Source organism: Carex rostrata, chromosome 9 (genome assembly GCF_964058835.1).
Source record: "Carex rostrata chromosome 9, lpCarRost1.2, whole genome shotgun sequence".
NCBI classification, from domain to species: domain Eukaryota; kingdom Viridiplantae; phylum Streptophyta; class Magnoliopsida; order Poales; family Cyperaceae; genus Carex; species Carex rostrata.
In genome coordinates this window covers 429,538-501,626 of record NC_135926.1, presented here as the reverse complement: position 1 = coordinate 501,626, position 72,089 = coordinate 429,538, and the positions used below count along the sequence as shown (strand labels likewise).

Sequence of the window (72,089 nt, the reverse complement as noted above, 5' to 3'; positions counted from 1 at the left end):
TAACGTTGAACTAAGATATATTTAATCATAATTATATTATAGAAATGAATTGATTTTGAACTGAGAGTACACCTTACTTGACATAACAGTTGTATGAGAAAAAATAAATGAACCATATATACATTCAAATGACAATTAACACTCTTAAGTGAAATGCTAGATTCAACTGCGTGAAGAAATATATTGTCAAATTAGTATATGCCTCAGTATATATAGTCACGATTAATTTTATTGCATCTCAGAGCTGATGAAGTTTTGATGAGCCTCAATTAATTAATGTACACTTAAGTCATGCATGTTGAGAGTTGAGACACTTTACTATTCTCATTCCAAAACAAGGAACATGAAAAACAATGAAACATTAATTGATTAACCATAAGTACGTATGAAGCAAGTGCTAGCTTGCATGTGAAAGAAACATCAATAGTTAGCTTGTTCAAATTATTTTTCTCGTCATAAAAAACAAATTGATTGTATCAGACAAAGTAACTATATATGCATTTTGGTAACAATAATTAATTAGCATATATAGATATTTCTTTAATGCCATATGTATTATTTATTTTTCTTTGAGCATATGCAGCTTTGGCAGAGAGAAGTAGAAGTGCTTAGGGAGCAATTGCTGAACTTACAGTTCAATCATCGGTATTTACATACCCTACCTCCCTTTTTTTATGAACATATATATTGCTTAAATATTTTCATGTTTGTTGCATGTTTTGAATTAATTTATGAGATTATTTTCTGTTGCATGGAGGAGAGACAAAGAATTTGCCCTAATGTTTTTATTATATTTCTTCCTTTGCAACTTACCTGGCCTCTTACGTCTTCCTTTTTCATATATACATAATATATATAGAAAAAGACTTATAGCACATATATATCTAACAAAAAGGGTAGCTATTTTAATACATAACACTATACTTGCCAAACACTGACTATGAATTTGCTATTTTTAACACCATTTTTAACGAATATATAACCAATTTTACATTTCATTGCTAAAAATAAATTAAGTTTAAACCCAACAAACCGTGACTTGTACTCATTTTTGTACTTAATTTGGATTTAAAATGCATACATTAATCTAATATGGACAATATAAAATTTATTACATGTAGATGTGAAAAACAGTAAAAATTTAGTGACCAACTTGGAACATGTATACTCCTTGTGGATTAATATTGAAAATTATAGATAACCGGTCAATAAAAATTCATTTCGATCTTAAAGTAATCTTAAAAGTTAAAATAGGTACAAAAGGTTTGAACTTTTGGTCATTCAACCGTCCTCTCCCGCACCCTGCACAAAAGTCACTTATCTTCTTCAGGTCTTCTCTTGAATGTCGGAAGTGTGGTGGGGGGAGAATTTAAAAGGAAACTAAGTGTTTCTGTTAATTTAATTTTGGATTTGTATGAAAACAAAAGCTTCTGGCTTTGATATATTTTCTTTTATATATGATCTGTAACCCTAAAAAATGCAAGAACATCATAAACAGCAAAGAAAAGGTGCTCAAATAGCATAACAAGTAATCAAAAGACAGTTAATCATATTGCTGATATCTCAGAGAACAGTCATGTACTAATAAATTGCCTACATTTTAGCAAACTGTGAATGAATAAATTAGTGGAATATACTGAAATTACTTCTGTGAAATGGCCCTTCCATATGATACAAAAGCTTTCTTTATCGATTGTTAATTTTATTTTTATTTTTGTGGCATTTTATGTTTCCAAGTTTTAGGATCCATAATAGTATGCAGGTACACCTTGAAACGTATGTCATAAATCTAAAAAAATTGAGTGGAACTCCAAACAGGAAATTATTGGGAGAAGAACTATCCGGTTTGGGGTTGGAAAATCTTCAAGTACTAGAAAGTCAACTTGAGATGAGCTTGCGCTCTGTCAGAAAGAAGAAGGTTTTGATTTATGTAATCTTGATGATGATATTCTTCTTTAAGTTCCTTCTTCTAGGAGGAGAACTGAATAATCTAAGTAATTGTTGCAGGAAGAGGTGTTTACTGATGCGATTCAGGAGCTTAATAAAAAGGTATGCATGACGATACCGTTGAATTAAGTGTTCAATTTGCAAATCTTGTCACTTTCCAAAAATGATAAGAGCTTAATTCTTCAAACCCCAATTTACTAATTAATTTAGCAATTCACCACCAAACACGCGTATGTCTTGTTATGCCAAGTATATAACCCCTAATACAGTAATACTTTAATTCAGCAATATTCATATAATTTTTTAACAGGGACTCCCACTCCCAATTAAAGGATGGGTTTCTACAAAGTCCCAATTAAAAGATAGGTTTCTACAAATACGAAATAATTCAAAACTCAGATGAGGGAATCCCATATAGATATTAGATAGTTGAGAGGCTTGACCTCCAATCTTTACTAAAAAATCAAGTACTAAATGATTAAATTTATATTTAAGGCGTCTTATATATATAGTTGACAAAATCAAACAGTGAATTACACAGATTTGTACGTATATTTTTTTTTTCAGTAAATTAAAAGTGCATTTTAATCCAAAATTTTTGTGTTGTTATACATGATTTGAAATTTTGAAGACACCTCTTAAATCCTGAGAGTCTGAGACATCTAGATATATACTTTACATATAACATAAAGATGCAAATTATTTTGTTGAATATATATTATTGTCTGGTAGAATTAAGTTATAGTACTTTATATTGAAAATTTTATCAGTTTTCATTCCAACGTCTCAAATCTCAATCTATATTTTGCATTCTCCTAGGGGTACCAAGTGCATGTTGACAATGTTGAGCTTCAAAAGAAGGTAGCTGTCTTAAGTAAGGAGAACTTGGAATTACAAAAGAAAGCACAGCAGATCAAATCCGATGATCATTCACCAGTTGTTTTCTCCAATAGACTTGCAGTTGCCATACCAACTGCAGGTACGTTGAATGAACCGGTACAACTCCAGTTAGCCCAACCGTTTGTGATTTCCTGAATTTGAGTTGCATTGATATACAAATTACTGTTTATCAATAAGGTTAATGAGTTAGTGTAAAATTTAAAAATAGAAATATATAGGGCCTTGACCCTAAATTATAATTATAAGGAAAAATTTGGACTTGGACAGTATAATTATGTTTTGCCATTTAAACGTATATATAAAAACATGTAGTTAAGAAGAATCACCATCTGAAAATGATCAAGACGTTTGTATGCATGTATGTGTGTGTGTGTCTATATAAAATGTGTGTGTGTGTTTGTGTCTATATGAGGAGGGATCAAGTTACAACAAGTTACCACAACCATTTTCTACATTTTCAAAGTCCAAATCGTCGATCCAAACCATTAGATGTGATCTCTACAATAAAATGTGGTTGGAGACCAAATTTTACATTTTTTGGAATTTTTTTACTATTTATTAAGATGGGTACAAAATTCAATGGTCTGAATTTCACTAGTTTTTATACCCATCTTAATAAATAGTAAACAAATTTCAAAAAATGTAAAATTTGGAATATTTGGGAGGCGGTATCATAGTGCCTCGGTTTATGGTCATGTTTGGTTTGGAGACTCAAATATTCCTATAAGAGCTCCGTCAATAGAGCTTCTTTCCTAGGATGAAAGGAGGCTTCTTTAGCGCATGGGAGGTGGTGCCTCCATTTCTTTCCCTCTGCTTGCGTCGGGTTTTGCTACTCGTGTTTCTTCAAAGCAGCACTGTAACGTCCCGTCACGTCAACGTTTTAGTTATTAACATAAATCATTACGAGAGAACGTAAAGATCATTATAATATATATATGTAATACTTCATCATGACTAGGTACATTTTAGAATGTAAAGAAAGTTTAAACACTTTGTAAAAGAAGAGTCCAAATGAGAAACCAATCTAATATGCACACATAGTTATCTATATAGAAAATATCGTAATAAATCTTGTAGAAAAATACAAACATTTCTAAAATAAATGTTTTCTTACCTGACCACAACAATTAGGACATAAATACTAACCAAACCTATAATTAAAACCTAGATTTGAACTATCCTATTTTTGATAACCTTCTAAATTTAGCTTCAGCTGGATTTTTTCAGACAGATAGTTGTTAGTATTCTAATCTCAGCTCACTCATATTAATTCTGAATTAAATGAAATTTAATACCTGGAAAGATAACTTCAGTATCTACAACTTTTGTTTAGAAACCTACCCCAAATTCCTAACGTAGAATTCTCCATAAAATTATAAAATCAGTAAACAGTGTTGTTCGGAAATTGCAGACCTATGTCGACTAATTTAACAATTTCTCCTTACTGGAAATTCCGATTAAGGTGAAACCAGTTGCGTTAGAACCGCAACAGAAAAACATACAACTCTTATGTTTTAACTTTCTCCAAATTCCGAACTTATAATTCCAGTTATTTCAATCTTTGAAGATAAACATTAAAACAAAATTCTGTCATGGCCTCAAATCCGAATTTACAATATGTTAGTCCACTAAACTAAAGCCCAAAAATCACAAATCCTCTTCTAAACCTAACCCTACCTTATATAAATCCCCCCTCTCCACAGCCACCCCCCTTCTTTTCCCTAAACCTAGCCGCCACAGCACCCTTTCCCCCATTTCGGATCTAAACCCCTGCTGGACCCAAACCGGCCAGCCAACTTCCGAAGAGAACCACCACCTGTATGTCCATATTTTGGAGAAGTGATCAACATGAGAGTTGTAGTGCTCGGCGTTACAGAACCATGAGCGCTGGATTCATCCTGATCGGAGTCTCGACTGCTAAGAACCGTCCAAAACAGTGACTGCTGCGCTTACCCTCCTAAACCGCAAACTCCAAGTAATAAGTTTATTCTTAGATTATAATAGTTCATGAATAAGTACATCTAATTATAATCTGAACTTTTATTTACTTTTAAGAATTTCTGAAATTATATTTAAAAGAAATCTGAAAACTTTATTTTTAATATTATCCGAGATCATATAATTAATTTGATAGATATTAATTTCTTTAAGTTTAATAAAAGTCTGGCAATTTCTTTATTAACAAGCATTCTTTCTTTTTTTTAATTATATTATAATATGAAATCTTTGTTTATTAATAATAATTTCTTAGTTATTATAAAATTTGAAATTATTTCTTTTTATTGAATATGCTTTTTTTTTTATTATATCTAAACAAACTTTCGGTTATGTTAAGGATAAAGGTACCAGAAGCAAAGTATTTATTTTATTTTTAATTTCATTCATTCAAGTATTAAAGAGATCAGATATCAAAGTATTTTAGGCTGTATTTAGATTGTCATAATTTTTAATACAAAATAAATATAATATCTAACATGGGAGTCAATCGAAACAGTCAAGTTAAGATTTTTGATAATTTACGTAAATAGTAAACAAGGATTAATTAATGATATATAGTATTAAGGGTTTTAGGAAACAAGAACTGGATTCACACATGATTAGTTAAATGTATGTTTATGTTTTAGATTTGACGTTTAAAGATTTAAATGACGCAAGAGGCAATCAAGGATTTATTCAGATGTTAGGTGCGGGTTTCCTAGACTTTATAAAACTATTTTACTTGCCAATTGTCATTCAACTGTTTATTATTATGGCATTAGTTGGATTTATGCATGTTGTTTTCGAAACATTCGTATGACTTTAGTAGACACAAATAAGTTGCATTAATTGATAGGATCCATATATTGACCAAAAGACTTGCATAGTAGGATGTGTTAAGCATGGCATGAACTGTATGATTGAATGAATATATGTGAAAAGAACAGATAATGAAAGCGAACAGGGGCCGATATGCTTGCATATCGGGATGTATCATTGGATCTGGTATTCGACTGGACCCCTCGTTAACGTGGCGTTGGTTGGACTTCCCGGCACGGGTCAACATCTAGCGTAGGGTGGACTCCCCGTCTAGTGAGACAGCCTTTCACTGTTGGTTGGACTTCCCAGTGAGTTGGCAGCCTCCTGCTGTTGGTTGGACTTCCCAGCGGGTTGGCGGCTTTTCCAATGTTGGTTGGACTTCCCATTGGTTTGGCAAGTAAATGGTTAATTGTGAAAAGTGAAAAGAATATGAAAGTAGATGTAATAATAGTAGATGCATTGCATTAGGTTACACATGTGCATTTTATTTCTTTTCATTTTTGCGAGAAAAAGATAAATGTTTTATAAACTCTGGGCTGGAACTAAATCTCGCACTGAGAGAAGGTTCGATCTCTCACCCGTTCCACTTGTATGTGGGTTCCAGGTAACGAAGAGGAAGGATTCGAGTAAGGACAAGAGTGAGACTAAGTGGGAAGACATAAGACTTGATAAACTGCCACATGTTGCTTAGCTTGTTTTTCGTTAATCAATAATTGATACATTGAGTCGGCATGGCAGTGTTGTGTTGCTAGCCATGTCGGCCGTGATCATTTGTTTGACTCTTTTGCTTATGAAATAAATGTGGCTTTATTTATATTTTTATTGATAATGTATGTGATGTGCACACGCCTTACGTAGAAATACGTGGCGGGTTGTCCCGGGGTGTGACAAGCGCGAGCAGCACCATTTTGCACATTCTCTGAGCTTGGGAGTTGTTTCGAATTTGGTGCAGGGAGGATGGCACATGTTTCCACACCTTGGACATGCAATTATTTCATCATATCTCCCCACAACATCGCACACTAAACATGCGATATACATTGGTTGACAAGTTTCAATTTCAACCGCGTGACAGAAAACTCCTGTTTGCCTTCCTTCTTTTGGGGCATTGGCCATTTTGGAGCATCGAGGAGGGGTGTTTATGAACCCTCGCCCTCTCCCACGGTCTCTCGTATGATGGTTTTGCAGTGTTTTCCTTTGATTTGCAAGATTGACTTTTATCTGCAGTCTCTTTAAATTAGAAAAAGGCAGGTCATTTCACTGTCACTATGATTTTGACAAGGTTTAACACAAGGTTCTTGACATTCATACCCGAGACCTCGAGTATTTATCGGCTCTCCATCAGGGCCTATGGTTTTAGTATTAAAAGGGATGAGTATTTTTTCAAACTCCCTTTCTCTGAGGGCAGTAGTGAACATTGGGCATGACCTGCTGATGATTCTAAGTAAGCCATCGGAGCACCATGGGGGAATAGGGACATTTATCACTTGGTGGAGGTCGCATTCCTCCAGCGACCATTTGCTTGCATCATGGGGGAATAGGGACATTTATCACTTGGTGGAGGGAGACCGTCTTCGACACTCCAGACCTGATAAAATATGATGGGGCCCTGTTGGACGGTTCCCACTTTAGTCTCCATTTCTTTGGGAGGGGGGGGGGTACTATGAAGGTTTTAAACTCTTGGATTTGATTTATTTCCTTTGGAATGAGGTCTTTATGGTGATCATTGGGCACCAGCTCAATCACAAACGAGTTTTGACATGTTTTCTTTTCATTATCTGAGGAAGGTATGTATGCCGGGAGAATTCGAGCTTCATCCGCATCTTCTCTCGAGAACGATTCCGTGTCTGCTCCATACAACACAGGTTTGACTTCTTGTCGTTTTTTCGAGTATTTCTATTTTCTCTTAGGGATATCCATGAAGTACTTAGCATCTATGAATCCAACTTCATGAACCTCAAAGGGTTTCATTTCCCCATTAATATGTTTTACTTTACCATCTCTCACATATTTCACACATTGGTGAGTTAAGGGAACAACATTATTCGTATGCAACCATGGCCGACCTATGAGCGTATTGTAGGTCGTATCGGCATCAATGATGTAGAATTTCATCACTTCGTGGATTCCTCCAATGTTGAAGTGCAACTTGATGGCTCCAACTGACTGTTCAGTTTTATGGTTGAAACCGTGAATTGTGATTTTATCTTTGGTATAATAATGGGGACTTAAGGTTAGACAGTCCAAAGTTTTTTGAGGTATACAGTTTATGGAGGAACCCGGGCTAATGAGTATACGGGTTACCCTCTGGCCTTCGCATTCACCAATTAGGAAGAGTGGTCGGTTGTGATCGTTTGTACTGACAAGCAGGTCTTCATCATTAAAGGTGATAGATGGTCTTTTATCATTTACCAAAGCGACTTCTTGTATCTTCTTTTTCGCGAAGTGCGCTTGGAACTCTTCGGGATGTTGGAGTGCGTATATAAGCACTTCCTTTACCTCAGCGAACATCATCAATATTCCAAACACGTTGACCGCAGCAGGTATTTTCCTAAGCTGGGATAGGATATTGTAATCGTTCACTAGGTACTTTAGGTTACTTAGTTTAGCTTGGTTGAGGGGTTCTTTTCCCTTAGTTTTGGCTCTCGGCCTCTCACCTTCATCATTTTGAGATGGTTGACGCTTAGGGATATTTGTACTCGAGCGGAGTACTACTTGGCATTCAGGCTTCTTGGCTTTAACATAAATGACTTCTTCATCGGAGTCACTTGAGGAGCCTCCGTAGACAACCACATTAGATGTGTCATGATTGCTATCGTCATCTTCATCATGAGAGGTTGAACTGCTCTCCTATTTTTCAAACTTGGGAGCCATCATTGCGGCCAGAACATCCTCCGTAAGGAAATCCAAAAGTATTAGTGGTAAAGGGACACTTGGCACATGTTCTTCAGTGTCTTGCATTTGCTTTTGGACTCCAAGGCTTAGACGTTTCAACGGGTTTGGCTGGTTTCTTATTCTTCCAGTTCCCATTCTTGTTTGTTTTGCGGTGAATGACCTGGTCTTAGGGCCTTGGCACTATGGGATTCAAGTCTTGGTCCCATTTCACTTGAGGTGCTCTTATCAGCTGCCGCAGTTGTTTCTTGGTCTCCTTGGAGAGGTGAACTGTCCATGCTTCAACTGTGGGACAGTTTACTTCACTTTCTTTAACTATTTCGTCATGAGAGACGCCTGCTGATAGGGTGGAAATCAATGCTAATAATATTTATAACCCTAATGTTTACTCTACTGTCGATCCACAAGCGTACGAATCTATCGTATAATATAGATTGGGGTGTCAATCCGCAGGGATAGTGTATTAAAGTTAAGTTGTTCACTAATTCTAGGGATGTTTGGTTGTGTTTGGTTGTTTGGTTGAGTTATGTTGTGTTTAAGGTGATCAATCAAAGTAGTAGATGGTTAAAGGTAATAAATGATTCTAGGGATCAGGCTATCTATAATTCCTATTCTTTTAATCTAGATTTTGGTTGTCATAGCAATTGCGCATGCTACTGCTAATACCTGTCAGTTGTAAAGTTACTCAGTAGCATGCGGCTTTGTCACCATCTGCACACGTTCTGGGTAAACTGTACAAAGTCTGGTTTCAACTCCAGTCGGTTTGGCTTGAACCGTACACACCCTGTACTGGTATCTCTACGATTTGAGAGCTGCTAATCCTATTTTAGTGTTGATCTCCAGTTAGTCTCACAACACCCTAACTGAGTAAGTACCTATTGGGCACTTAGCTCAATTGCATGTAGATTAATGTTCGCACAGAATATATGCTACAAAGTTTCAGTATAGCAAGCTATACCTTTTAAACCTTTGTTATACTCTGTCAAATCAGATAGCAAGTGCATTATCCTATCGATGAGTATGCTCAGGTATCGATCCACAGGGACGGAAGAAAATGACCGGACTCGTCTTAAAATTACTTGAGATTCTAGAAGTGAGAGAAATTGGTTTGGTTTGGTTCTAACAATTCTAATGATTTATGACAAGTTTAAAAGACAATAAAGAGAATTAAAGTTGTTTTCAAATGATAAAAAGGCGTTTCCAGGGTTCAGATTTCATTTCTGTTCAGCCCCGAGGCATACGGCCCGTATAGATTCCCATACGGCCCGTAGGGGATCCCGAGTTAATGCTGTAGCTACTGTTTTCTGCGTTGATGCTAATGTTTAGGGTTTCTATCGACCAGATCTAGATACCTAACCTCAACTTTCGCATTTTGGCCTAGTACCCGATTACCGGACTCAAATACTTCCCTCTTAGATGCGTTAAACCTCAACTTTCGCATTTTGGCCTAATTTATCCAAGTTACTTGTTGGTTTACTAAAAGTATCCAAGGACTTTCGCCTCAAGGAAAGTTTCACCTTTCGGGTACTCCTTGGTTTCACCCTACTTCATATACTTTATTCGGTTGGATTAAATGTCATAGACTTGGCTTCTAACACTTAGATGTGCGCATTCATCTAACGGGATGACTAATCAATTCAAGCAAGCACAAATAAAGCAATCAAAATATTACTCAACAAGTTAAAAACAAAGCATTCAACACAAAATCAAAGTAGCATGCAAACAAAACCAAACTAGAAACTACATCTTAACCCTAGAAACAAAGTAAATTAGCTACTCATGTTCATAAGATAACACAAATAACAAGAAATAAAAGAGTTCATGACAAAACAGTGGAAAATCCGAAAATCCGTTGCAAACTCGCGTTTTTCACTTCTCTTCCTCTTCTCCTCCTCTTGTCTTTTGCTCCAAGAAAGCTTGTCCCAGTTCCAGTAGTGAATCCCCTTTTTTGGTGAGGAAATATCTCAATTAATGCTCCAGATCGCGCCCTAAAAGGCTTCCTTTTCGGCCTCCTTAAATTATGCTCATTTCAGATTCCAGCTGGATTTTCCGAATTAGCGTCCTACGGGCCGTAGGGGAGCCCATACGACCCGTAGGGCTGTGCTTTGTCTTGGAGACTTTGTGCCTCTGTTGTGGAAACCTTCTGTGTGGTTGGGCAGATCTTGTACGGCCCGTAGGGAATGTCATACGGGCCGTATGAAAAATTATCAGATCCAGTTTTTGCCCTTTTTCCTGCAAAATACCAAACAAAGCATAGCAGTACCACATTTCATCGAAATATAAGTAAAAGTCCACACTTATAGGCTTTAAAACACAGGTTTTAGTGTAAATCAGGGCCGTAATTAAGGTATAATATGGAGATATCAAATTCCCCCAAGCTTGAACTTTGCTTGTCCTCAAACAAAAATTCTAACTTATGTATGGTTATGGTTGTTGGACTTACCTAAATGCAAGTTAATCTACTAAGAGGAAAAATTGCATGATCTTGCGTTCGTTAGAAACCTATTAGAGTCATTTTGGATAGTGATTTGGTTTCCTTTGGTCAACTTTGATTCACCCCACAATTCAATCGATTAAACTCTATATTCAAGAATGTATTGCTATTTGTAAGAACTAAGTAATCAAACGCATCAATAGTTCATTTTTCTACCAAGTTTATGCCCTCATTTGTGGTGATTTGTTTTTCTTTGAAATTCCCCCAAGCTTGGAACAAGCTTAGGTTAGAAAGTCGTGGACTACATGTGTTGTTATGTGCAAAAGTTCTTTCTCTTTTTTTTTTCTATATATATATTTATTTATTTTTGGGAGACGAGCTCAAAGGCGCCCTAATGGACTTATAGCCAGTACTCTTATTTTCTCCATCTTTTTTTTTATTTATTTGTTTGCACATATTATGAATACACATATCCAATGGTATTCTCTCATACCAATGGATATCCCAACCTTTCTATTGTTTTCAAATTCCATTTCTCTATTTTTACAAGGCACAGTTTGGTTTCAAATGCTTTCTTGGTACAATTCAATTCTCAATTCTACAAAGTCCCAAAACAAACTATCGTATACAGTTCTTCCAACCAAATGTGTGGTTATTTCCAATTTCACAAATTCAACCATGTCACAACCAAAATTTCTCAAATTGGACCCTAATTCTCGCAATTCACACAAATTTATCACCTAAAAATACAAATTTTTGAAAAATAAACATGACCTAAATGCAGATACAGTTTTCTTCTATTCCACCCCCCAAGCTTGAATGAAGCATTGTCATCAATGCTTGAATTCACACAAGAAAAAGAAAATAGAAGAAAATATGAAAACTAACCAGACATGAAGTGAGGGGTGAAGCAAGGCGCCTCACCGATTGGTGGGAGGTGGGTCGGATGGTTTTTGGTGGAGCGTCATGTCAAATGTGTCAAAGGGATACACCATTCTTTCCTTATATTGGTCAGGTGGTTTTTTTGTTTTAATGCACCAAGGGACAGAATGCATAGACCAGGTTAGTTGTGCATGACCCATATGCTGGTCTATACGGTCCGTATGCCTGTGATCATCCGCTGGTAAGGTCCTGTGCATAATGTGGCTGGGTTTGTGCCAATCAGCTCCTCGATCAGGTTCCCGATCACAGTTCGCTGAGTTTTTAAATTCTCCAAGAGTCCAGTGGTGCGATCCGGGGGAGGATCTAGGCAGAGCGCCGTGTTCTCAAAAACTTGCAAAAGAAAAATCCACCCCATATCTTTCAAGTCCTTGATCGAGCACCCGATCGCGCTTATGTGAGCTTTCAATTTCCCCAAGAGCGTGGCAGTCCGATCAGGGTTGAGATCTGCAGTTAAGATCACAGGACAAGATTTATCTGGGTCTAGAAACTCATACCTGAAGTTAGCTGGGAGAGGCTTTAATTCGGGAGTGATCTGCTCTGTTTGGCTGGTTGTACTGTCTGTATGAATATTGTGCGGACCGTATGCCTCAGCTCCAGCCTGAGCTTTTGGTTCCTTCTCAATCTCCAGTTTCTCTGTTTGAGATTCCTCTGGTGTATGGTCCGTATGATCTGGGTACGGTCCATATGGCAATTCTTCCAGACAGACAGGCGTCATGTCTGCCGTGCAGATCGTCTCAAACTCGCTTGTTTCATCCTGCAACTCAGATAAATAATTAGAGTAATTTTTAACTGAGCTCCCGTATCCCTCACGGAGTTGTCCCTTAGCCAATCGATCCTCCACGTTGACTTCGCAGCATGTTTCTGGTTCAGCTAGCCTCTGAGGGAAAGGAACAGGTGGCTGGTAGGGTGGTGGTTTCTCGGTCACCTTCTTTTTCTGTCTGTCAGCTTCATTCTGTACGGGCCGTACGGGATTAGTACGGACCGTATGGTCTGTCTTCTCATTCACAACTTCAGTCGGATCAGGCTCTGACTGCTCGAAAATCACAGGGGGGGTCGATACGGGCCGTATGGGATTCGTACGGACCGTATGGTCAGCTTCTGGCTCGACAGGTATGGCTGGTCCTTGGTACTGTGTCTCACTGGGCGTGCCAGGTGGTTTCTTGGCCCCCATCCTTCTCTGATTCTCAGCCTCTTTTAAAAGGTCTAGCATAAGCAAAGTCTCCCCCTTCCTTCTCTGGTTCTCAGGTTCTCTCTGTATGGCCCGTGCTGGGTTGGTATGGCCCGTATCAGAAAAATCTTCAACATTCACTACTAGCCGCGTTGGATCTGCACGGTCATGGATTTCTTCAGATGGCTTTGGCACGACCTGTGTTGGGTCAGTACGGTCTGTGCAAGGTGGTGTGGAGTCAGATGAGGTTACTGGTTGAGCTGGTTCTGCATGGTCAGGGTTTGGTACGACCCGTACAGATTTGGTACGGCCCGTACCGAGCATGGAGGGTCCTTCATAGTTGGTCCCACTCAGCAAGGTTATGGATTTTACCTCTCCTCTAGGGTTCATTTCTGGTTGACTGGGCAGTCTTCCAGGAGGTGGTTGTGCAGAGGCAGCTTGATGACCCATTTGTTCATTCCTTCTGTTCTGAGCAGCTGAACCGGCCAGTTGGGCATTGAGAGCCTGCAATTGCTCGAAAATCATTTGGTTCATTTTCCCCTGCTCATGCATGAAATCACTCACAGCGGGAGCGATGTACGGTTCGGGTGGATCGGATTGGAATGTGCAGTTGTTTGAAGTGTCGAATGGTGCATTGTTGTATAGATTGCAATTGTAGTTGCCGAGATAGTTGACCTGTTCGGGTTCCTCATCCCATTCCGCCAGTGGGCAATACTCGTAAGAGTGCCTCCTATCCCCACACATGTCACATGGCTGTGGTTGATGGTTTCTGACTGCCTTCACGCTCATTTTGGCTAAAGCCTCTTGCATGGCCTCCTCCAGCTTGGCAGCTTTAGCAAATAGAGTTGTCATCTGATCAACTTTGGATCGACCGCCTCCTCCAGCTCGAGAACTGTCGCAGCCAAACCACTGTTGGTTTGTCGCCATGTTATACATCAGATCCATGGCGTCTTGTTCTGGATCTGTCTGGCCTCTGTTGTCGACTTGTACGGTCCGTACGGAGAGGTGACAGATGTGGTGGTGCTGGAACGAATGTGTTGGAAGTTTGCCCCTTGCTTCTGAGATGGTAGTGCTTCTTGGGCAGTGACCCTTCCAGTATGTTCCTGCAAAGATGGAAAAAGAAAAAAAAAATTAAAATTAAAATCTAGAATCAAGCAAAAATAAGAAAAAGTCTAGAATTTTTGTTGCCGTCCCCGGCAACGGCGCCAAAAACTTGTTCGCACAGAATATATGCTACAAAGTTTCAGTATAGCAAGCTATACCTTTTAAACCTTTGTTATACTCTGTCAAATCAGATAGCAAGTGCATTATCCTATCGATGAGTATGCTCAGGTATCGATCCACAGGGACGGAAGAAAATGACCGGACTCGTCTTAAAATTACTTGAGATTCTAGAAGTGAGAGAATTTGGTTTGGTTTGGTTCTAACAATTCTAATGATTTATGACAAGTTTAAAAGACAATAAAGAGAATTAAAGTTGTTTTCAAATGATAAAAAGGCGTTTCCAGGGTTCAGATTTCATTTCTGTTCAGCCCCGAGGCATACGGCCCGTATGGATTCCCATACGGCCCGTAGGGGACCCCGAGTTAATGCTGCAGCTACTGTTTTCTGCGTTGATGCTAATGTTTAGGGTTTCTATCGACCAGATCTAGATACCTAACCTCAACTTTCGCATTTTGGCCTAGTACCCGATTACCGGACTCAAATACTTCCCTCTTAGATGCGTTAAACCTCAACTTTCGCATTTTGGCCTAATTTATCCAAGTTACTTGTTGGTTTACTAAAATTATCCAAGGACTTTCGTCTCAAGGAAAGTTTCACCTTTCGGGTACTCCTTGGTTTCACCCTACTTCATATACTTTATTCGGTTGGATTAAATGTCATAGACTTGGCTCCTAACACTTAGATGTGCGCATTCATCTAACGGGATGACTAATCAATTCAAGCAAGCACAAATAAAGCAATCAAAATATTACTCAACAAGTTAAAAACAAAGCATTCAACACAAAATCCAAGTAGCATGCAAACAAAACCAAACTAGAAACTACATCTTAACCCTAGAAACAAAGTAAATTAGCTACTCATGTTCATAAGATAACACAAATAACAAGAAATAAAAGAGTTCATGACAAAACAGTGGAAAATCCGAAGATCCGTTGCAAACTCGCGTTTTTCACTTCTCTTCCTCTTCTCCTCCTCTTGTCTTTTGCTCCAAGAAAGCTTGTCCCAGTTCCAGTAGTGAATCCCCTTTTTTGGTGAGGAAATATCTCAATTAATGCTCCAGATCGCGCCCTAAAAGGCTTCCTTTTCGGCCTCCTTAAATTATGCTCATTTCAGATTCCAGCTGGATTTTCCGAATTAGCGTCCTACGGGCCGTAGGGGAGCCCATACGGCCTGTAGGGCTGTGCTTTGTCCTGGAGACTTTGTGCCTCTGTTGTGGAAACCTTCTGTGTGGTTGGGCAGATCTTGTACGGCCCGTATGAAAAATTATCAGATCCAGTTTTTGCCCTTTTTCCTGCAAAATACAAACAAAGCATAGCAGTACCACATTTCATCAAAATATAAGTAAAAGTCCACACTTATAGGCTTTAAAACACATGTTTTAGTGTAAATCAGGGCCGTAATTAAGGTATAATATGGAGATATCAATTAATGATAAGTCCTAATTACTAATATTACAAAAGGGTCAAGTTCACTTGGTTGGTCCTTCCTCTAACCTTTGGTAATAACAACAATTAGGATTACCCAACTATTAGTAATGAAATGCGACATTCGTCTGCTAAACCACGTCCTAATAGGTCTCTTAACTGTGGTTCGAATACAAGCAGTCAACCAATCAGTCTATTCTACTTGTATTTAGGATAATTTATATTCTTCGGATATTGGTTAACCACAATTGGGTATGAGTGGATTGCACACTCCATTCATACGAGGTCACTTTAAACACACAAAAACAATAATACAAGGCATAAAATCTCAGTAAGAATTCAGATCATAGTGCAAAGATAACATAGATAAACAACTAGATTAAACTCATAAGAATTCAATATTACAAGCCTTTATCCTAGAAAGGTTCTATCTAGCCTCATGGACAAATACACAATGAAAAGAGATAGAAGAGACATGATACAACAAAAGAGAAGAAAGAGAGATGAAAGGAGTACACCTTGAGAGTCTCTTCTGCCTTCTTACTGCTGCCTTGCCTCTGTCCTTGGCCAATTCTGCCCTTAGGAGAATTGTGCCGCTCCAATATGCCTTATAACTAACCCTAACTTGCTAAATTGAAAGATCAGAGATTCATACAAAGGGATTGGTATTTATAGGCTTCCTGGACGTATTAGGGCAGATGGGGATGTGTTCTGGAGTTATTGGTACTTGGAGAGCAAGTAACTTGGAGTCCAAGTTGTTCTATAACAGTCATTCCTTCTGGAAATTGCAGTCCATGTGGATCTGGCTGAACCGCACGCGATTGCATGCTAAAACGCATGCTACTGGATACTGGTACGCACACGGATGTGCTGAACCGCGCATACTCATTAACCTTTAGTATTTTGACTGCAGAATCGTCATCTGAGCTTCGATTGAGTTGATTCAAGTTGGGTTGGAAACTAGACAACGAGATCTACATCTTTCATGAAGGCTTTGAGTTCAGATTTGGAATGTACAGGTCTTGCGATGTGATCCAAAGTCAGTGTACTATGTCATTTCTGTGCATATGGCTTCTTTATTAGCGCGCGGTTGGGCTTGCGGTTCGTCTCATCCGTATGCTACCGCTATTCCTTAGTGATTTATCCTTTGCATAGCCTCCACTAGAGTGAAACCCTAGTTCTAAGTGCTCTCAGATATGTATTATTCCAGAGATTCGAGCGAGAGATCATTCCCAGACGTCCATTTGCGTAAATAGGCCTTGGTTGGGAAGTTAGATCTGTAACTGCTGTTCTGGCAGTTTCTGCATGCGAATGTCGGAATAGCATGCAGTTTGGCTGAGATCCGCACGGGTGGTTATAACCGCCTGCGATAGCTCTTTAGAGTAGCATGCAGATGAAGGCATCCGTGCGCCTGAGGCTGAGATGTCAGAATTGCGTGTTTTATGCCTGTTTTTGCTCCAATATAATTGAAAAATCTGCAATTCTCTAAAATCAAGTGAAATAACAAAAATAAATATGATTCTCTATAAAATGAGCAATTGTAACTCGATAAATGGCAATAATATAGGCTAAGTGACAGGGAAAATAGTGACTTATTTGACCCCTATCAATACATTAGTCTAATGGAAGGTGTTCGGAGCACTCTGGTAGTGTCTCCAGACGGCAATATAATAAGGCATTTACAACCATAATACAACACTCTAATTGATGGTGTTTGGAGCAATCTAGTAATGTCTCTATACGGCAAGATAATAGGGAATTTGCAACCCTAAAACAACACTCCAATTGAAGGTGTTTGGACCACTCAAGTAGTGTCCCTATATGGCAAAATAATATGACATTTACAACCCTAATAAAACACTCCAATTGTGGGTGTTTTGAGCACTCTAGTAATGTCTCTCGATGACAAGATAATATGATATTTACAACCCAAATACAACACTCCAATTGAAGGTGTTTGGAGCACTCTCGTTATGTCACCAGATTGCAAGATAATAGTGCATTTCCAACTCTAACATAACTCTCCCATTGAAGGTGTTTGGAGCACTCTAGTAGTGTCCTTACATGGCAAGATAATAAGGCATTTATAACCCAAACACAACAACTCCAATTGAAGGTGTTTGGAGAACTCTAGTAGTGTCGCTATATGGCAAATTAATAGGCATTTAGAACCCTAATACAACACTCCAATTAAAGGTATTTGGTGCACTCTAGTAGTGTTCCTCTATGGCATGATAATAGATCATTTACAACCCTAATACATCATTCCAATGGAAGGTGTTTGGAGCACTCTAGTAGTGTCTCCGGATGGCAAGATAATAGGGCATTTACAACCATAATAAAACACTCTAATTGATGGTGTTTGGAGCAATCTAGTAGTGTCTCTATATGGCAAGCCAATAGGGCATTTACAACCCTAATACAACACTCCAATTGAAGGTGTTTGGAGCACTCTAGTAGTGTCCCTATATGGAAACATAATAGGACATTTACAACCCTAGTACAACACTCCAATTAAAAGTGTTTGGAGCACTCTAGTAGTGTCTCCAGATTGCAAAATAATATGACATTTATAACCCTAACATAACACTCCAATTGAAGGTGTTTGGAGCACTGTAGTAGTGTCATTACATGGTAATATAATGGGCATTTACAACCCAAATATAAAACTCCAATTGATGGTGTTTGGAGCACTCAAGTAGTGTCTATATATGGAAAGATAATAAGGCATTTACAACTCTAATATAACACTCCAATTGAAGATATGTTTGGAGCACTCTAGTAGTGTCCATATATGGCAAGATAATAGGGCATTTACAACACTAATACAACACTCCAATTGAAGGTGTTTGGAGCACTCTAGTATTGTCTCTCGATGGCAATAATAAGGCATTTACAACACTAGTAAAACACTCTAATTGAAGGAGTTTGGAGCACTCTAGTAGTGTCCCTATATGGCAACATAAAAAGACATTTACAACCCTAGTACAACACTTAAATTGAAGGTGTTTGTTGAACTCTAGTTGTGTTTTCAGATTGCAAGATAATAGCGCATTTCCAACTCTAACATAACTCTCCCATTGAAGGTGTTTGGAGCACTCTAGTAGTGTCCTTACATGGCAAGATAATAAGGCATTTACAACCCTAATACAACATTCCAATGGATGGTGTTTGGAGCACTCTAGTAGTTTCTCCAGATGACAAGATAAAAAGGCATTTATAACCCTAATACAACACCGCAATTGACGGTGTTCGGAACATCGTAGTCTCTATATGGCAAGATAATTAGGCATTTACAACCCTAATACAACACTCTAATTGAAGGTGTTTAGTATTCTCCCTAGATGGCAAGATAATAGAGTATTTAAAACCCTAATACAGCACTCCAATTGAAGGTGTTTGGAGCACCTAAGTAGGGTTTCTATATGGCAAGATAATAGGGCTTTTGCAACCCTAATACAACACTTCAATTGAAGGTTTTTGGAGCACTCTAGTAGTGCTTCCAGATGGCATGATAATAGGGCATTTACAACCCTAATACAACACTCCAATTGAAGGTATTAGGTGCACTCCAGTAGTGTCCCTATATGGCAAGATAATAGAGCATTTACAACCCTAATACATCACTCCAATGGAAGGTGTTTGGTGCACTCTAGTAGTGTCTCCAGATGGCAAGATAATAGGGCATTGGCAACCATAATACAACACTCCAATTGATGGTATTTGGAGCACTCTAGTAGTGTCTCTATATAGAAAGATAATAGGGCATTTGCAACCCTAAAACAACACTCCAATTGAAGGTGTTTAGAGCACTCTGGTAGTGTCTCTATATGGCAAAACAATAGGGCATTTAAAACCCTACTAAAACTCTAGTAGTGTCTCCCGATGGAAGATAATAGGGCATTTACAACCTTAATACAACACTCCAATTGAAGGTGTTTGGGGAACTCTAATAGTGTCCATTTATGGCTAGATAATTGGGCATTTACAACCATAATACAACACTTCAATTGATGGTGTTTGGAGCACTCTAGTAGTGTCTCGACATGGCAAGATAATAGGGCATTTGCAACCCTAAAACAACACTCCAATGGAAGGTGTTTGGAGCTCTATAGTAGTGTATCTATTGGGCACGAGAAGAGGGTATTTAGAACTCTAATACAACACTCGAATTGAAGGTGTTTGGAGCACCCAAGTAGCGTCTCTATATGGCAAGATAAGAGGGCATTGACATTCCAAATACATCACTCCAACGGAAGGTGTTTGCAGCTCTCTAGTAGTGTCTCCAGATGGAAAGATAATATGGCATTTATAATCATAATACAACACTCCAATTGATGGTATTTGGAGCACTATAGTAGTGTCTCTACATGGCAAGATAATAGGGCATTTGTAACCCTAAAACAACACTCCAATGGAAGGAGTTTGGAGCACCCTAGTTGTGTCTCTATATGGCAAAATAATAGGGCATTTACAACCTTAATACAACACACCAATTGAAGGGGTTTTGAGTGTCTCCGGGTGGCATGATAATAGGGCATTTACAACCGTAAAACAACACTCCAATTGAAGGTATTAGGTGCACTCCAAAAGTATCCCTATATAGCAAGATAATAGAGCATTTACAACCCTAATGCATCACTCTAATGGAAGGTGTTTGGTGCACTCTAGTAGTGTCTCCAGATGGCAAGATAATAGGGCATTGACAACCATAATACAACACTCTAATTGATGGTATTTGGAGCACTCTACTACTGTCTCTATATAGAAAGATAATAGGGCATTTGCAACCCTAAAACAACACTCCAATTGAAGGTGTTTAGAGCACTCTGGAAGTGTCTCTATATGGCAAAACAATAGGGCATTTACAACCCTAACACAACACTCCAATTGAAATTGACTTGAGCACTATAGTAGTGTCTCCGGATGGAAGATAATAGGGCATTTACAACCCTAGTACAACACTCCAATTGAAATTGTTTGGTGTAATCTAGTAGTGTCCCTATATGGCAAGATAATAGGACATTTACAACCCTAACAGATCACTCCAATTGAAAGTGTTTGGTGCACTCTAATAATGTCCCTATATGGCAAGATAATGGGCATTTACAACCATAATACAACACTTCAATTGATGGTGTTTGGAGCACTCTAGTAGTGTCTCGACATGGCCAGATAATAGGGCATTTGCAACCCTAAAACAACACTCCATTGGAAGGTGTTTGGAGCTCTCTATATGGCAAGAGAAGAGGGTATTTACAACTCTAATACAACAGTCGAATTGAAAGTGTTTGGAGCACCCAAGTAGCGTCTCTGTATGGCAAGATAATAGGGCATTTGCAACACTAAAACAACACTCCAATTCAAAGTTTTCGAAGCACTCTAGTAGTGTCTCCAGATGGCAAGATAATAGAGCATTTCCGACCCTAGTACAACACTCAAATTGAAGGTGTTTGCGACACTCTAGTTGTGTCTCCAGATTGCAAGATAATAGAGCATTTACAACCCTAACATTACGCACCAATTGAACGTGTTTGGAGCACTCTAGTAGTGTCCTTACATGGCAAGATTATGGGGCATTTACAACCCTAATACAACACTTGAATTGAAAGTGGTTGGTGCACTCTAGTAGTGTCCCTATATGGCAATATAATAGGGCATTTATAATCCAAATACATCACTCCAACGGAAGGTGTTAGGAGCTCTCTAGTAGTGTCTCCAGATGGAAAGATAATAGGGCATTTATAATCATAACACAACACTCCAATTGATGGTATTTGGAGCACTCTAGTAGTGTCTCTACATGGCAAGATAATAGGGCATTTGTAACCCTAAAACAACACTCCAATGGAAGGAATTTGGAGCACTCTAGTTGTGTCTCCATATGGCTAAATAATAGGGCATTTACAACCTTAATACAACACACCAATTGGAGATGTTTTGAGTGTCTTAGGATGACAAGATAATAGGGCATTTACAATCCTAATACAACATCCCAATTGAAGTGTTTGGAGCACTCTAATAGTGTCCCTATAGAGCAAGATAATAGGGCATTTACAACTATAGTACAACACTCCAATTGAAGGTGTTTGGAGCACTCTAGTTGTGTTTCCAGATTGCAAGATAATAAGACAATTACAACCCTAATATAACACTCCAATTGAACTTGTTTGGAGCACACTAGTAGTGTCTCTAGACGGCAGGATAATAGGGCATTTACAACACAATACAATACTCCAATTGAAGGTGTTTGCAGCACCAAGTAGCGTCTCTAAATGACAAGATAATTTGACATTTTGCAACCTTAATACAACACTCAAATTAAATGTTTTTGGAGCACTTTACTGTGTCTCAAAATGGCAAGATTATAGGGCATTTACAACCCTAATACAACACTCGAATTGAAGGTGTTGGGTGCACTCTAGTTTTGTCCCTATATGGCAAGATTATAGGGCATTTACAACCCTAATACAACACTCGAATTGAAGGTGTTAGGTGCACTCTAGTTTTGTCCCTATATGGCAAGATAATAGGGCATTTACAACCCTAATACAACACTCCAATTGAATGTGTTTGGAGCACTCTAGTAGTGTCTCTAGATGACAAGATAATAGGGTATTAACAACCCAATACAACACTCCAATTGAAGGTGTTTGCAGCACCAAGTAGCGTCTCTAAATGGCAAGATAATAGGACATTTGCAACCTTAATACAACACTCAAATTAAATGCTTTTGGAGCACTTTAGTTGTGTCTCAAAATGGCAAGATTATAAGGCATTTACAACCCTAATACAACACTCAAATTGAAGGTGTTTGGTGCACTCTTGTTTTGTCCCTATATGACAAGATAATAGGACATTTAGAACCCTAATACATCACTCCAATGGAGGATGTTTGGTGCACTCTAGTTGTGCTTCCAGATGGCAAGATAATACGACATTTACAACCATAATACAACACTCCAATTGATACTGTTTGGAGCACTGTAGTAGTGTCTCTACATGGCATGATAATAGGGCATTTGCAACCCTAAAACAACAATCTAATGGAAGGTGTTTGGAGCACTCTAGTAGTGTCTCTAGATGACAAGATAATAAGGCATTTACAACCCTAATACAACACTCCAATTGAAGTTGTTTGGAGCACTCTAGTAGTGTCTCCCAATGGCAAGATAATAGGGCCTTTACAACCCTAATACAATACTTCAATTGAATTTGTTTGTAGCACTCTAGTAATGTCTCTGTTTGGCAAGAGAAGAGGGTATTTACAACTCTAACACAACACTCTGATTGAAGGTGTTTGGAGAGCTCTCGTAGTGTCCATATATGGCAACATAATATGACATTTACAACATTAATACAACACTCCAACGGAAGGTGTTTGGAGCACTCTAGTAGTGTCTGTAGATGACAAGATAATATGACATTTACAACCCTAATACAACACTCCAATTGAAGGTATTTGGAGCACTCTAGTAGTGTCCCAATATGTCAAGATAATATGGCATTCACAACCCTAATACAACACTCCAATTGATGGTTAGTGTCCCTATATGGCAAGATAAAAAGGGCATTTGCAACGCTAATACAACACTCCAATTGAAGGAGTTTGAAGTACTCTACTAGTATCTTCTGATGGCAAGATAATATGGCATTTACAACCCTAATAAAACACTTCAATTAAAGGTGTTCGGAGCACTCTAGTAGTGTCTCTATACAGCAAGATAATATGACATTTACAACGCTAATACAACACTCCAATTGAAGGTGTTTGGAGAACTCTAGTAGTGTCCATATTTGGCAAGATAATATGGCATTTATAACCCTGATACAACACACCTATTGAAAGTGTTGGGAGCACTCTAGTGTTGTCTTCTGATGGCAAGATAATAGGAAATTTACAACTCCAATACAACACTACAATTGAAGGTGTTCAGTGACCCTAGTAGCGTCTTTATATGGAAAGATAATAGGACATTTACAAGCCTAATACTACACTCCAATGGAAAGAGTTTGGAGCACTCTAGTAGTGTCTCCCGATGGTAAGATAATATGACATTTACAACCCTAATACAACACTCCAATTGAAGGTGTTTGGAGCGCTCTAGTAGTGTCTCTATATGGCAAGATAATATGACATTTACAACCCTAATACAACATTCCAATTCAAGGTGTTTGGAGCACTCTAGTAGTGTCTCCACATGGCAAGATAATAGGGCTTTTACAACACTACTACAACACTCCAATTGAATGTGTTTGGAGCGCTCTAGTAGTGTATGGCAAGATAATATGACATTTACAACCCGAATACAACATTCCAATTGAAGGTGTTTGGAGCATTCTAGTAGTGTCTCTACATGGCAAGAGAAAAGGGCATTTAAAACGCTAATACAACACTCCAATTGAAGGTGTTTGGAGCACTGAAGTAGTATCCATATTGGAAAAGATAATAGGGCATTTACAACAACCCTAACAAAACACTCCAATTGAAGTTGTTTGAACCACTCTTGTAGTGTCTTTACGTGCCAAGATAATTGGGCATTTACAACCCTAATACAACACTCCAATTGAAGGTGTTTGGAGCACTCTAGTAGTGTCTCCACATGGCAAGATAATTGGGCATTTACAACGCTACTACAACACTCGAATTGAAAGTGTTTGGAGCGCTCTAGTAGTGTCCCTATATGGCAAGATAATATGGCATTCACTACCTTAATTCAACACTCCAATTGAAGGTGTTTCGAGCACTCTTGTAGTGTTTCCACATGGCAAGAGAAGAGGACATTTACAACGCTAATACAACACTCCAATTGAAGGTGTTTGGGGCACTTTTGTAGTGTCCATCTTAGGAAAGATAATAGAGCATTTACAACCCTAATAAAACACTTCAATTGAAGGTGTTTGGATAACTCTTGTAGTGTCCTTACATGGTAGGATAATTGGGCATTTACAACCCTAATACAACACTCCAATTGAAGGTGTTTGGAGCACTCTAGTAGTGTCTCCTCATGGCAAGATAATTGGGCATTTACAACGCTACTACAATACTCCAATTGAAAGTGTTTGGAGCGCTCTAGTAGTGTCTCTATACGGCAAGATAATATGACATTTACAACGCTAATGCAACACTCCAATTGAAGGTGTTTGGAGAACTCTAGTAGTGTCCATATTTGGCAAGATAATAGGGCATTTACAACCCTAATAAAACACTCCAATTGAGGATGTTTGGAGCACTCTAGTTGTGTCTCCGCATGGCAAGATAATAGGCATTTACAATGCTAATACAACACTCCAATTGAATGTGTTTGGAGCATTCTAGTAGTGTCCATATTTGGCAAGATAATACGACATTTACAACCCTAATACGACACTCTAATTGAAGGTGTTTGGAGCACTCTAGTGGTGTACATATTTGGGAAGATAATGGGGCTTTTACAACCTTAATACAACACTCTAATTGAAGGTGTTTGGAGGACTCTAGTAGTGTCTTCACATGGCAAGAGAAGATGGTATTTACAACGCTAATACAACACTCCAATTGAGGGTGTTTGGAGCACTCTAGTAGTGTCCATATATGGCAGGATTATAGGGCATTTACAACCCTAATACAACACTCCAATTGACGGTGTTTGGAGCACTCTAGTAGTGTCTCCCGATGTCAAGATTATAGGGAATTTACAATCCTAATACAACACTCCAATTGAAGGTTTTCAGAGCACCCTAGAAGTGTCTCTGTATGGCAAGATAATAGAGCATTTACAACCTTAATAGAATACTCCAATTCATGTTTTTTGGAGTACTCTAGTAATGTCCCCAGATGGCAAGATAATAGGGTATTTACAACCCAAATACAATACTCCAATTGAAGGTGTATGGTGTACTCTAGTAGAGTCCCTATATGGCAAGATAATATGGCATTTACAACCCTAATACAACACTCCAATTGAAGGTGTTTGGAGCACTCTTGTATTGTCTCCAGATAGCAACATAAGAGGGTAGTTGTAACCCTAATAAAGCACTTGAGTGGAAGGTATTTGGAGCACTTTAGTAGTGTCTCCCGATGGTAAGATAATAGGGCATTTACAAGCCTAATACAACACTCCAATTGATGGTGTTTGAAAACTATGAGTTTAATGCACTGCCTGGCATTGGCTATAGTTTTACGTGACTACAGTAATATATTGTAGCCCATGATCAATATTATATGCAGTTGTAAAGTTGTGTCTTGAAAGTGTTTTCAAGAATAGGACTCACGACTGAAACTCAAACATCTGCATAAGAATTTAAATACCACTTTGTAAAAGTGATGTAAATTCAATAAGGATTATGTAAGTTCTGCATAGAACCCAGTGGTGATTCATAGCAATATAAAGTCAATTAACCATGTGTTTATTGTGACTTGTGTAGAAGATTGCTTAAGTCAATGAATCATGTTAACACTAATAATCTTTATTTTCTCTACATATAAGATTTGGACATTTTTTTGATCCATGATTAATCAAATGACATGGCACTATGTGAAAGTTAGTTGGACAAATTGAAAATGGGAAAAAAACAGCCGTTTACTAACAAGTCCTTTGCGAAGATAGCTGAGAGTTTTGACTCTATGGTTTGGGTTCATATGATGGCTGAAGCAATTCAGCTTGTTCCTAGAGTCCAGCTGGAGCTAAAGTGGTATCCTCTAAATATCCCTAATCTAAGCAATTAGCAAAGGACACTAATTGCATACAAGATTAACATGGAAATTATAACAATGGATCGATTTCCAATCTAATATCATGTGGATGCATATTTCCAATCTAATATCATGTTTATATGGCATTGAATATGACCATATGTGAACATCAGATGGATTCTGTGTTTTTGTGTCATTGATGGTTCACATGGTGTTGGATCTCAAGTCTGAGATGTTCAGTGTCTTCATACTCAAGAAATACAGGCTTGTAGTTGGTACCTACCACTCTCTGTAAAAAGGGGTCACAACGATGTCTTCTTAGTAGGTATAGACTCGTGGAATGGAGCTCGTGAAATCAAGAAGGCGAATATCCCTCACTCACATCGGGAAGAATGTGACATGAGTGATGATATCTTTTGGGCCTCTTGATAGAATCATATTATATAGCATGCATTGTGATACTGGCTGATCGCAAGTATATGATGATTTTCGGATCAAGAAACATAATAGATAAGTGTATAGGAATGACACAATCCTATCCTGAGCTTATCGTAAGATATCATGAGATATTTGATACGACACAGGCAGTGTTAATAGCATTGTCTATATTGAATCACGATAGTGTTTGGTTACGTATCGTCTGTATCTTTGGGTAGTCAAGAAGCATTGCTAGATGCCTATCTTGAGCAATGAGATCTGAAGTTCATTGCCAACATGATATGGATCCAAGTGGGTCACACCTCCAAGGGCTCTAGTCGTTTCATCATACATGTTTATGATGCACAACTACCTGTTGCACATTGGATCACAAGAATACTTATGCATGTTGGCTAATGATAAGTATTGAATACCATTACACACAATAAGAAGTAATGAGAGGTTTGATTAAATCTATGGTACAAGTGTTTGTACACTGAAAAATTTAATCAGATGAGGAATTAGTTGAATCATGTTTGTGCACTTGCTGGTACAAAGTCTTGATTCGACTGAATGAGGAAATATGTTTAACTAGAGTAAACATATTTTCTGCTACGACTGCTAAGTTATTCAGAACCGTGTGCGACTGCTAAGTTATCCAGAACCTAGATTAAACAAGATTGAATGATAGAATGTCTAAATCCCTAGAAGTCTCATCTTCTATACAATTAATCAACTACTAATTCACTGTTTTAACTGAAGATTACAACTAAATAACCAAACAATCAATCAACCAAACAACCAAACCAATCTAGAAGAACTGATAACCTATATTTGATTTGCGATTAGATCTCTTAATGCACTATCCCTGCGGATCAACACCCCGATCTATACTATACGATAGATTTATGCACTTGTAAATCGATTGTAGAGTAGACAATTAGGGTTATAAATATTATTAGCTCTGATTTTGACCTATCAAGCACAGCACGACAGCTGATTCAATCACCTAGGCAGAATACACTGCTGCTTCTGAAGCAACAAAAGAGGCATTATGGATAAAGAAGTTTATTATTGACCTTGATGTGGTTCCAAGTATTGCTCATCCAATAGAGGTCTATTGCGACAATACATGAGAAGTTGCTCAAGCCAAGGAAATAATGAATCACCACAGATCCAAGCACATTCTACGACGTTACCATCTCATTAGGGAGATGGTGGATAGAGGTGATGTAAGACTTAGTTGGATAGAAACAGATCTGAACACAACAGATCCATTAACCAAACCTTTTGCACATGCCAAACACGAAGGGCATGTGAGGTCAATGGGGATGCAACACATAGGTGATTGGATGCATTGAGGGTGTATTGAAATACCGTTTTAAGCTTTGATACATACTTTGTATATTGCTATGACTTTTCAGTACATTCAATCTACTTGTTTATAGATAACATTGTGACTCTAGTCCAAGTGAGAGATTGATGGAGTTAATGTCCTAGAGCAAATGTTATTTGTCTGTTTGTTCATATATTGGTTGATATATTAATCAACATGTTCCTTGAGTTTGACATTACTTATAGTATATGGTGCACTGAGACTCCAGATTGTGAGACCCTATCTTGTAACAAGTAATAAACTCTAGATTTTTCTTAATCTTCGTAATTAGCTAGGAACACTAATTACATGTGATTAGCGTGATAATTAAATATTGATTGAGTTTTACAAATCAAGGGACAAGTGTCGATTTAATATCACGAATGTATATGTGGTCATATGACATTGAAAGTGACATAATGTTGAACATTATATAAGGGGTCTGTGTGCGCCTATGTCATTAATGTTCGCATGGTGTATGTTTTAAGTCTGAGATGATTCGGAAACACCACTTGAGATATGCGCAGATTATACTAGTCTGAGGATCTTCTGCAAAGAGATAGTATATGATAGTTATTCTCTGTGCCCATCTCACTTGGAGGTTCTCGCAAAGAATCAAGAAGATGAATATCCCTCATCACGATATGATTATCTGGATTAGTGGTGATATTTTCTAGGCCCCTTGATTAAGTAAGATTATATACGCGCATTACAATCTTGGAGATTGTATATATAATCAACCTCATAGATCAAGAAACATAATAGATAAGTGAGCAAGATGACATATCTTGACTTGCTCTTATCATTATAGATATCATGAGATATTTCATATTACACGGGAGTGTATTTTGGCACTGTCTATATTTGGATTTATGATACTGTTTCGAGAATATATCATCTGTATTAATTGGAGAATCATATTGCTTTACATTAGAGGCATCATATGATCAATGAAGTGATTTCATTGCCAACATAAATACATATCCAAAGCAGTCACACCCTATAAGGTCCCTCATTCTCTTACCTTGGTCGAAACCAACAAGGGCCGAACCCCCTTGGCCCACTGGCCTCCTTTGGCCGCCGTGGGCCACCGCTGCACCACCAGGGCGCTACCTCACTGCTAGGCCACCGCCACCGCTTGAGGCCGATCGCCTTGTTCGACGTGTCTTTCTTCTCATCTTCTTTTGCTTGTTCAAGATCAAGTTTTAGATCGAACTTTTGAGATTCATGTGATCCTCTTTCTCATATTTGTTTACTCTCATTTGAGATACACATGTGTTGAGCTTTTGCTTGTTTTTGATTCGTTGTTCTTGGAGAAAGCGAGTATAGGAGCAAAGGAAGGTTGGCTTTAATCAAGGCAGTGCTAATGACAATTCCCGTGTATTACATGAGCATAACCACATTACCAAAACGCACAATTCAGATATTGACAAGCATAGTACGGAGCTTTTTGTGGGTAAAGACGGGGCAGTAAAGGTACATGGCATTAATTGCATGGAATAAGGTTTGTTTACAACAAGAAGAAGGGGGTCTTGGAATTAGGGATTTATCCCTGTTTAACAAGGCATTAGTACTAAAGGTTGCATGGCAGGTGGCAGGGAATCAGAACAGGTTATGGGTTCAGATAGTTAGAGCTAAGTACTGCCCAAGAGGAGGGTTTTAGGGAGTCAAAAACAAGGCGGGTACTAGCCAACTTTGGAAGAGTATCCAAGAAAACAAGCTCTTACTTATGGAGGACCTATGCTAGCAAGTTGGGGATGGAAGCATGATCCCGGCTGTCAATCAACCGTGGTTTGAAGGGTGGGAAGTGCAACAGATTACGACCAATGACCAAAGAGACACTGTAGTAGACCTATGGGATGAGCAAAACGAAGAATGGAACTAACAACGGATACAAGAACTGATGGGTGGAGAGCTACTGCAAAAAGTGATGGATATGGCCCCAAAACCAGCTGCACAAACACTAAGGCAAGTTAGACTAGTGTGGAAAGGCAACACCAGGGGTGTATACACCACAAATGAGGGATATCACATGCTCAGGAAGCAACACCTCATTCCACATGTGCAAGATGACCAAACTAAAAGGATGTGGAGCAAATTATGGTTATGGAAGGGAGTGGTACCAAGAGTACGTGTATTTCTTTGGAGAGTGATTCATGATGGATTGCAAACAACAACGGCTTTACAAAGAAGGATACAACAAATCAAACCGGGGGCTTAGAAAATATCACCACTAATCCAGATAGATGGTCAACAGGTAATCTATTAATCAAGGTCAACAGGTAGTTCATTTTTGTAATCTATTATGGATGATATGGAAAGCGAGAAACGAAGAGCTATTTGCTGGTAAGAAATGCACACCAGAATTAGTGATAACAAGGGCAAAATTAATGGAGATTGCGGACAAGAAACCCAATTGGTACCGCAACAGGTAACACTGCCGGAGGCCATACCACAAGGAAGGAGACCAATCCTAATAGATGCATCATGGGACCAAACCAAGAAAACCGGTACAGGTCTAATTAGTTATGATAAGAGGGGACAGTTAGTGGAGGCAAGAGGAACCTTTTCAATCACAAACGATCCTTTCCAAGGTAAGTCAGAGGCATTGTTGGAGGCATTGAAACAGGTACACCAACTAGGGACGGTACAAAGGGGAGAAATTTATAATCTAGACAGATAGTCAGACACTCTCACAAGTGATTGATAAAAATGATCTCTTAAATGTACCATCCTGGAAGGCGATACCAACTGTAGAAAAATGCATCACTGAGATGGACCAAATGGGGACCTCTATGATTGTGAAATAGACAAGAAGGTGTAGGCTACAGCAGCCTCACATGGTAGCAAACTGGGTGAGAAGGCATATGCAGAACTATGAGAGGAATGTGCAAGGAAACAATGAGCAACAAATGGATCTGCGTAGGGAATTAGATTTTAGTTCATTTATATTTGATTTTTTTTTTAATTTTGAATTGCTAGCGCTAGATGTAGTGTAAGGTTTACTTTTCTGTTCTTATGTTTTACTTTAGCATTTTAGACCATGTAATGTAGAATGTTTTTTAATTCAATCAAAATGTCCAAGGGCTTTCTCTCAAAAAAAAAAAAAAAAAAAAAAAATCTTCATAGTCAAATACTGTCATCATCTCTTTAGTATAAAATAATTGAACAAAGTGTCAATTTTAATTATTGCTCGGACATTATTTATCCACCTTACATTGCTGGAGTGTCCCCTTCAATTAAATAAACTCTAAAATAATGTTTCCCCTCACTTGAAGGCTGGGATTTTTTGCAATAGATTTAGCAGTGATTATGAAGCCGAAAATTTAAATAATTCCTAATCGCTAAACAATTAGCAATAGCAGGTAGTAGCTACTTCCCGTCTACCTCCACGGGAGTCCATGACAAAACACTGAAACAGAAATCTAAGCATTTTGTTTGCTGATAATTTCTCATCCTTCAATCCATGGGAAGCACAAACTGTCAAAAAGTGATTATAATCTAGCAATCCAGCTTGCTTGGGGTCACTCTCTGTCCTGTCAGCCACAATTTCATTGAAAATCTAAAAAAATTAGAAAAAAAATGACAAGTACAAGCTCAAATCCATTCCAGCAAATCGAGTGAGCTAACGATCTCGCCAATGAATGGAATCGGATCCGACCCGGATCCAGGCGGCGCTTCGGCTGTTTCCCCACCTGACACGGCGGCACTCCGTCGATGGGTCACGGCCTTCTGCATAATTCGCTTCGACCTAGAGCGGGGCCAGGTCGTTGAGAAGTCGTACCCGGATCCGCCTCCCCTCCCGCCCGATAAGCTCCGCCTCGCCTCCTTCTCCTCTTTCCCTGATTCCATGTCTCACCATTTGCCTCACAACAGGTCCACTCTCCACGATTCTCTCTTCTCCTTTCGCCTCCCCTATTCAAATTCAGACCAGATTTCGAACAAAGATCAAGACTACCTCTACGGATTTGTGTTCAATCGGCAGAGACAAGACCCGAGACTGCCACGTGGTGGTGAACAGAAATCTGTGGTGATTCTTACGCATCTCCCTTTTTCAACTGTGTTTCGGTTGCTTTTACAAATTCTCGGCCCGCTCTGTTTTGACCTAGGCCACACAGCACTGTCACTGGTGGCCTCACACGTGGCTGCATGGCCAGACCCAGTACGAGGTGCCCCAATGGAGCTCCCCATTGGCAATGCTTCACTAAGGGTCCACCTCCCACCAAACCCGGAGTGCTCCCCGCCAGTGATTCAGTCCAACCCCTCAGTTCCGCATGGTTTGTTCCATGACTCTGATATATTCTCTTCTTTTCGTGGAGTAATTCTCCATTTATGGAATTTATGGGAGATGATGTTAATTGGTGAACCAATTCTTGTTATTGCATCAACTCCTTCACAGTGCTCGGAGGCTGTTAGCGCACTTGTAAGTCTAATTGCTCCAATACCTTGTAGTGTAGACTATCGGCCTTATTTTACAATTCACGACCCTGAATTTGCACGCTTAAATTCACTCCCAAGTGGTGTATCTTTCCCTCCAGTAATTTTAGGTGTGACCAATTTGTTCTTCCTTAAATCACTCCGAAATATACCAACAGTTGTTTCTGTTGGAAGCCAAAGCCCAAACTCTACGAGGGCCCTGCCAGTGAATGAGATTAAACTTGATCAATTATCAAAATTTTCTCCTTCAACATTCTTCAATTCAATCAAGTTGAAAAGAGAAGGACCACTTTCGCTCATGACAGAACACAAAGAGGCTGTCTGGTCCAAGTATACTGGGTGTACAAAGCCCGATACAGCTGTGCTGAATCGGCTTGTGGATGCTGGTGTCTCTTCTCGGGTTGAAGAATCCATGTCGGTGGTTAATAATGAGATTTTAAGGCGGCACTTTTTGGAGCTGACAACCAATTTTCTTGCACCATTCGGGCCGTACTTTAGGGTTGATACCCCAATAGAAGGCATCTCACCATTTATGGATCCACCAACTGTCAACCCTTTTCGGTCTGGAGAGTTTCTAGAAGGCCTGGCAACTAGAGGGCCCGGAAAATTCCTTGCAAAAAGGATGCGATCTAATTGGTTGGCTCTGTACAGGTTGGTCTTTTTGTCTTTGATATAGTTGCTATTAAGTTAGAACCATATTATACCTCTCAGTACTCTCTGATACCAATTATAACAACTTGTCTGTTGTTCCTAGCTTAATTGATGGCTTCGGTTGTGTTTGTACAAGATAGGGTAATTATCGGTGTCATTATCCAAAACCTGTAACAAGATGTGTTTGTACTGTTTAAGTGAGAAACAGTAGGCTGATATCATGATTGTTCATAATATTAAGATTTTGTTTTTTGCTTTATTGATAAGATAAGCTCAATAATATTATACTCAATTAAATCCTTACTAAAGCACCAGTTTGTTTACTGTACTTATATTCTATGTTCAGTACTACTTTTAACCGATAGGTTCAATGAAACCAACAAAATGGAAATAAGAATATCTACTATAATCTTGAAATTGTTGACAAATTAATTAACATAGTGTTCTTGACCTCCAAACAACCCTGTCTGTGATGGTACTACCCTTTATAGGTAGACATGCTAGTGCAATGCCATAGTCCTCCGTTGTAGTCCTTGGTCTTAATAGTCACCTGCTCTACATTGTTCCAGTGCTCTCTGTTGGGTTCATCAAAGCATGCATATTTGGTATGAATATTATGTGACTTCCCAATATTAACACCACCTTGTGTAGCAACTCTGAACAAAGGCACTTGATGCCAATGCCAATTACAATCTCAGTAGTCTCCTAGTTTCAATTCTGTCTTCCAAAAGGAACCTGCAAGCATATAAAATGGTGGAGACCTACATAATTGACCAGAACTTAGCCTTGCATGCTATCAGTAGTCTCTACTTAGCATTTGATGATAGTATAATTGTTCATTTCTCCCTGAAGGAAACTAAATTTTTGCTACAATGGAATGGGTTCTAGTCATTTGACAACATAGATTGGGTTCTCTGATCCAAATCTATATCAAATAGGAAAACAGTACGAACTATATGGTTTAGTAAAGTCATTTTCAGGGGCGGAACTAGGATTTGAGTATAGGGGGGGCTAAACATTATTTTTTTTTAATAAAAATAAATTTATAAAATATAAAATAACATAGGTTAATAAGATCTTTCACTATTTAATTTCATAAAAATATACAATAGATAACTAACACCAATAAAGTGTCATGTTTATCAAAATCAAACTAAAAACATAATATTCATATATTTTTCTTTAATTTTGAAATATGATTTTCTAAAAAATCAAATTCGATAATAATCTCATTTGAGTTATAATTAATAATAATTTAACAATTTGCAAATAAACACATATCTAAATCTAAAAAAAATGAACTGATATTAAAAGGTGACGATGTAAATTTAGCACTGTTTCAAGTTTGCAACCGAGAGATGAATTTTTCTCAATGAAAATCTTTTTTTATTTTTTATTTGGACACTTGTTTTTTTAGTTTTGCTACTTAATTAGTTGCATGTTGGTTGAACGGTGGAGAACTGGAGAACGAAAATAAAGATTGTCTTTTTATCTATTTCTTTGGACACACACAGTTACACCTTTATTTTGTTTTCTTTGTATGTTTGCCTTTCCAAGTTGGAAAGTAACATTTTTTTACTTCACATAGTACTACTCGGAAATCAAGGCGCACAATTGGAAATGACGAAGTGAAGCATCCGTGATTTTGACTTCAAAAACTTTCCTTTCAGCCCCCTCTAAGTTCACGATATATATTATATAGGGGGGGCTATAGTACATATGAAAAAAGAAAAATCAGTTAAAGTTCAATATCCGGTAAAAGAATTTTAAAATGTTGGGGTAGCTTAGCACCCCCCAGCATGAACCAAGTTCCGCCCCTGGTCATTTTTATGCTAATGGCCTATTGGTCCAGATATCTACTAGGAACACCTGATCACTGGGAAGATTATTGTTCTGGCTACATCTATTTTTCAAAATGAAAAAATATAAACTAAAAAAAGAAAAGAATAACACCACTAGAAAGAAAAATAAATGAGGATGCTGGTGCATTGTTTGGAGTATGAGGCATAATTATGCTGGTTTTTTCTGGAAGTCTTCTCTATTCCACCAAAGCACAATGATAGAAAATTAACTAAGAGAAGAAGCATACTGGGTTATCTGTTCTTATTTCACTTGGAAGGAGGACCTGAAGCTCAACATCTTTTAGTAATGAGAACACACCTTTTAAGCTTACTTAGTGACCTTTTTCTTTCTCAGTGCATAATCCTGTCACCTCACTTTGTGAGTAATGAGAACACACCCAATCATGTAAAATAGCAATTGTTTGATAATGAGTACAAAATTATCAAAATGGAGTGAATCATACATTTTCTTATTTTGTATCCCTCAAATTGCTGCTTGTGTCGTCACCAATTGTGAATTAAATCGTCCTATATTATTTTCAGGCGATTCTTAGAAGGTCAGAACTTCATGCCTTGGTTTCAGAGGAGGCGAGCAACAGCCGAAACAGAGCAACATCGACTCTGGAGGCAGGCTCGAATTAATGTAGATATACAAAAACTGATCTCCAACATGTCTGAGTTGGAAAGACTTGATCTGTTCAATGCTGTTGAGAGATATCTTCTCAGAGAGCTTGAGGTATATGATCTCCCTTTAGCTCTCTTTGTAGTTCAATAAAAAAAGACTTGAATCGTACTATCTACCATAATCTCTACTGAGCAGCTAAGCACCTCCAGTACTGTATCAAGCTGTAAGGTTGACCTGCAACTGTAATAGTGGTTACTGGTCTCCCTTTGTGGTACATGTTGGGACACTCAGCAGAAGTGCCCAGTAAAGCTTACCAGCAAGGAGTTGTGCATAATCAAATATTGCCAGCATAGCTATTTTTTTAGTATGGATTATAGAGCAACAGAACTAGCATAAAAAAAATTAGAGGTATTTGTACTAGTCTAGCGAAACATTACCAGTCATGGAACTAATGAGAATACTAGTCTCAGTCAGCACATTTTAAACTGGCAATATACGAATTGTAACATTATGTAAGGGATAGGATACTTTGACAACCATAATAACTGGTGTCAGAGTTCATCGAAAAGAACTTTTGATTATTACAAAAAAAGAATTGTAACATTTTTTTGTATGTTCTTTATCATTTGGATAGGATGTGTATTATAAAAATCATATAATTTAAGACTGATTGGTCATGCACCAAGAAATTAAAACTTTAACAACACAATTTTCTCTGCTTTTAATCGGTTGACCAAATAATTTTTAAATTACTACAAATTTTACGAAATCCACATTAATGATTGAGAGCACATCTAAAATTTTAGGTTTTTGATTTCTGCTATTTCTAATTTCAGTTGACATGGTTGTCAAATAAGTTGTGTATCAGTAAATCCCATCCCTTCATTAAATTTCCTGATCTGATTAGTCTCTTGGATTTTGTGTTGGTGCCTTTGATTTTTTTTTCTTGTTTACTAATTTGCATGACCTGAACTTGACTACATACTTTAATGAGCTAATTAGAATATCATTCAACAATTGCTACAGATTCCAGGCATGTGCTTGATAATTTTGAAATATAGTGAAAACATATTTATGGAAAACCTAATTGTAATTACAAATTCTCTATCATCTGCAGAGTTCTGAGAGTGGGGCCAGGGAATCTATAGCTGCATGTGACAAACTAAAGTTGCACCTGCAGGCTGTTTATGATGTGCTCCCAAAAGACACTCAAGAACTACTAGTTTCAAACCCTAAAAGAGCATCTCTACTCCAATACAGTGCCACCAGTACTGACCCAACTCGATAACAGAACCTTCCAAGTTGGTTTGGTTCTCTTTGCATCTCCTTCTCTATATCAATTCTTTGGCTTTAGAATTGTTTCATTGATGTGTGATTATTTTTGTTTTGCTTTCGTTTTTGTTGGATTGAATTTGGTAGATTATTCTTAGGAAGTGTTTCGCACTAAGAAATGTATTGCACTAATTTATGTAGCTCTTTTTCTGGTTTTACCTTCTTTTCAATGTTTGTACCACAGAAAACTGTACAATGTTAGTTTTTTTAGTTCTTATTGCAAATCCTACCTCCCAAGGAGGGAAAAAAGATAATAATTAATATATAGGATTTTTTTTATTGTGACATATTTGTTTTTGAGTTTTCAATTATAGCATCAATAGTTTCATTAGACTCAAAACAAAACAAAAAATTAGTTTAATTAGACAATAAAACGATACTACGAGGAACATAAGTGAATATTAAGAGTTAATTGTAATTTGCAAAAGGAAAGAACTCGTTCAAATGTTCAATGCACCTGACCAAACATGGAAGTTTGCATAGTATAAAGTTTTGGGAAAATATTTTTTTTCCAGTCTCCTATCCTCCATTTGTCTCCCGTTAAAAGGTTAACGCACATCCTTCACTTTTTAACTGTCTTTCCTTGCCGGTTTCACTTTTTTTTTCCCCCTCCACTTTCTTTACTCTATTAAAAAACCAGAGTATCGGACAGAAAAAAACAATTCAAAACATATTCATTCACAGATAAAGCTCATGGTTTCAAAACATATTCATTCAAAACATATTCATATCCAAGTTGATTCGGCGGAGTTGGATCGGAATCGGCCGAATGAGAGCTGATTTTTCCCGAGTTAACTCGGTTGTGCGAGTTACGTGCAGAAAACCTATAAATTCAACGATGAATCAGAACAATTGGCCAAATTTCCTCTAATTCTCTTGCATTGAAAGCAAAATTAAACTGTTTTGATAATTCAATTGAATCGATTTCGTATTTTACTATGGCTGTCCAAGTGATTTGAGGAAAATAGATACCCGCGACTCGAGAAGAGACTAGAGAGGAAGCTTTAAATATTATAAAATATCAAGTAGACTTGGTCTACGTAAGGTGTATTGTTTTGTTTTGAAAATATAAAATGTTTCACGGTAGACCATGTTCATACAAGCTATTATAGAGATAAGTTTGATCGGGACGAATTGTTGTAATGTTTTACTAAATAAACGATAGTGTAGCTATTGATACTCCACATTTTTTTTATTTGTATTATTTGACGAAAGGATGGGTGTATGGAATTACTATGGTTTATAAATACATGTAAAAGATGAATACTTATACAACAAGGTATGAATACTTGTTTGAAGATATATGAATACTTACATGACAAGGTATTCATGACGAGATATGAATACTTGTATGACGAGGCATGAATACTTGCACGATAAACAATTCGAAAATACATCATCATGAATCTCATTTGAAAGAGAAAATTGCATAGAAGACGTTTATGATTTTAGATTTACAAATTTTCTTACATATCGTCAGAATTATTGGCTAGATTGAACGGAGAAAAAAAATCCACTTCTAAAAATGTGTAAAAGATGGGTGTGTGTGTTCAGTTTTTTTTTTCGAAATACTTGATATCTTAAGTATAAATACTTGATATATTATATATTAACACTTGTATGCATATGTATCCATATTTGTGCACGTTAGTTGTAAAATCTATCAATTATTAAGTGATCTCTCAAGTAATTAATGATGTTAAGTTAACAAACGGTTATCATAAGTACTAATTGATTATATTAACCATTGACTCAGATAATATTTGACATAGACACTTGATATAAATTTCTACAACAAAGCAACAAGATTGCCCAATTCCGTCCCGCATGCAAACTCCTAAGCTTAGCTTGAATGAGATGGCATCCCTCTGGGAAAGCAATTAAGATCGGCTGAAAGCCCTCAGGCCTCACAGATGCAGATTTGCTCTCCATTGCTAGCTGCTGGTATAACTCTCAAAAACACTACAGAATGAAAATGTGTGGGATATTTATGAGTATGAACTTTATTTTCATTTTTCAAAACGAAAAGATTGCTAAAACACCCTTCCATCTTTCTCTCGGGTAAGTGAGAGAAACCAAAAAGGTCAAGAGAAATTAATGTTCTAGGCAATACTTCACTGTTTTACAAGGCATATACTGATGATATTGATATATACCCGTATTCGATAACACCATAAGATCATGATCGTTTTGTGTGTTTATTTATAATTTTTTCCAATTATTGATTTTGATTTTTGAGTGAGTTTCTCTCCTTCCAAAAGTAGATAGATTTAGGGTTTACTTCTGGTTGATGAAAGTAACAGAGAAAATAATTCCGGCAAGTATTGTGGCTTCGATCGCTAACACATTACATATTCATAAATGGGTGCCAAACAAATTTCAATACTGATGGCCACCATGAAATTGAGATCGGCGACAAATGCTTTGACGACTACATCTCAAATCTAACCTCAAACAAGACCTAGCTTGATGAAAGCCTCAAAGATCGAATAAGCTGCACATCCCAGCCGCAATGTCGAGCGACAACAAACAATACCTTTTTCTAGCTGCGAAATTCCTAATTATGACTCATTTGCATGATTTAACAACTTAATTTGACTCATGTTTTTAAAAAAAAACATGTTTAATGATCTGTCTACGGCTAAAAATGTTTGTTAATTTGGAGGAGATGAAATTATTACGTTAACATTGACTTGATGGTACCGACATAGGTATTTAATAGAAACGTTATCTACTGAAAATCATCAAATAAAAAATAAAACAACGCCTTTATTCAAATAACTGACTTCTTTTTTTAACCCTGATTGTTTTTGTATTTCCTAATCAGAAAATTATCCATGAAAAGAGAAGAAAAAAGAAGAGAGGTTTCGTTTTGGAAATTAAATGCTATGATTGTGTGGGTTTGTTAATTTGTGCTTGTTATGATTAATTTACTGGTGCTTATTTGTAATGATTAGGCTTAATTTGTCTAACCCCTCTGTTGAAAATTAAATGCCATGGTTGGCTGATTGATTGAATTGTTGAAATTGATTTTTTTTTTTTTTTGTGAGACTTGATGTTGGATTATCTATGATGGCAAGGCATGATCCTTTGCCTTCTTATCAATCTGCGTATTATTTCCTTTTTAAACTTTTTACTGGTACATGGCTCAGTTAAGTTTGATACTGTGATTGTTTTGGGTTGTCTTTTGGCATAGTCTCACCTCCAGCTTTTTGTTTTTGATACTCCTGTTTGCGGATGCCATGTGGCTTGTGAGAACTGAGAACCCATATTTAATCACTGGATCCGAATTTCCCCAACTGTGATTTATGTATGTTATTCTTAGTGATTGTTTGTAATTTCCGCCTTGCACGTGCACTGTGGCCTTTGTTTGGCAATGTTAGCTTGATTATGGATATTATTATATGATTGTTTGATCTTGTTCCAACTTTCTCGCTTGTTTCTTTTTTCTTTGCTGGCCTTGGTAGTTGAGCTCGGTGGTCTCGATCGAATTAATGATCACCCTGGCATTTTTCCATCTTATTTGTCGTTATTTCGTGACCGATTTCCTTGTTGTCTTCTAAACCTTATCAGCTATCGAGACACCATAAATATTAGAGAAAAGGTTTTTATCCACCTCTCTCTGTCCACATTTTGTCCACTAACTAATTTTATCCAATTCTAACGAATTTTAACAGTCTGACAGCTACTTAGATAAACCTTCTGTTCTTCCCTTTCTTCATTAACGCCATTTAATCATTTTAAAAAATTCCGATCTCATCCTCTTTTCTTTCCAGATCTCTCTCCCCGTACAGATTTCCAATTGGAATCCCTCCACTCCTCTCATCTCAATCGGGCGCGGCACCACCGATCGACCCGGTACCACTGATCGGAGTTCTTTTTGATCTGCCTGTCTCGCTAATCCACCACCAATCGGACCCGGCACCACTGATTGGAGTTCTCTCTCTGCCTGTCTCACTAACCCCTTTATCTCTCTACAGATGACACCGATCCCTTTCAAGCAAGGTCCCAGCAGCGTCAAACGGGCGACAGCGACGGAGTACGAGCGTACGACTACGAAAGGGACCACACTGGTCGGAGTATTGGAGCAATTTTCTCTTGCCTCCACACATGGCCATCTGACCCGAAGTCGTCACAATCACTGACAAATCCTTTGCCAGCAAGTTCAAATTATTTGTGTAACTGGCTGGGTGGAAAATCAGTAAGTACTCTTTGAGTTTCTTAAGTTTCATGTTTCATGCTGGACTCTTAAGTACTTGCAATAATTTCAAAGCAAAGAATTCTAATACCAAATCAGCACGGCGAGAAGCTGGTGGGAGTGTTAGATCAAGTTCAATATGACAATCTCGTGATATTGTGCCATGGATTCCCAGTTTCTAAGGTTTATTTAATCAGTTTTTCAAAAGTCAGTGCCATCAAGTTCGATGTGACAATTTATTAATGTTCTAAGCTTGCTTGTTAAGCTTTCATGCAATTAAATTATGGTAAATTCTGGTAAGTTCGATGTGACAATTTATTAACTTCTCTCCATCTCTGCTGCTTGTGAACTGTTTGATTAAATTCTTCAAAGATTTTGGCTAGCTTTTCTACAACAAGTAATAGCCTTACTGATATATTATGCATCCTCTTAATTTGGAGAACATTAATAAAATTGAGTGTTATTGCAGGTTTGTTGTAGATAAGACCGTGAAATGGGATCATTTAATGATCCTTACGCTTTGAGATCGGTCTTAGAGTTGCCGAACAGGCACCGGAGAACCTGGCCTTGGTCCTGGTGCATCCGTACAATGTGCTCGGAGGCTTCCAAGGACTCCTACGCGGGATCATCACTGGACTAGCCGAGAAGGGGTATCATGCCATCACCTTTGACATGCGAGGAACGGGTCGGTCCATATAGTGCCAATTGAGTTCTCGCAACTTTGAATTTCAGGTTGTGACAGGTTTACTGGTTGCAGAAGTAAATGTAAACACCATGTGTGAGCTAGGATTTGGAGGTGTCTTGTTGGTAATTTCACAATATCTTTTCTTGATTTTACCTCAATTTTCCAGTATGAACCTCTTGGACCTGCACAGATCTTAGTTTTTTCTTTCATCTTTCCTTTTTTATTTCCAATCTTTTTATTTTTCAATGTTTCCCTGGTTATATGCACTAATGCACAGCTTGAGGATTCAAGGCTTATGGTTTATGATCAATCCAATAAAGTAAATTAAGTAAAAAGATTTACAAACACATATTTTGCCAGTAATTGCAGTCTCTGACAGCATGGAACCATAAATGGTGACAGTAAATACTTACACCTGCTAGTGTATAGACAGTTTTATAAAAAATAGCAAATAATCACTTTGTTTAATTAATATCTTAATTCAGGTATATATGGCCATGCGAACTCTAGGGAAGGTTAGAGTACAAGTTGCTTGGTATGTCAGAGGCCAACATTTCAATTCCTACAGCCTTTTTATTTTTCAGAGCTTTGCAACTTAATTGGTTTTCTTCTAAATTTATTGAACACATGAGATCATGCATATGTACATAATGTCATCAATTGTATATATACACATGAAAAAATGCTACTTTGGTTGTACCAGAGTTAGAAAAGACCTCGCTTTGACAGGATTCTAGGTGTGCTTGATTTTATTTTTTTTATATGATTTTTGGGCCACAAGTTGTAAGAACACTGACTGTATGCAATTATTCAAAATTGTAGTGTGATTTCCAAGACATTTTTTCATGTGGGCCATTTCATAAATTCACTAAGAGATGAGGTCAGAATAGTAAAGAAACTACCATCAAGGTTGACAAAGCGGTTTGAGCTTAGATTGGTGCCCTCGATGCCCCCTATAAGTTGGTATAACATCTCTTATTACCATGATAAGGTTTGTTGAAACTTTTTAGCTATTATAAAGTTTGATTGTACGTACATTTGATATACTCCTAAAGAAATATTTTTCTTTAATCATGTCTTGTTAAATGTAGAAGCCGATGAATTATTCTTTTGGATTGATATTTGATTTTTTTTATTTTGAATTTGATATCTGCATTCAAAATTACATAAATTGTTTTCGTAATATCGTCGATTTGAAATTTCTGATTTAGGAACTTACAGAATTTGATATTTTGATTTACAATATTCGATTTCACTTTTGAAAAGAAAACACGACGAATCATCATTTGCGATTTGGATTGAAGAGCAGCGGCGAAATATAAATTGAGTGAGTTATTTACGGATTTAAATTTTCAAGATGCATATAATCAGTTTATAGGTTCTATACATTATTTTACAGGATCGGTTAGTTAGGTTTTAAATTTCTGTAGAGTATTTTTTATGATATGTTTCATAGTCTTACAAGATATATCATATATTTTATATGAGCTATGCATTGTATTGTTTTTATTTTATTTTACTGGATCTGTTTAATAGTTTCAAATGATATATGTGCAACAGCTTACAACATATATGCAATATTTACGAGATCTAGTTAAGAGTTTTACTGATTTAAATTTTCAGTATTTTTCTAAAATATTTACATAATTTATACAATATTTTACATGATATATGAATCAAGTTCTAAGGTTATATAGAGTAATTTTATATGATATAGTTCACAATTTTACATAATATATGCACCATCTTACAGTATCTATTATTATTGATATTTATAGGTTTACAGTATATAATTCACAATTGTACATGATATAGTTTATAGTTTTACATGATATGTAGAGTTTTTTACAGGATATAGTCACAGTTTTACAGTACCTACATGATATGCAATATTTTACAGGTTATTGATGTTTACAGCATATATGCAATATTACAAGACCAAGTTAACAATTTTATTGACTTAAATTTCAAGTATTTTTCTAATAGATTTACAGGATCTATACAATATTTTACAGGATATATGAATCAGATTTAAAAGTTATGTAGATTATTTTACCGGATATAATTCACAGTTTTACATGATATATGCATCATTTTACCATTTCTATTATTATTGATGTTTAAAGGTTTACGGTATGTAGTTCACAATTTTAAAGAATATAGTTTACGGTTTTACAGGATATGCAGAGTTTTTACATGATATAGGTCACAGTTTTATAACCTTATTTGTTTTGTTTTTTTGCAGAATGATATTTTTAAAGAACGCATTGTTCTAGTGATGAGGCTTCCAAATCATCCAAACAATACTAAACAAAGGGTTATGAAGTAAAAGTTTTTGTATGTTGAATAGTATGTTTGTGTGGAATGTATGAATTTGTGTTTAGAATGTTAATGTTTGTTTTTGCTACTGTTGAACAATGATGTTTTCAATAGTGTGGTGAATATTATAGTTTTGTTGAACAGATGATGGATACATGTTTGGATTTAGAAATTTTACAGTATACATGAAATTGATTTATAGTTTAGATTTAGAAATTTTACAGTATTGATTGTTTGTTGGTTGTATGTTTTGTTTTTGTAGTTTAAGTTGAAATTTTGTATTTTTTTACATTTTATTCTATCATTTTCATTTGCTTATTTTACATTATTGAAATTTTATAGTTTTTACGTTTTGTTTTCACAGTTTAAATTCACAATTTTACAGTATTGAAAATTTATATTTTTTAAATTGCATTTAATCATTTTTATCTGCTAATTTTACGTTGTTATAAATTTATAGTTTTTACTTTTTATTTTTACAATTTAAGTTTACAATTTTACAGTATTGAAAATTGACTTTTTATCACGTTTTTTGTCAAAATAACTGCTAATAACTAACACTAACTGCCAATAACTGTAATTTCTGAAAGTATAGTTTGAAAATATATATTTTTTGTCCTGTTGTGCAAGTTGCAATATGTTTCTAACTATCATGAGACCACTTCAAATAGTTGCTGGATGTTTTGTGATTAACTGATATATTTTATGTGATATATTGTATAATTATACAGCATGTAAAAGTAGTTTTACAGTATTCGCACAAGTTAAATCTGTGAACAAATGGTGGACAAATGGTGGACAAAAGCTTGTGGACAATTAGACGCTTCCTAAATATTAAGGTCCAGACAAAAAAAATATTAAGGTGAAGATTTTAGTACGGAACTCAGACACCATAAATATTAAGGTCCAGAAAAAAGACTTCGAATCCTCTACTATCTGAGTGCAGGAATTTTCTGCTCTCTCAGTCACTTGTGCGGAGCCGGTCACTGTTAAAGGGGATCGGTCACTTTTAATTTTCGAATTGGGGGCCCACCTCGGACTCACATGCAATGACTCTGGGGACAAGAAATTTCTACCCCTAGGGGACAGAGGATTCAGTTCCCAGAAAAAAAAATTATTAAGCTGTAGATTTTAGTACGGAGATCAAGTGGTTCGAATAGATTATTTTGGATTTTAAAAACAAAGATAAAAATAAAATGTAAAGAATGAGAACAATAGAACATTTAACCCTACTTATTATATATACAATTGTCAAAATAAAATCTCATTAGATTTAAACGGATCTATAAAATAAAATATAATAATAATAATACCATAAAGCAATACAAAGCAAAATAGTTGCTAAAGGATGTATTCAAACCAATAGTATATATTAACATGAAATATTTGTATCCGAGGTCAAAATGAATATCGTAAAAATTTTGATTTTAATTATAATCATAAACGAAGAGTGAAATTTATATCAAATGAATATTAAAAATATATTTCTTTAAGAAATACATAAAGAAGAAGTGTATATGAATTTACTATCCATTTATAAAAATGTAAAAATATCATAATCTGGTTTGTAAGTTAAATAAATCAATCTATAAATTAAAATAATCTCCGCAATTATAGTATGGAAAACGTAGCTCCTATTTAAGTTCTTGTTACTTTAAAGTTAGTAATATCAATCACTCTTTGTTTGCCAAACATGATGACAAATCCACAACTAAGATAATTGTTTATACAAATCTTCATTCTTATATTATATTATGTACGTACGTAGATGTTGTGATCTGTCAATGACTATGATTGAAAGATAAAATTTCGGATCTAATATCAGTCCTCCAATCAAATAATATATCATCTTTTTTACGTGTAAAAGTCTAAATTTAGTTAGAAACATACTTGTCACATATACTGTCACATGATATGTTACAATTAAAATTGAATAGAGAATAAAATTGGAGAAAAAAAATCAATTTATTCATTTCCTTATTTCTTCTCTCCAGCTATCTCCCATTCCTTATTTCCTTATTTAAGAATCATGATGGATGATCAATTTATTTTTGAGGATATCAAATGCTGGCATCTTTTAAAAATATTTTATCAGCATTTGATATCTCCAAATTTAATACATTACTTAATTTAAGCTATAGTGAATCTTTTTACAATTTTACTTCTTCAATTTTGATAAGATAAAATATATTTTTTTTATTAGTATGTTCAGGTTCTTTATTAATTTCAATTGTTAATTATCTGGAGAACATATATTGAGGAGAAATTTTTAATAACATTAACTATAATTAGTGCCACAAAATGGAGCAACTAATTTATTACTACGAATTCACTTTCACTAAATATTTTTTGTCCTTTTGGCTTTTGCCTATGGGATGTATATATTTGTACAAGCTATTCTTTTTATCAAATCTCTTTACTTGCATGAAAGTTTGAAATTCAAATTGTAAATCAAACTCTTGATCTTCTTCATTTTATAATATGTTTCTGTTGCAACGCACGGTACGATACTAGTGATAGCATAATCACCTAAAACAATTAAGATAAAATTTAAAAAAAAATGAGTCAATTTTCAATTAAAAAAATTAAAATTAAAAGATCTTGCATATCTAAAATATTTTCTATGTATAGAAGTAGTTTATTCAAAGACGGATCTATTTATTTCATAAAAAAATGTGCACTTAATTTGTTATAAAAACCGATAAATTAGATTGTAAACCGATCTAAAAAACTATAGATAAAAAATATAAACTGAATAACAAAGAAGGTGAATTTTTAGAAAACATAAGTCAATTCTAAAGACTTGCGGTAAAATTATTTTCCCTTACCGTAACATGACAGGACATTTTACTTTCGGATCAGTCAACTTAGTAAATTCATACATGCAGAGCACCTCATTTAAAAATAATACATAAAAGTTTGAGGTAGTGCTGGACCCTAATTAATCTGGGAAAAATGTTCAAGGAATTTATCAAATTAATTTCTTGTGTGAAAGAAACACCTAAAATGCTAATTTTTTTTAAGGCCACTAGAGATGAATTGTGATTTTCATGAAAAAAATTAATAATAAAAATCTACGGTAAAAATCATGAACTTTGGTAAAAAGAAAACTCAGAAACATAAAATGGATAATTAAATAATAAACAAAAAGGTTATAAAGGTACTTATGGGTACCCACAAGAAAACATGCATTATTCAACAAGCAAGCATTTCATCAACAATTCAAGCATTTCTAAGCAACTGAAAATATCAATGTTTACAGTGTAATTGCACACAAGGAAAATCAATCAATAAAGTACAAATTCCATTTAATTTCTTCTTCGAGAAAGGTACCGATAATCTCTTGCGGTACTTCATCTTTCCAAAGCAAGGGTTATATGAGATCTAAAGGGATTCCGTCGAAGAAACACGAGTTTCATGTAAAATTAATTTTTCAATTTTCTCCTTGAATTTCACCATTACTTTATTGTTCTACAGTTTCTGAAATTTCTCTTAATTTGTTAAAAAATCTTGCAAATTGCAAAATTCCCAATTAAAATCAAGCTGCACTACGTACCAGAGAGAGAGGAGACTTGCCTGGAGTGACGGAGTTCCAAAGAGAGAGAGAGAGTACCGGCGGAGTGGAGAAGAGGGAACGGCAAGGTCACCAGCCCAAGCCACGCCGCCGTCACGGATCTAGAGAAAAAAATGCAGTAGTAAGGTTGCCTTGAGTGACAGAGTTCCAGAGAGAGAGAGAGAGTGTGTGTACCGGCGAAGTGGAGAAGAGGGAACGGCGAGGTCACCAACTGAAGTCGCGCCGCCGTCGCGGATTGAGAGAAAAAGGAGGCAGTATTAAGGTGGAAGAGGAGAGGCAGAGAATACTAAGGTGAGCGGAGAAAAGATGCGGCGAGGCGCGGAGGCGAAGAGGAGAGCAGAGAGGAAAGCCCTATGCGCGGAAGTTTGGGTCGGGAGGCAGAGAGGGGAGTGTTTGGGGTCTGGCGCTTGATTTGGAGCATGCAGATCGATGACGGATTTTTTTTTTAACCCAAACTTAAGCCGGCGTTTGATATTGAACGATTAAAATTTCGCACGCTATACTGGTGTTTTCTATTAGCGCCGGCTAGGTTAACGCCGGTAAAGGCGTATTTTCTTGTAGTGGGTGCACAAGTAGGGCTACTAATGATTAGGGGTGCAAACGGGTTGGATATTATCCGACCGTATCCGACTCCGTATCCGAAAATTTAATACTGATATCCGATATTCAAATATCCGTACGGATACGGATACGGATACGGATATGGTTTTGAATTTTAATTATCCGTATCCGAATAGTAAATATATATTATATAATTTAATATGAATTATGAAAAAATTATGTTATTCACTATTATAAAAAACAGATATCCATATCCGTATCCTGTTAATATTCGATTCATATCTGTATCCGTCTAATATCCGATCCGTATCCGTATCTGAAAAATAAAAACTGATACGGATATGGTTTTACTACTATCCGATCCGTATCTGATCCGTTTGCACCCCTACTAATGATTAAGGTTTGGCTCAATGAGAGAAGCAAAATGATTCAGCTCTTAATTCGGCTTGATTTTGAAAGAAAAAACTCAACTTGGCTCATGTAAACACTTGGCTTGACTCGCGAGCCGACTCATATATTTAGTTGATATTTGATTCATATTGCCATTGGAGGGTAGGTGTGAGAGGTAACAGTAAATTTTAATATGGATAATACAATGTTGAGATCTAACAGTAAATTTTAATAAGGCATTTTGGGATGTAACAGTAAATTATGATTTGAATAAGGTAATTACAGAGATGCTCAACCAAACTATCAGTAAATTATATATGAATGCTCTGTACTGTAATGGTGGATGGAATCTTTCCAAAGAAATCGGATGGTGTCAGCTGTAACATTTAAAATACTAATTATTTGTATTAAATCATGTGCTTGGTGTCACTTGGTAGCAGTGTTTTAAAATGCGGTTTTGTTCATGCATGCGGAAGGCCATTGCATACCGCATATGCAGTATGCGGACGCATATGCGGATTTTCATGCGGATTTATATATGCGGATTTTAAAATAAAAATCCACGTATATATATATATATATAGAGAGAGAGAGTGTGTGTGACTAATGTGCATTTGTATGCATACGGTTCAAATTTAAAATTTCAAAATCCAAAATGTCGATCCGAACCGTTCATCTTGTTCTCCATATTAATATGTGCTTAGAGACCAAATTTTATATTTTTCTGAATTTTTTTACTATTTATTAAGCCACTTTGAAAATTGCTGATCCAACGGTGGCTGCTGATCCACATGGGAGGACTGCATGGCCGCATATTCGGACCGCATGGCCGCATTTTAATCCGCATATGCATTTTTTTATTCCGCATGGCCGCATATTCGGACCGCATATGCGGCTGCATGCTCAAAACCGCATGGGATGACTGCATGACCGTTCTGAGCGCGGCTGCCGACTGCATACGCATATGCGGCCCATGCGGCCGCATTTTAAAACACTGCTTGGTAGCATGTCGGATGGCATATTTTTATACGACTAATCAAGTGCATTCGAGTTAATCAAGTAAACCGAAAGATCAATTGATCAATTAATCAAGTGCATCAATTAGGGGTGTTCATTGGTCCGGTTTAATCGGTTTTAAATCGAAACGAATTAGATTGGACTAAACGGTTTGATTTTTCGGTACGCGAAGAAAAGAATTGAACCCTCCCGTCCTTGTCCTTGCACTTGCACTTTCACAGTCATAGACGCTCGCGCGACTAGGGCACGCCTCCATCCATCCCTCCTGTCTTTTCGCACCTCACACGGTTTCACTCTTTCACCTCGCACGGCTCCATCCAGGGGCGGATCCAGGATTTTCGTCAAAGGGGGACAAAAAATTATCGAATCGGGTTTAAATCCATTAACTAATTGGATACTTGATAAAAAATAATACTTTGACTTATATTTTCTAATAATCTGATTTGTAATTTCTGATCGTCTAACTTATAATTCTAATTACCAATCATAATTTAAGAAAATTATTTTGATTTTAACCCTATATTTAACCCAAATTAGAAATTAAATATCCAGAGAGGTGCAAAAAAAATTTCACGGAGGGGTAGAGTCGATCCAAATCAACAAATCACCATTAAAACTCAAAATTCAGGAGGAGGCGCCTGCCCCTCTCTGGTTCCACATGGATCCGCCCCTGGCTCCATCCATTCCTCTTTCCTTCTCTTGCTGGTGGTTTTTATGATTTTCTTGAACAATAATCGGTTTCCTTGGCTTTGTAACTTTGTTACTCTTTTGCCTTGCTCTCTCAGTTGCCCAAACAATTCAAATTAGGTTTGAAAGTTGAAGCCTAAAAGCTTTGCTCTCTCAAATTGGTTTTCTGATTTCTATCTTTGTTAGGTTAAATTTGCAATATTCTAGGTTTGAAAGTTGAAGTCTTTTGTCTTACTCTTGGCTAGCCACTCCTGTTTCTTAGAGGCGCCTCAATATTACTTGTAGTTGAAAAATGCAATTTTGCTGTTTACTGGTAATTGCCATGGAGTTGTCAGAAGGGGAGGGAGACAATCTTATCATTGGGTCCTTCGGTTTTTGGAAAATAGAAAGAGGCAGGTAGTTAGGAGATTTTCAAGTTTATTTCAGTCATTTTAAATTTCTTAGGTAGTTGCTGATAGTTATATCTTTTTTAGATTTTTTTTCTATTTTGGGCTATGCAATACTTTGGACTTTTCTTCAATTAATACAACATACCTACGGATTTTTTCTCAAAAGAAAGAAATAATATGCCCAGAGTTTTTAATTCTATTTTTTCACTTGATCATGAACTTAAACAAATCGAACTAAAATTTCAGTTCGGTTCAGTTCGATTGATAGTTTAAATCGGTTCGGTTCAATTCAGTTTTGAAAACTGATTTAAAACTTTGGTTTACCCATTTTATTTCGGTTTCAACCGAACCGAACCGATGAACACCCCTAGCATCAATAATACTATAATAGGTCAAATACTTTTTAATTATGCTTCTCCTTATCAAACATAAAGCTCATTGGATTGATGCGCTAAATTATCAAAACTAAATATTTTTCAAATATTATTTTTTCAGTTCCAATACATTTATATCAAAGATTCATTCAGTACCGTGCTAACCAAATATTATTAGTTTTAATAAGCATAACATGGTCACATCACATGGAGTGGGACCCTAAAAATAAAAAAATAAAAAAATAAAAAAAAAATACAATGTGAACACAAAGCAAGGAAAAGTCACATGCCTAATAGAGCGTACTCCAAAGAAAGAAGGCTCTTGACTGTAAGGTCCAGTCGGGTTAGTTGATATCCCCGTATCCCTCTCGATCCGTCTATATAATATAGGAAGTCCCTCTTATATTTCCAATAAATTAAGGTGCAAGGAAAGATAGAAGGCTGAAGGCTGTCAGGCACTTCCTTTCTTGTTTGCTAACTAGATAGTCAAATCCACAGACTCTAAGGGCCATGACTGTTGCTCTAATGAATACAAATGGTCCCGCACTTGTGATCGGTGCCACCGGGTATATTGGCCGGTTTGTGGCCGATGCATGTTTAGACAGTGGCAATACCACCTATGTGCTTGTAACTCCAGGAGGGAAATGCCCCATGCGTGCAGCAACTATTGAGGCTCTCCGTGAGAAAGGAGCCATAATTATAGAGGTAATTCACTTCACAAGTACTAGTCTCATTTTTTTTCTTATGTTCTTAATGTCGAATCCGTATCCTCTCTCTCAGGTAAGGTATTGCAGAGGATTACCTCACTTTACAGTTCGGGATTCGGGTCACCATAGGGGCTAGCTAATGTGATATTATATATTAACCCATTAGCTTAAAAAGAACGGTCCAGATCTAGTAATTGTAAAAAAAAAATCCCTTATCAGGTATTGGAGAGGATGTGAATTGCTTAATGTGATGGGGAAGAATATGGTATTATTAAGCTTCTCTTTTTTGAGCATTCGTTGTTGACACTTAGATTTTGAAAAACATTTGTAAAACAGGGGCGCGCTAATGGGAAGGAGTTCATAGAACACAAGTTGCAAGAATATGGAATAGAGGTGGTGATATCAGTAATAGGTGGGCCCAACATACTAGATCAGTTAGCACTCATAGAAGCCGTGAAATCAGTTGGCACAGTCAAGGTAAGTGTGTATGTATGTATGTATGTGCAATTTTACACTTATGCAGAAGCATCTCTGTTTTCGTTTTTCCTGGGGTTCTGTTGTAATTGGGAATCCGTATCCTCTGCATTAACTCAGAATTTGAGGTAATTCATCTCGGCCGTCCAATCAGGGTCTGAGCTACTCCGGGCCTCTGGCCCAAAGTGGAATGCATAGGAATCCGTGTCCTCTCCGGTATTGCAGAGAATCACTCTCACTTTACGGTTTGAGATTAAATCTCAACTGATCTGGGATTCTAGTCGCAATAGGGGCAGTATTTTTGGACTTTGAGATTCGTGCCAAGTTAAAAAAGAATGGTCCAGATCTAGTAATTGTAAAAGATTCCCTTATGAGGTATTGGAGAGGATGTGATTTCGAACGCATAGGGCTCCTTTAATATGCATGTCAACACGGATCAAATGGTCTGGATTCATTATGCATTAACTCAAAGTTTGAGTTAACGCAGAAGATACGAATTTGGAAAATGGATTATTAGTTAACCACCATATATATATTGTCACTTGTAATAATTATCTATGAAGATTTGCTACAGGATCACTTTTTCTCTTTTTCCTTTTATTTTTTTTCTTATGTGATCTGTTGCTTATTACCAAAACTGAGTCGGTATCTGCTATTCAAGCGTCAAAGGCATACAATGCCATCCCGATTCAGACCAATGATGTAATAAAAACATATATATACACTCTGAACAATTATTTACATATAAATAGTGTTTTCCTTTAATTACCGAAATATCCACATGTTTATTCCTTAAATGGAAGACCACGGTGCCAATGATATTGATTAGAGCACAAATGTGAGCAATCTTTTATATTTATTTCTCAAGACTAACAAAATTGGAACCTCTGTCATCTACTTAGTTACTACTAAGTTCTTTTTAGTGAAATTTGGTAGTTAAGCTATATCTAACTATTTAATTACTACCAGAGATTTTTTATTCAGATTTTGAACTTGTGACCTCTCACACGGAGGACATTTTTTTACTACTAACCAAAAGCTGATTATTATAAGTTTTATGTGCAAATCAGTACCTTTCTTTTTAAATCTTTGCCTCACCCTTTTCATAGAGGTTTTTGCCATCGGAGTTTGGGCATGACATAGACAAGGCAAACCCCGTCGAACCAGGTCTAGCTTTCTACAAAGAGAAGAGGCGAGTTCGACGTGCCATAGAGGCAGCAGGTATTCCGTACACGTACATTTGTTGTAACTCGATAGCAGGTTGGCCATACTTTGACAATACGCATCCATCGGAGGTTCCGCCACCACTTGACCGTTTCCAGATCTACGGTGATGGCAATGTCAGAGGTGCCTTTTTTTTTTTTTTTGCAATTATATAGTTGCTATTTTTATTCAACCTGATCTAGATAAGCACCTCGGTCAACATTTATTTGTTTAATTTGATATATATATATATATCCAATAAAATCTGCAATTGCCCAATTTGTGGGGGCAATTTAATCTGTCTAGGCTTTAATTAAAAAGCTATGGGGATGCACTAATTAATGCAAGTATGAAGTATCACAGTTTAATAAATGAAGCATTAATTTATATTAATACAAGAGCCGAGGGACAAATTACGTATATTGTCCGTACATGACAACATACTTATTTTATAATTAATTAATTAATTAGTCACATATGGCGAACAGCGTACGTGGTTCACACGTCTCATTGGGAAGAGATTTCTAAATTAAGTCATTGCTTCTAACCTGCTAGGATCTTTCATTGTTCATTTTTTTCTTATAGAAAATATCATAATGTGGATGATACTAAATGCACGCTCGCCACGCGAAGACATTTGCATTAGAAAATTAATTATATAGTTTAACATTTGTTTATATGTTTTATTTTATGGTTGAACATTTGTTTTTATGTTATTGTTTACTATTACATTTCTTTAAAATCACTATGCTAATTACTAATTAGTATACCGTAAACCCAGGTTATATATATTCCAATTAAAGAGACCCGGCCAATTTCATCGTGTATATATAGTTATTAATGTACATAGTGAAAGATTTATATGTTGAGAGATGCATGCACATTCAATTTCAACAAGAAGCGCCTAAATTAATGAAATAGATCACCAAGTTATCGTAGCCTTAATTTATTTTTTTAAAAAAATAGCAATAGCAAGTAAATTGATTTTGTTTTTCTTTTATAATGATCAGCATATTTTGTGGCGGGTTATGACATTGGAAAGCTGACAATCAGAGCAGCATATGACCCGCGCGCATCGAACAAGACCATCCATTTCCGTCCTGCATCCAACCTCGTCAGCTTGAATGAGATGGCATCCCTATGGGAGAAGAAGATCGGCCGAAACCTACCACGAACCACCCTCTCTGAGGCAGATTTGCTCTCCATGGCTGCAGGTAACTCTCAAAAACACTACAGAACACAATTAAGATGCATAATGTATCATGATTCATGACAAGAATGAATTTGTGTAAGATATTTATGTGTGTGAATCTTATTTTCATTTTTCAAAACATAAAGTTTTTCCTAGAACTTCCAATCTCTTGGGCCAAGCATATGCTGATGATATATATATATATATATATATATATGTGCGTATTTCATAACACCATATATACGATATGATCATCTCGTGTATTTATTTACTTTGCCAATTATATTTTGGGTGAATTTCTGGTTTATAAAATTAACAGAGAATATCCTTCCTGAAAGTATTGTGGCTTCGCTAACACACGACATATTCATAAACGGGTGCCAGACGAATTTCGATATTGACAGCCACAATGAAATTGAGATCGGAGACCTCTACCCAGATGTGGCCTTGCGCACAATCGACGAATGCTTCAACGACTACATCTCCAATCTCAACCTCAAAGAAGACCATGAAGAAAGCTTCAAAGAAGAAGGTGTCCCTGCCGCAATGGTTGAGCGGCTCCCAGTACCGCCATCCTGTGCCTGAGACAGAGAAACTGTCTCAGTTATTTATTTATTTTCCTTGGCTTTTTTGCAATTATTCATCTATTATGTGGAGAATTGGTGCTTGGGTTCAAAGGAAGATTTATTTCTTGCTATTTCGTAATTTGCTCTTTGTAATTCATTTTGTGGTTTTAATGGAGGGAGTTATCTTTGTAGCACAATTGGTAAATAATCCGATGTATTTCTGTACAAGGAATTATAAGGTGAGAGAAACTGTATGCACTGATTAGATCGATGCTTACGAATGAAACTTGGAAGTATATATGATTGCTTATTATCATTTTGCCTTGCCAACTATTTTTTTTTTTAAAATAACTATGTTTTATTCTTCCCAAAAGCTAAGAAAATAATTATTGCTTACTAGTTTTACTTATTGTAGAAAATATTAATGTATAAATTGGTATTGTAGAATATTATTATGAATTAGGCTGCAACAATTTTAGTAAACTGTAAATATTTCTTTTTATCAATAAATTTGTTAGTGGAATATTTTCACTAACCCTAAAAAAATATTGTAGAATATTTCCACTTTGAATATAATTTAGTTTCTTCCTAACTAGTATGACGGATTATTTCCCGTAAAAAACTTGACTTTAATTTTAATCTTCACATGCTTATGGAGAGAGGAAGTATCGAAATTTTGAAGTAGAACAAGGTTCGAATCAACCAGCTTTTTGGACCATTAGAAAATAACAGTTTTGTAAAATAATTAATAAATAGTAAGAAAAGACTAAAACAAATGTAAAATTTTATATCCAAGCACATTTTAATATTGAGAACATGTTGAGCGATTTGAATTGATGATTTGGACTTTAAAGATGTAAAAACCAAATTGGTAGAGCACATCATTATATCAAGTGGATTTTGTAATTTTAAATTTCATACAGTTGATATGTAGTGCTCAACGGGTGCTCCAAATTAAAATGTAAAAACAGTGATTTAAAAAAAATTCAAGTTTCAAATTTACGACCTCTCACACAGATAGTGCCAGTTTTGCCACTAGACCTTTAACTTGGCATTCCCTCTGCACCATTCTCGAACAAGCATTGTTTTGAGTTAATCGATCTGGACCATTCATTTCAATTTGCTTGAATCAGGGACCTGAGAGGATTCGGATTCCATAGACATTTAGGCCCTGTTGAGCATGCCTTGAAGAAATAGGAACGAGAATAGGAATCAAAAGTTTTAAACTAATTTTTACTGTTTACATGGAAAAAAAATAATTCAATCTGAGTGATTTTTTTTTTCCACGTGAACAGTAACCTTCTAACTGCTGCCGAACAGGGCCTTAGTTTTGATTATAAAGAACATATATTATTGTAGTGTCGGATTCTCATGAGGTCAGGAAAAGACACTTGCCTATTCTGCTCTAGAAAAAAATTGAAAATATTATTCTTTTGTCATGCTCTATTTACAAAAAACATTATAAAAATATGCTTGTTTAAAAAATAATTATACAATTATGAGTGAAAATTTTCCTCCATCCTGATCTATTCTAATCAAAAGCGCTGTGCATGAATTTACATTAGTGTCATCTATAAAACTAATATTGTCAAACAGATTACAAATTTAGAAGACACAAGTCATGCAATAATGTTAATTCACATCTATAACTAAACTAATAGAAACGAGAATTTTTATTTTTTTTATTTTTTAAACATGGGTTGTGAAACGAGAATGTTATGTTAAACCTTATCATCGAATAATTAATCAGTGCGTTCTTATATATAAATTAAGGAATACAAATTTGGAATAGTAATTGAAGTGTGTCAATGTGAAGGGAATTTAAGAGTGTTATTCTTACGATTTTTTAAAGAGTGGTTATATTGTTTATTATTCTATTCCTTGAGTAATAAATGCGGAATAATTATGTGCTAAGCTATTCTTGGGATAATAATTGTATTAAAGAAAACACTTTTAAGGCTAGTATATATACTTGTTTTGTTCGTTTATTTTTGTTTGACTTTCGTCTTTTGTGAATGTTATTTAAGACTTCAAACTTAAATAAGAGAGATTAAGCAATATTATTGTGTTTCATTGATATGACAACATGCATAATACCAGGAATTTTGCTCTATTTGAAAATTTGAATATAGCAACTTTGCAAGTTAGCCGAAGAAAAAAAATTCCTCATAGTATATACCCTATATATACATTTATATATGAAAACAATTTAACTTATGTCATACGCACGTGCACGGTGCCACCTTCCCTTCCCATATGTTTGTTAGTGTGAGATTCCTACCTTAAAATAAAATAAAAAATAAAAATAAAAATAAAAATAAAAAACTGTTAGTTTCACCTAACATATAGATTCCTTGAGAACGAAAGTAGTGGGGTGGTTTGGTCATGATAGAACACAAAATATTGAATTGTATGATCCACCTAAGCCCCAAAAAGTACTGAGGGGGGAGAATTTTATGTTCTTTATGTTCTCTTTCTTCTTCTTTTTTGAAAGAATCATAATTTATTTAGCTTCTCTCTTTTCCAAATATTGTTTTCTTCAATTATTTTATAATTATTTTCTTATTTGAGTAGAGATAGAGTGCTTTTAATTAGTTGACTAAGTTCATTAGTAAACTTAAGTCCAAAATTTATCACAATTACTTCAAACATCGAATCTAAACTATTGAAACCAATCACGAGTGATGCATTTACATGTCAAATTTATAAATTGTCGATTTAATTTAATATAAAATCGAGCAATAAAAAAACTTAATAGTTATAATGCATTTATTTTACATTATTTTTTTACCATTTAACTTTATACTAAAATTAATTCAAAAATTTGTAAATTTGACAAGTAAACACATCACACGTGAAGTAGATCAATTTTAACATATTGAATTTGTCATTTGAAGTCATTTCTATAGAGTTTTGAAATTAAGCTCACAAAGGACATAGTGAGCTTAATTAAGCTATCCTAGTTCTATTATTCTTATTAATAAGAAAAAATTGAAAGAAAAAAAAAAGATACAAATATACAAATATACTTCACATCCATGAATAAAACAAGGGTTACTAAATACATTTATAAACAAGGGTTGAGATCCATTAAAATGATTGAAATTAACAACTTTGACATTATTTTATAAATTAAGATAAAAAAAAAATTATAGTATATATAGAAATAGATTCCGAATATAACATTTACAAGGTCCTATCCTCAGTTTTTCCGATTGAATCAGAATAATGCCGATTTTTTTATTTATATCCAAAAAATAAATCAAATTACAAAAAATAACCACTATGCCGTTGAAATTCGAAAATTACCCAATCCGGTTAACCAGTAACTGGATTTTTTTCTTTTTTTCCGGTGAACCAATTCCCAGAATTAGGAAAAATGTCCGGTTATTGGATAACCGGAAATATGATTTTGGTCCGGTTATCCAATAACCGGTTTTTTTTTATAATAATAATAATAATAAATCTATGTGCCGAATTGGGAATTCAGCACACCCTTTTTTTTCTATTTTTTTTTTAAAACAGAAATTTTTTTATTTTTTGTATTAAAATATTAGAAATTTTGAATATATTTCTTTGAAAATAGATGGAATACAATATAATTTGATTTATTAGAAAGACTGCAACAAATAACCCGGATCAATATTTTTCAGATCGGATTTTTCACGGCTGTAAGAAAAATTAATATATTTCTTTATGTATTATTGGAAAAAAATAAAAATACTTAGATTCCGAGTTATTGATCCCGGTTCAAAAGTCACTTCTAAGTAATCTAGAAAATATTATGATCTTTCTAATAGATTTAATTTATTAAAAGTTGTATCTATTTTGAATTATTTTTGAATAACAATCATTAAATAAATTAAAGTTTTTATTTTTTTTTCAAAATAGATACAACTTTTAATAAATTAAATCTATTAGAAAATCATAATATTTTCTAGATTACTTAGAAGTGACTTTTGAACCGGGATCAATAACTCGGAATCTAAGCATTTTTATTTTTTTTCAATAATACATAAAGAAATATATTAATTTTTCTTACAGCCGCGAAAAATCCGATCTGAAAAATATTGATCCGGGTTATTTGTTGCAGTCTTTCTAATAAATCAAATTATATTGTATTCCATCTATTTTCAAAGAAATATATTCAAAATTTATAATATTTTAATACAAAAAAAAATTATGTTTTAAAAAAAAAAAAAAGGGTGTGCTGAATTCCCAATTTGGCACATAGATTTATTATTATTATTATAAAAAAAAAACCGGTTATTGGATAACCGGACCAAAATCATATTTCTAGTTATCCAATAACCGAACATTTTTTCCAATTCCGGGAATTGGTTCACCGGAAAAAAAAGAAAAAATCCGGTTACTGGTTAACCGGATTGGGTAATTTTCGAATTTCAACGGCATAGTGGTTATTTTTTGTAATTTGATTTATTTTTTGGATATAAATAAAAAAATCGGATAATAATGAATTAGCTATTCCGGACATAAAAATGATGATATGACTCAAACAATTACTATCGCATCAATTTGTGAACTCTACTAGTATTTATTTCAGATATACGAAGGATGCTACCTTTTTGTCTTTTTATTATGAGATGGCATGCTATATCGCTACTTATGTGTTCATGTTTGTTAGCATGCCAATAGTAGATGCGTCTGTACGTAAGTCTACAAAACCTTTGGTTTGGTGCCAGTGCAGGATGGATAGATCCAGAGATGGTTCATGCCAACCCACCACTGGCGATGCAAACAAAAACTATTTATTTTATTCTCATGTTGCCATCAAATATTTTATTCGAGGAGCAAATATGGACAATCATTGAACAATTATGTAACACTATTTATAAACTTTGAGACCTACCGTTTTCCAGTTTTCCTCCGTGCTACATTTTTTAACTCATCATAAAAAAAAAGAATTTATTTTTTTGGTTAATTAATTGGATGACATCCGCATCCCCCTCAAAAAGCCGATTTTTTTATTAATATTCAAAATTTAACAATCTGCCTCTTTTTTTCATATTATTTTCGATTCTGCCTAATTCGGAGAATCTGAATCCAGACATATTTTTCGGAGAATAATTCTCTAGTGTTTGGTAAACGGGCCGGGCTGGGCGGTCCGGGCAAAATCTGGGCACGGGCACGGGTAGCCACGGTCACGGGTGTCACGGGCACACGGGTACAACGGGCCGGGCATCACAGTTTTATTTTTCAAAAATCATGCCCTACCCGTTTAATACCCGTGCCCGTCACGGGTTCGGGGGCAGGACAGTCCGGATCCGGTTTTTTTTTCTGTTTTTATTTTTCTGTTTTTTTTCTGTTTTCTTTTCTTTGAAAACCAATAAATTATAAATCCAAATTCATACCAATTAAAATTCATTTGACATGGTTCGGCCATTTTTATTAATATCCCTAAAAAAAATCAAAATTTTAAAAATGCCCCTGTCTCCCATTTTTTTTTTTAAATATGCCCTGACCGCCAGAATTACGGGCGGCCCATTCCTCTAGTGAGGCGCCACCCCCTGGGGCGCCCCACTAGGCCTGTGAGGCGCCACTCCCTGGGGCGCCCCATGCTATTTTTTTTTTTTTTTTTTTTTTTTTTTTTTTAAGATTTTAGTATTTTGATTTGAATAATTTTGTGAAAAAAAAGTTTTCTTATTTAGAGTGTATGCCAAAAAATAAAATATTTGATATATTTACGAAGTGATGTCGTAATTCTTTATAACTATGATTTTTTATTTTTTATTTTTTCAGTGAACTTTGATTTTATTTGTCAGTTGGATATCACAAGTCTAAATATAACACTAATTAAGGTTTTTATAATATATGTATAATATACACATATACACATATACATACACACACACACACACAAACATACACACACAAACATATACATACACACACATACACACACATACACATACACATACACATACACATACACCTACACATATATACACACTAGTGGAGAACTTGGAATTAGTGTCGGCTGTTTATGGGTATTAGTGTCGGACATTAGGTGACACTAATCGGGCTGATACTAATACTTTGTAAATAGCCGACACTAAAAGTAAGGCATTAGTGTCGGTTATTTATTAAATAGCCGACACTAATACTAACTTTTAGTGTCGGCTATTTATTAAAAAGCCGACACTAATTTACAAATAACACTCACTAAATAAAATATCATCCAAATTGCTCATTTATTGTTATTCTTATAAATGGTTTGTGCAAACCCTAAAACAAAAAATACATAAAAGACATGACGTCTGTTTAAATACAAACCCTAAAACAGAAAATACATAAAAGATACATAAAAGATAGATAAAAGACCCTAAAAACTCACAAATTATAAAGAAAGGTCCAAAAGTCCATGAAGGAAGACTCGGATCGCGAATCTGAGCCCGCAAATGGTGAAAAATCTATATCCAACGGTCGGATCGGGCTGGAAAATAAGTTAGCTTGGATTTTGGGCTGTGGAGTTCCTGTCAAAATTTCAGCCCGATCCGACGGACGGATCAAAAGTTACGCCCCTTTTCGTGAAGCATGCGCAAGACCATATTGCATCACATCTTCTAGTATTCGCCTAGAAGAAGCGGCTAGGTTTGAGAAGATCAGATCGGAGAGAAGCGTGAAGCGAAGTGAAGGAGATGTTTTAAACCCCAGGCGTGCGTTCGAAAGAGGTGTGCGGGACTTAAAATGAAATTGGAATAGCTTTAGTGTCGGCTGTTTATAAATAGGCGACACTAATAACTGAGTATTAGTGTCGGCTGTTTAGACTTGTAATATCCAACTGATAAATAAAATCAAAGTTCACCAAAAAAATAAAAATAAAAAAATTCAAAGTTATAAATATTTACGACATTACTTCATAAATATATCAAATATTTTATTTTTTGGCATACACTCTAAATAAGAAAACTTTTTTTTCACAAAATTATTCAAATCAAAATACTAAGATCTTTAAAAAAAAAAAATAAATAAAAAAAAATAACATGGGGCGCCTCACTAGAGGAATGGGCCGCCCGTAATTCTGGCGGTCAGGGCATATTTAAAAAAAATGGGAGACAGGGGCATTTTTAAAATTTTGATTTTTTTAGGGATATTAATAAAAATGGCCGGACATGGTTGTATATTTGAATTCAATAATTTTTGTTATAATAAAATATAAATAAAAAATTTCTTAAATCAATTACTTTAAAAATAATTAAGCTCTTATTTTAAAATAATAGATTAAAAAATAAAAATTACCCTCCTCTTTTATTCCGGGTTTGGGACCGGCTATGTAAAATAACATAGGCAGAGTTCTAATATGCCGGGTTGAGGTAGTTTGCGATAACGGAGTTCGGGGTGTTCAAAGACTCGATTTGTTTGGTGTTCATTCAAATTGAAGTATTTCAGTTTAAATAGATCGGTTTTTCGATTTAAATGTATCAGTTCGGTTGAATTTACAAATTATTTCAGTTTAAATGAATTGGTTTGGTTTATGTTTCAAACCGATTAAACGGAACTGGCCGAATTAAATGGTTCAAGGATAGTTTATATTTTATTTGATTCAATTATCGCTTCCTTCTATTTTGATTTGGATATTTTAAAACATCTACATATTTTATATGGAATTGAATAATGTGTATATTTTATTTTTTATATTTATTTCTATAAAATTACTAATAATTAGTGTATGTATTGAGTTTTATTTTTTCTTAAATTTGATCTCTCTTATTTGGTTTAATCAAACAAACTAAAATTTAATTTGGTTTAAACGGTTTGGTTCTTATTATGTTGGTCATTGTAATTCAGTTAATTCGATTGGAATTTTAAATACTAAGAACATTTTGGTTTATCTATTTTATTCGGTTTCAACGAAATTGACGGCCGTTTTGAACACTTATAAATGAAGTATCTCCTAATTAAGGTACCTGATCGTATAAAAATTTCACATTCTAGCCAAAATTAATTCCATGCTTGTTTGAAATATAGGAATGGTTATGTCGTTATGGTCATAGGATTTGTTGATTGAAATATAGCTTTCTATTAGCCTCTTGTTGTGCCATTTTTTTATTTTTTTAGAAATAAAAAAAATTGTCAGAAAGTATATTTGAATTTAAAATAAAATGAAATAAAAAAAACTGAAAAAAAAACGGGTAGGGGTCCGGGTCCAGGTAGGGGATGGGGAGAAATAGGGGAGGGGGAGGTTTAAAATTTGAATTTTAAACTAAAAGTAAAAAAAAAAAAAAAAAATCTGTCACGGGCTCACGGGCACGAGCTCACGGGTATGGGTTCAAGGGTATGGGGGACCGGGTTCTCACGGGCTTTTTTTCAAAAAACTGGGTCCGGCCCGTTTAATACCCGTGCCCGTGTACCCGTGCATACCCGTGACACGGGCACGGTCCGGTCCGGGCACGGACACGGGCAGACCGGTCCGGGTTGAGCCCCCGGGGGCATTTACCAAATGCTATAATTCTCCAGATTAATGGTTCTCTTTCTGGAGAATTATTCTCCGTATTTGAGTTCTTTTTTTTAATTAAAATATAAAATGTTATAATTTATTTATTTTTATTAAAATGTTATATATATTTTATACATTTTATACATTTTTTGAAAATGGATGAAATACTATATAATTTGATTTATTAGAAAGACTATGACAAATAATCCAAATTAACATTTTTCAGACCGTATTTTTTGTGGTTGTAAGAAAAATTATTTCTTTGTGTTATTGAAAAAAAATTATTTTAATTTGAGTTATTGTTCTCGGTTCAGAAGTCAATTCTAGATAAATATAGAAAATATTGTGATCCTTCTAGTACATTTAAATTCTAAGATTTTGTATCCATTTTGAAATTTTTTTTTGATAAGAAATCATTACATCTGACTTTTATTAGAGCAATTTTTTTTCAAAAATAGAAAGGCCATAATATTTTATGTATTTACCTAGAAGTAAGTTTAAACAGGATCAATAACTCAGATTCAAATCATTTTTAATTTTTTTTTCAATAGCACATAAATAAATATTTTTATTGTTCTTACAACCACAAAAAATCTGGCCTGAAAAATGTTGATCCGGGTTATTTATCGTAGTCTTTTCAATAAATCAAATTATATAATATTTCTTCTATTTTCAAAGAAAAATATTTATCACACCCCAATACGGAGATGCAACAATTCTGCCATATCTATTTACCATTCAATATACATAATGCAAGGCATGGATCTTTTGTATGCATTGCTAGTATCATACATTATTTTTGTTACATCCCAATTTATTTACAAGAATTGTCTGATCATTTATAGTTGATAATGCTAGAGAAATACTCTCTGCACCATGTGAGATAATCTCAAATCCCTTACCTTTAGGTGGTCCTACTGTCAATTATTACCCTAGAAACGTTTCACTATCTTTGTCTAACAAACTTGTAAACCCACAAGGAGGAAACTAATAAAATATTTCTCAGTGTTGATTGCCACTCGGGTTATTGAATTCGAAGAATATTCATATTCAGGATGAAATTTCTACACGAGAAACTAATAGTTCATTATATAGTGACGAATGCAAATGCTCAATAACTATATCCATTTGAACAACAAAAATTACATAAATAAATAAGAACTCTAAGAATCTTATCAAAATAAATGGTTTGGGTCTTAATCTTTAAAACCATAAATTATGGTAACATTTAGTTTCTTAACTTTACAATTTCTAATTTGGTAACACTGATAGATAGATACCATCCGATTTGTCGTGCAGACGCTATCCAACAACCCACGTCTGCCTTTTCACATAACATGTATTTGTCGTGTCACGGCTTATACTATTTTAACTATTCTAACAATTTGTTAACAGAACCAATACAAAACTAATATTACAATATTGTCATTGTCAGAAAGAAAATCAATGATAAGATAGTTACCACTGACCATTAATCTTATAGTCACACCTCAAATTTATTTAATATCCCTACCAAACTGGTATTGGGTTCAATTGGAGCCATTCACTATATGCACATAAGTGTTCTGAAGTAAAATCTAGTAGCTAGCAAGACTTTACAACATATTAATCTTTTTTCTCTTTTATATGGAGGTTCAAGGATCCTTACAGTATTCAATATTCAATCAATTCAATCATTGTAGTCTCAATCAATTATTTGTAATAAGAATTAATAAATCGATAAACAATATCAACATGATAGTCAACAGACTCATCCGTAATTCAGTTTTAATTGTATTGGGCAATCCATATGATGTAACACTTCAGTCAATACAGTCAATCAAATATTGAAAATGCCGAACGAGTTATGATTTAATTTCTAGTTATAAATCTCAAACTAATACAATAGATATCATAGGACAAATTAATAGAGAGTCAATCATTATATATTAATTGTTCTTAATTGTCCATTCAAGTCTTGCTTCACATTATCAATGTCTATAGCAAGATAATAGTTACTTTACTATTACTTACAAATTATCATTATAAAACAATTCATCTGCGTTTTTGTTATTCATTATTAGTTAATTTCATCATTTGTTATTTATTGCATGGTTCCTTAATTAGTCATTAAATCAAACTACTTTATAATTTTAGTTCAATTCTGCTTTATCGGACTCATCTAAATTGTTAGCATTTCACTCCAATCATCTGAAATAATTAATGTTCTAATCTATCAGTCCGAATCCAATTCATATGTCTAAATAATTAAGGTCCAAATTCATTTATTATCAACCACAACACAATTGAGCAGCTTGAGCTAAAGCTTTTTATATCTTTTGTAATTTATTATTTTCTGAACCAGCTACACTTCAATCAAAAGACAATTCCGAAAGTCAATCTCAAGCCACACTTTATTTTCCATTTTTCAGTTAATCCCCTCTGACAAATTATTATTACTCAAGCTTTAACATTTAGCAAAATATTTTCTTATTTATTTATGTTCTTTATAAATCAATCCCTAGAAATTCAAAACAGGAGATTATACCTAGTGATACCGACCGGTACTAGGATCAAATCACATCGATATCACAAAACAATAAAACAAGAATATGATGTTTAAACTTGGGGAAATTTTCTTTATTGCAGAGATATACTTTCATTGCTCTAAGAAATCAACTTAGCCATCAATAATGGACTTGAGCAAGAACCAAAAATAGAGAAGAAAGGAAATCAAAATACCACAATAACTAGATTATCGGCTTAGAGCCTGCCTTACACAAACCTTTCTCTAGCACTCATGCAAGCACGAAGAGAGAGAGAGAGAGAGAGAGAGCAGAAACAGCAGATTTATTTCCAGAAGATCCTTGACTTGAATCTAAAAGTTACATTGGAGTTGGAGCGTATAAAAAGCCTACCAGGCTAAGCCCATAACGGCCCATCAGCGGTAATGCTAAGCACGTGTCAAAGTCGCTGGTGAAGGATAACACAACTTGCTAAAATTCAGAACCTTTTTTAGTCCACGTCCTAAAATTTTTACACATTACATCATTACCATTAAATAAAGTATTCACAAGATTGACACATCACACCAGACCAGGTGTCTCCATTGAATTAACCAACAGTTTTTCTGCAATGGTTATTCGGAGGGTACAGACAAAATTATCATCGCCGTCTGAGATCAAATCAAATACGATTGCTGAATGTTGATCCACATCCATATAACAGTAGTTTATCACATCAAATTAATAATACAATGAACCATCCTCTTTGTATTGATCAAAAAGAGCATTTAAACTTGTATCTTTCTTCTAGGAAGAAAATTATAGTATTCTAATAAAAAGATGTGTGACATATACAACTTTGTGAGATCATGAAGCGTAACAATGATCCTATGGAAGATCAAAAAGAATAAAAAGAAAACTGAAAACTACCTACATGTTAAATATGTTCTTAGATCAGTTTAGCCCACCTTCTGGGGGCTGCACATTAGCTGCCTCACCAGCTTGCCGCCTCTGCCGTTCGCGCAGGTACAAAACAGTTATGAGGCAAGCTAAAAGGGTCAAGATGGTTGCATTTCCTTCATCCATCAGAATACCCTCTACCCATTCCTGTATTCTCGGATATGTATCTGGCAGTACATCAATGAAACTTACCTGACACAAATTAAAAATAAAAAACTAATAATTAGAACTATCCTGCCAGGAATAAAAAATATAATTTTATGCTAGTAACTAAGGAAGTTGACAAGGATTTAAAAAATTATAATTAAGAATTAGCCTCAGAAGTAAAGTACTTGCCAATCATTCATACTCGATCTGCAAATTGAATTATGAAACATAATATTTTATGTTAAATACAACAGCTATTAGTTTCCAATAAAATTAACACTATTTGAGCTATGTGAACATTGCAACAACCCACAAAGTTAAGGTACACGACTAGTAGAGCTAAAACTACCAAAGCCTCAAATCCTAGAGGTGCTGTTCAGTTGCTAACCTACACAGCAAGCTGGCCAAAGAGTTAGGTTTAGGTAACAATTTCTTGATCCACTAGTGGATTGGTTTGGGTCCAGTACGATAGGTCAATTACTTTGGGTTGCATCCCTTGACCAAACTCCCATATAAGCCAATAGCTTTAGTTCTTCCGTATTAACAAAAGAAGAAAACAAATATGTATCACAAGAAAACAATATTCACATGCGACCCATGTAAGTTTGACATACTGACCATCAAAACCGTCCACAACCAATATATCAGATACTTAATGACCTGATTGATTTCCAGGTTTTAGGGTCAGTATCTCTTGACCCTATTGGCAGATCACGTCAGATCTAGCCCCTTATGGTGTTAAGTAATAATAATAATAACAACAACAACAATATCTGATATATTATTGGTGAGTTGAATTCGAAGAATATTCATATTCAGGATGAAATTTCTACACGAGAAACTAATAGTTCATTATATAGTGACGAATGCAAATGCTCAATAACTATATCCATTTGAACAACAAAAATTACATAAATAAATAAGAACTCTAAGAATCTTATCAAAATAAATGGTTTGGGTCTTAATCTTTAAAACCATAAATTATGGTAACATTTAGTTTCTTAACTTTACAATTTCTAATTTGGTAACACTGATAGATAGATACCATCCGATTTGTCGTGCAGACGCTATCCAACAACCCACGTCTGCCTTTTCACATAACATGTATTTGTCGTGTCACGGCTTATACTATTTTAACTATTCTAACAATTTGTTAACAGAACCAATACAAAACTAATATTACAATATTGTCATTGTCAGAAAGAAAATCAATGATAAGATAGTTACCACTGACCATTAATCTTATAGTCACACCTCAAATTTATTTAATATCCCTACCAAACTGGTATTGGGTTCAATTGGAGCCATTCACTATATGCACATAAGTGTTCTGAAGTAAAATCTAGTAGCTAGCAAGACTTTACAACATATTAATCTTTTTTCTCTTTTATATGGAGGTTCAAGGATCCTTACAGTATTCAATATTCAATCAATTCAATCATTGTAGTCTCAATCAATTATTTGTAATAAGAATTAATAAATCGATAAACAATATCAACATGATAGTCAACAGACTCATCCGTAATTCAGTTTTAATTGTATTGGGCAATCCATATGATGTAACACTTCAGTCAATACAGTCAATCAAATATTGAAAATGCCGAACGAGTTATGATTTAATTTCTAGTTATAAATCTCAAACTAATACAATAGATATCATAGGACAAATTAATAGAGAGTCAATCATTATATATTAATTGTTCTTAATTGTCCATTCAAGTCTTGCTTCACATTATCAATGTCTATAGCAAGATAATAGTTACTTTACTATTACTTACAAATTATCATTATAAAACAATTCATCTGCGTTTTTGTTATTCATTATTAGTTAATTTCATCATTTGTTATTTATTGCATGGTTCCTTAATTAGTCATTAAATCAAACTACTTTATAATTTTAGTTCAATTCTGCTTTATCGGACTCATCTAAATTGTTAGCATTTCACTCCAATCATCTGAAATAATTAATGTTCTAATCTATCAGTCCGAATCCAATTCATATGTCTAAATAATTAAGGTCCAAATTCATTTATTATCAACCACAACACAATTGAGCAGCTTGAGCTAAAGCTTTTTATATCTTTTGTAATTTATTATTTTCTGAACCAGCTACACTTCAATCAAAAGACAATTCCGAAAGTCAATCTCAAGCCACACTTTATTTTCCATTTTTCAGTTAATCCCCTCTGACAAATTATTATTACTCAAGCTTTAACATTTAGCAAAATATTTTCTTATTTATTTATGTTCTTTATAAATCAATCCCTAGAAATTCAAAACAGGAGATTATACCTAGTGATACCGACCGGTACTAGGATCAAATCACATCGATATCACAAAACAATAAAACAAGAATATGATGTTTAAACTTGGGGAAATTTTCTTTATTGCAGAGATATACTTTCATTGCTCTAAGAAATCAACTTAGCCATCAATAATGGACTTGAGCAAGAACCAAAAATAGAGAAGAAAGGAAATCAAAATACCACAATAACTAGATTATCGGCTTAGAGCCTGCCTTACACAAACCTTTCTCTAGCACTCATGCAAGCACGAAGAGAGAGAGAGAGAGAGAGAGAGCAGAAACAGCAGATTTATTTCCAGAAGATCCTTGACTTGAATCTAAAAGTTACATTGGAGTTGGAGCGTATAAAAAGCCTACCAGGCTAAGCCCATAACGGCCCATCAGCGGTAATGCTAAGCACGTGTCAAAGTCGCTGGTGAAGGATAACACAACTTGCTAAAATTCAGAACCTTTTTTAGTCCACGTCCTAAAATTTTTACACATTACATCATTACCATTAAATAAAGTATTCACAAGATTGACACATCACACCAGACCAGGTGTCTCCATTGAATTAACCAACAGTTTTTCTGCAATGGTTATTCGGAGGGTACAGACAAAATTATCATCGCCGTCTGAGATCAAATCAAATACGATTGCTGAATGTTGATCCACATCCATATAACAGTAGTTTATCACATCAAATTAATAATACAATGAACCATCCTCTTTGTATTGATCAAAAAGAGCATTTAAACTTGTATCTTTCTTCTAGGAAGAAAATTATAGTATTCTAATAAAAAGATGTGTGACATATACAACTTTGTGAGATCATGAAGCGTAACAATGATCCTATGGAAGATCAAAAAGAATAAAAAGAAAACTGAAAACTACCTACATGTTAAATATGTTCTTAGATCAGTTTAGCCCACCTTCTGGGGGCTGCACATTAGCTGCCTCACCAGCTTGCCGCCTCTGCCGTTCGCGCAGGTACAAAACAGTTATGAGGCAAGCTAAAAGGGTCAAGATGGTTGCATTTCCTTCATCCATCAGAATACCCTCTACCCATTCCTGTATTCTCGGATATGTATCTGGCAGTACATCAATGAAACTTACCTGACACAAATTAAAAATAAAAAACTAATAATTAGAACTATCCTGCCAGGAATAAAAAATATAATTTTATGCTAGTAACTAAGGAAGTTGACAAGGATTTAAAAAATTATAATTAAGAATTAGCCTCAGAAGTAAAGTACTTGCCAATCATTCATACTCGATCTGCAAATTGAATTATGAAACATAATATTTTATGTTAAATACAACAGCTATTAGTTTCCAATAAAATTAACACTATTTGAGCTATGTGAACATTGCAACAACCCACAAAGTTAAGGTACACGACTAGTAGAGCTAAAACTACCAAAGCCTCAAATCCTAGAGGTGCTGTTCAGTTGCTAACCTACACAGCAAGCTGGCCAAAGAGTTAGGTTTAGGTAACAATTTCTTGATCCACTAGTGGATTGGTTTGGGTCCAGTACGATAGGTCAATTACTTTGGGTTGCATCCCTTGACCAAACTCCCATATAAGCCAATAGCTTTAGTTCTTCCGTATTAACAAAAGAAGAAAACAAATATGTATCACAAGAAAACAATATTCACATGCGACCCATGTAAGTTTGACATACTGACCATCAAAACCGTCCACAACCAATATATCAGATACTTAATGACCTGATTGATTTCCAGGTTTTAGGGTCAGTATCTCTTGACCCTATTGGCAGATCACGTCAGATCTAGCCCCTTATGGTGTTAAGTAATAATAATAATAACAACAACAACAATATAATAATTTTGTTATTAATAATTATAATAATAAACAATAATGAGGAGGGTTCAAATGCCTCCATTTTTTGTGCCTCCACCATGCCTCCATTTTTTAAAACGTTAATAACTCAAAATTTAAATCATAAACTTCAAAATAAAACCATTAGATGTAATCTATACTATTATATCTATGCTCAAATTTTTTTATCACATTTGGTATTCTTTTTATGTGAATCAATTAGTTGAAAAATCAACGTCTAGAAATTATCCACATTAGTACGTTTTTACAAGCTCTTGATGATAACCAAAACAAAGTTGAAATGTCATAATATTTTACAAGTGCATAGATAAAATGATGTAGATCATATCCAACAGTTTTATTTTGACTTTTAAGTTTTAAATTTTGAGTTATTAGCGTTTTAAAAAATGGAGGCATTTGAACCCTCCTCAGCAATAATAACATAATAGCAATAATAATAACAACAATAATACTAATAGTAATAATAATAATTCTGTA

At 35.4% G+C, this 72,089-nt stretch overlaps 4 protein-coding genes across 4 annotated transcripts in view; 3 read left to right on the top strand and 1 right to left on the bottom strand.

The window, feature by feature from the left end:
- Nucleotides 1-3,081, top strand: part of LOC144559602 (MADS-box transcription factor 23-like) — a 5,415-nt gene extending 2,334 nt beyond the window's left edge. Inside the window, exons 4-7 of the mRNA XM_078308672.1 lie at nucleotides 584-645; nucleotides 1,819-1,918; nucleotides 2,008-2,049; nucleotides 2,767-3,081. Coding sequence (XP_078164798.1) covers nucleotides 584-645; nucleotides 1,819-1,918; nucleotides 2,008-2,049; nucleotides 2,767-2,982 — 420 coding nt within the window. The 3' untranslated portion in view covers nucleotides 2,983-3,081. The remainder of the gene's footprint in view (nucleotides 1-583; nucleotides 646-1,818; nucleotides 1,919-2,007; nucleotides 2,050-2,766) is intronic.
- Nucleotides 3,082-31,552: 28,471 nt separating this feature from the next.
- Nucleotides 31,553-37,268, top strand: LOC144559271 (polarity axis stabilization protein). The gene is made up of 3 exons (XM_078308288.1): nucleotides 31,553-33,282; nucleotides 35,667-35,859; nucleotides 36,866-37,268. The coding sequence occupies exons 1-3, from the start codon at nucleotides 31,835-31,837 to the stop codon at nucleotides 37,034-37,036; spliced, it is 1,812 nt and encodes a 603-aa protein (XP_078164414.1). The 5' UTR covers nucleotides 31,553-31,834; the 3' UTR covers nucleotides 37,037-37,268.
- A 14,413-nt stretch (nucleotides 37,269-51,681) lies between these two features.
- LOC144559871 (leucoanthocyanidin reductase-like) lies at nucleotides 51,682-55,648 on the top strand. The gene is made up of 5 exons (XM_078309022.1): nucleotides 51,682-51,979; nucleotides 52,318-52,458; nucleotides 53,565-53,802; nucleotides 54,669-54,872; nucleotides 55,170-55,648. Exons 1-5 carry the CDS (start codon nucleotides 51,785-51,787, stop codon nucleotides 55,433-55,435), a joined length of 1,044 nt encoding a protein of 347 aa, XP_078165148.1. The 5' UTR covers nucleotides 51,682-51,784; the 3' UTR covers nucleotides 55,436-55,648.
- A 14,790-nt stretch (nucleotides 55,649-70,438) lies between these two features.
- The window catches only part of EBS5 (HCP-like superfamily protein), a 5,850-nt gene continuing 4,199 nt past the window's right edge, over nucleotides 70,439-72,089 (bottom strand). Inside the window, exon 8 of the mRNA XM_078308083.1 lies at nucleotides 70,439-70,864. Coding sequence (XP_078164209.1) covers nucleotides 70,667-70,864 — 198 coding nt within the window. The 3' untranslated portion in view covers nucleotides 70,439-70,666. The remainder of the gene's footprint in view (nucleotides 70,865-72,089) is intronic.

Excerpts from the sequence above, each read along its gene's own strand:
- LOC144559271 (XM_078308288.1), top strand. The coding sequence starts at position 31,835 with ATGAATGGAATCGGATCCGACCCGGATCCAGGCGGCGCTTCGGCTGTT. Across the intron at positions 33,283-35,666 it reads AATTGGTTGGCTCTGTACAG|GCGATTCTTAGAAGGTCAGA; the intron begins GTTGGTCTTTTT and ends TATTATTTTCAG. Across the intron at positions 35,860-36,865 it reads ATCTTCTCAGAGAGCTTGAG|AGTTCTGAGAGTGGGGCCAG; the intron begins GTATATGATCTC and ends TATCATCTGCAG.
- LOC144559871 (XM_078309022.1), top strand. The coding sequence starts at position 51,785 with ATGACTGTTGCTCTAATGAATACAAATGGTCCCGCACTTGTGATCGGT. Across the intron at positions 53,803-54,668 it reads CGGTGATGGCAATGTCAGAG|CATATTTTGTGGCGGGTTAT; the intron begins GTGCCTTTTTTT and ends TATAATGATCAG. Across the intron at positions 54,873-55,169 it reads TTTGCTCTCCATGGCTGCAG|AGAATATCCTTCCTGAAAGT; the intron begins GTAACTCTCAAA and ends TAAAATTAACAG.